Genomic DNA, 72,089 nt, shown 5'->3' with positions numbered 1-72,089 from the left:
AAAGGAGGACTAGCAGCCGAGTTGCACGGGATAATGTGAAAAGTGTTCATATGTAGTAAAAACCTGAGACATCCGTCCGTTTTCGTCATTTGTGATCGAATCGACTTAAAGCCAGATCGTAACATTGGCCGCTCTTCTCTCTGAAACCGTTGTACTTATCGTCTGCAAAGCTGTGTCGCGTGCTGCGGTATGCGGAGAAACTAAAAGCACCGTAGTAGAACATTGATGATGGTTCTAAGTTGATGTAATAGCCAGTAAGAAGTAGTCCAATTCAAGTTTTAGGTATCGATTATTGACTTTTTAGCTGGCTTTGGTGCCTTGGACATGAGCTAGGACCTTAAGATTCTGCATTAAAGGAGGACTAGCAGCCGAGTTGCACGGGAGAATGTGAAAAGTGTTCATATGTAGTAAAAACCTGAGAAATCCGTCCGTTTTCGTCATTTTTTATCGAATCGACTTAAAGCCAGATCGTAACATTGGCCGCTCTTCTCTCTAAAACGGTTGTACTTATCGTCTGCAAAGCTATGTCGCGTGCTGCGGTATGCGGAGACACTAAAATCACCATAGTAGAACACAGATGAAGCATCTAAGTTGATGTAATAGCCAGTAAGAAGTAGTCCAATTCAAGTTTTAGGTATCGATTATTGACTTTTTAGCTGGCTTTGATGCCATGGACATGAGCTAGGACCTTACGATTCTGCATGAAAGGAGGACTAGCAGCCGAGTTGCACGGGAGAATGTGAAAAGTGTTTATATGTAGTAAAAACCTGAGAAATCCGTCCGTTTTCGTCATTTGTTATCGAATCGACTTAAAGCCAAATCGTCACATTGGCCGCTCTGCTCTCTGAAACGGTTGTACTTATCGTCTGCAAAGCTATGTCGCGTACTGCGGTATTCGGAGACACTAAACGCACCATAGTAGAACACAGATGAAGCTTCTAAGTTGATGTAATAGCCAGTAAGAAGTAGTACAATTCAAGTTTTAGATATTGATTATTGACTTTTTAGCTGGCTTTGGTGCCTTGGACATGATCTAGGACCTTAAGATTCTGCATGAAAGAAGGGCTAGCAGCCGAGTTGCCCGGGAGAATGTGAAAAGTGTTCATATGTAGTAAAAACCTTAGAAACCCGTCCGTTTTCGTCATTTTTTTTATCCAATCGACTTAAAGCCAGATCGTCACATTGGCCGCTCTTCTCTCTGAAACGGTTGTACTTATCGTCTGCAAAACTATGTCGCGTGCTGCGGTATGCGGAGAAACTAAAAGCACCGTAGTAGAACACAGATGAAGCTGCTAAGCTGATGTAATAGCCAGTAAGAAGTAGTACAATTCAAGTTTTAGATATCGATTATTGACTTTTTAGCTGGCTTTGGTGACTTGGACATGAGCTAGGACCTTAAGATTCTGCATGAAAGGAGGACTAGAAGCCGAGTTGCACGGGAGAATGTGAAAAGTGTTCATATGTAGTAAAACCCTGAGAAATCGGTCCGTTTTCGTCATTTGTTATCGAATCGACTTAAAGCCAGATGGTCACATTGGCCGCTCTTCTCTCTGAAACGGTTGTACTTATCGTCTGCAAAGCTATGTCACGTACTGCGGTATTCGGAGACACTAAAAACACCATAGTAGAACACAGATAAAGCTTCTAAGTTGATGTAATAGCCAGTAAGAACTAGTACAATTCAAGTTTTAGGTATCGATTATTGACTTTTTAGCTGGCTTTGATGCCTTGGATATGAGCTAGGACCTTACGATTCTGCATGAAAGGAGGACTAGCAGCCGAGTTGCACGGGAGAATGTGAAAAGTGTTTATATGTAGTAAAAACCTGAGAAATCCGTCCGTTTTCGTCATTTGTTATCGAATCGACTTAAAGCCAAATCGTCACATTGGCCGCTCTGCTCTCTGAAACGGTTGTACTTATCGTCTGCAAAGCTATGTCGCGTACTGCGGTATTCGGAGACACTAAACGCACCATAGTAGAACACAGATGAAGCTTCTAAGTTGATGTAATAGCCAGTAAGAAGTAGTACAATTCAAGTTTTAGATATTGATTATTGACTTTTTAGCTGGCTTTGGTGCCTTGGACATGATCTAGGACCTTAAGATTCTGCATGAAAGAAGGACTAGCAGCCGAGTTGCCCGGGAGAATGTGAAAAGTGTTCATATGTAGTAAAAACCTTAGAAATCCGTCCGTTTTCGTCATTTTTTTTATCCAATCGACTTAAAGCCAGATCGTCACATTGGCCGCTCTTCTCTCTGAAACGGTTGTACTTATCGTCTGCAAAACTATGTCGCGTGCTGCGGTATGCGGAGAAACTAAAAGCACCGTAGTAGAACACAGATGAAGCTTCTAAGTTGATGTAATAGCCAGTAAGAAGTAGTACAATTCAAGTTTTACATATCGATTATTGACTTTTTAGCTGGCTTTGGTGCCTTGGACATGAGCTAGGACCTTAAGATTCTGCATAAAAGGAGGACTAGCAGCCGAGTTGCACGGGATAATGTGAAAAGTGTTCATATGTAGTAAAAACCTGAGACATCCGTCCGTTTTCGTCATTTGTTATCGAATCGACTTAAAGCCAGATCGTAACATTGGCCGCTCTTCTCTCTAAAAGGGTTGTACTTATCGTCTGCAAAGCTGTGTCGCGTGCTGCGGTATGCGGAGAAACTAAAAGCACCGTAGTAGAACATTGATGATGGTTCTAAGTTGATGTAATAGCCAGTAAGAAGTAGTCCAATTCAAGTTTTAGGTATCGATTATTGACTTTTTAGCTGGCTTTGGTGCCTTGGACATGATCTAGGACCTTAAGATTCTGCATTAAAGGAGGACTAGCAGGCGAGTTGCACGGGAGAATGTGAAAAGTGTTCATATGTAGTAAAAACCTGAGAAATCCGTCCGTTTTCGTCATTTGTTATCGAATCGACTTAAAGCCAGATCGTAACATTGGCCGCTCTTCTCTCTAAAACGGTTGTACTTATCGTCTGCAAAGCTATGTCGCGTGCTGCGGTATGCGGAGACACTAAAATCACCATAGTAGAACACAGATGAAGCATCTAAGTTGATGTAATAGCCAGTAAGAAGTAGTCCAATTCAAGTTTTAGGTATCGATTATTGACTTTTTAGCTGGCTTTGGTGACTTGGACATGAGCTAGGACCTTAAGATTCTGCATGAAAGGAGGACTAGAAGCCGAGTTGCACGGGAGAATGTGAAAAGTGTTCATATGTAGTAAAACCCTGAGAAATCGGTCCGTTTTCGTCATTTGTTATCGAATCGATTTAAAGCCAGATCGTCACATTGGCCGCTCTTCTCTCTGAACGGTTGTACTTATCGTCTGCAAAGCTATGTCGCGTGCTGCGATATGCGGAGACACTAAAAGCACCATAGTAGAACACAGATGAAGCTTCTAAGTTGATGTAATAGCCAGTAAGAAGTAGTACAATTCAAGTTTTAGATATTGATTATTGACTCTTTAGCTGGCTTTGGGGCCTTGGACATGATCTAGGACCTTAAGATTCAGCATGAAAGAAGGACTAGCAGCCGAGTTGCACGGGAGAATGTGAAAAGTGTTCATATGTAGTAAAAACCTTAGAAATCCGTCGGTTTTCGTCATTTGTTATCCAATCGTCTTAAAGCCAGATCGTCACATTGGCCGCTCTTGTCTCTGAAACGGTTGTACTTATCGTCTGCAAAACTATGTCGCGTGCTGCGGTATGCGGAGAAACTAAAAGCACCGTAGTAGAACACAGATGAAGGTTCTAAGTTGATGTAATAGCCAGTAAGAAGTAGTCCAATTCAAGTTTTACGAATCGATTATTGACTTTTTAGCTGGCTTTGGTGCCTTGGACATGAGCTAGGACCTTAAGATTCTGCATAAAAGGAGGACTAGCAGCCGAGTTGCACGGGAGAATGTGAAAAGTGTTCATATGTAGTAAAAACCTGAGACATTCGTCCGTTTTCGTCATTTGTTATCGAATCGACTTAAAGCCAGATCGTAACATTGGCCGCTCTTCTCTCTAAAACGGTTGTACTTATCGTCTGCAAAGCTATGTCGCGTGCTACGTTATGCGGAGACACTAAAATCACCATAGTAGAACACAGATGAAGCTTTTAAGTTGATGTAATAGCCAGTAAAAAGTAGTAGAATTCAAGTTTTAGGTATCGATTATTGATTTTTAGCTGGCTTCGGTGCCTTGGACATGAGCTAGGACCTTAAGATTCTGCATGAAATTAGGACTAGCAGCCGAGTTGCACGGGAGAATGTGAAAACTGTTCATATGTAGTAAAAACCAACCTGAGAAATCCGTCCGTTTTCGTCATTTGTTATCGAATCGACTTAAATCCAGATCGTCACATTGGCCGCTCTTCTCTCTGAAACGGTTGTACTTATCGTCTGCAAAGCTATGTCGCGTGCTGCGGTATGCAGGGACGCTAAAATCACCATAGTAGAACACAGATGAAGCTTCTAAGTTGATGCAATAGTTAGTAAGAAGTAGTACAATTCATGTTTTAGGTATCGATTATTGACTTTCTTGCTGGCTTCGGTGTCTTGGACATGAGCTAGGACCTTAAGATTCTGCATGAGAGGAGGACTAGCAGAGGAGTTGCACGGGAGAATGTGAAAAGTGTTCATATGTAGTAAAAACCTGAGAAATCCGTCCGTTTTCGTCATTTGTTATCGAATCGACTTAAAGCCAGATCGTCACATTGGCCGCTCTTCTCTCTGAAACGGTTGTACTTGTCGTCTGCAAAGCTATGACGCGTACTGCGATATTCGGAGACACTAAAAACACCATAGTAGAACACAGATGAAGCTTTTAAGATGATGTAATAGCCAGTAAGAAGTAGTACAATTCAATTTTTAGGTATCGGTTATTGACATTTTAGCTGGCTTTGGTGCCTTGGACATGAGCCAGGACCTTAAGATTCTGCATGAAAGGAGGACTAGCAGCCGAGTTGCACGGGAGAATGTGAAAAGTGTTCATATGTAGTAAAAACCTGAGAAATCGGTCCGTTTTCGTCATTTGTTATCGAATCGACTTAAAGCCAAATCATCACATTGGCAGCTCTGCTCTCTGAAACGGTTGTTCTTATCGTCTGGAAAGCTATGTCGCGTACTGCGGTATTGGGAGACACTAAAAGCACCATAGTAGAACACAGATGAAGCTTCTAAGTTGATGTAATAGCCAGTAAGAAGTAGTAGAATTCAAGTTTTAGGTATCGATTATTGACTTTTTAGGTGGCTTTGGAGTCTTGGACATGAGCTAGGACCTTAAGATTCTGCATGAAAGAAGGACTAGCAGCCGAGTTGCACGGGAGAATGTGAAAAGTGTTCATATGTAGTAAAAACCTGAGAAATCCGTCCGTTTTCGTCATTTGTTATCCAATCGTCTTAAAGCCAGATCGTCACATTGGCCGCTCTTGTCTCTGAAACGGTTGTACTTATCGTCTGCAAAACTATGTCGCGTGCTGCGGTATGCGGAGAAACTAAAAGCACCGTAGTAGAACACAGATGAAGGTTCTAAGTTGATGTAATAGCCAGTAAGAAGTAGTCCAATTCAAGTTTTACGAATCGATTATTGACTTTTTAGCTGGCTTTGGTGCCTTGGACATGAGCTAGAACCTTAAGATTCTGCATAAAAGGAGGACTAGCAGCCGAGTTGCACGGGAGAATGTGAAAAGTGTTCATATGTAGTAAAAACCTGAGACATTCGTCCGTTTTCGTCATTTGTTATCGAATCGACTTAAAGCCAGATCGTAACATTGGCCGCTCTTCTCTCTAAAACGGTTGTACTTATCGTCTGCAAAGCTATGTCGCGTGCTACGTTATGCGGAGACACTAAAATCACCATAGTAGAACACAGATCAAGCTTTTAAGTTGATGTAATAGCCAGTAAGAAGTAGTAGAATTCAAGTTTTAGGTATCGATTATTGATTTTTAGCTGGCTTCGGTGCCTTGGACATGAGCTAGGACCTTAAGATTCTGCATGAAATTAGGACTAGCAGCCGAGTTGCACGGGAGAATGTGAAAACTGTTCATATGTAGTAAAAACCAACCTGAGAAATCCGTCCGTTTTCGTCATTTGTTATCGAATCGACTTAAATCCAGATCGTCACATTGGCCGCTCTTCTCTCTGAAACGGTTGTACTTATCGTCTGCAAAGCTATGTCGCGTGCTGCGGTATGCAGGGACGCTAAAATCACCATAGTAGAACACAGATGAAGCTTCTAAGTTGATGCAATAGCCAGTAAGAAGTAGTACAATTCATGTTTTAGGTATCGATTATTGACTTTCTTGCTGGCTTCGGTGTCTTGGACATGAGCTAGGACCTTAAGATTCTGCATGAGTGGAGGACTAGCAGAGGAGTTGCACGGGAGAATGTGAAAAGTGTTCATATGTAGTAAAAACCTGAGAAATCCGTCCGTTTTCGTCATTTGTTATCGAATCGACTTAAAGCCAGATCGTCACATTGGCCGCTCTTCTCTCTGAAACGGTTGTACTTGTCGTCTGCAAAGCTATGACGCGTACTGCGATATTCGGAGACACTAAAAACACCATAGTAGAACACAGATGAAGCTTTTAAGATGATGTAATAGCCAGTAAGATGTAGTACAATTCAATTTTTAGGTATCGGTTATTGACATTTTAGCTGGCTTTGGTGCCTTGGACATGAGCCAGGACCTTAAGATTCTGCATGAAAGGAGGACTAGCAGCCGAGTTGCACGGGAGAATGTGAAAAGTGTTCATATGTAGTAAAAACCTGAGAAATCGGTCCGTTTTCGTCATTTGTTATCGAATCGACTTAAAGCCAAATCATCACATTGGCAGCTCTGCTCTCTGAAACGGTTGTTCTTATCGTCTGGAAAGCTATGTCGCGTACTGCGGTATTCGGAGACACTAAAAGCACCATAGTAGAACACAGATGAAGCTTCTAAGTTGATGTAATAGCCAGTAAGAAGTAGTAGAATTCAAGTTTTAGGTATCGATTATTGACTTTTTAGGAGGCTTTGGAGTCTTGGACATGAGCTAGGACCTTAAGATTCTGCATGAAAGGATGACTAGCAGCCGAGTTGCACGGGAGAATGTGGAAAGTGTTCATATGTAGTAAAAACCTGAGATATCCGTCCGTTTTCGTCATTTGTTAACGAATCGACTTAAAGCCAAATCATCACATTGGCAGCTCTGCTCTCTGAAACGGTTGTTCTTATCGTCTGCAAAGCTATGTCGCGTAGTGCGGTATTCGGAGACACTAAAAGCAGCATAGTAGAACACAGATAAAGCTTCTAAGTTGATGTAATAGCCAGTAAGAACTAGTACAATTCAAGTTTTAGGTATCGATTATTCACTTTTTAGCTGGCTTTGATGCCTTGGACATGAGCTAGGACCTTACGATTCTGCATGAAAGGAGGACTAGCAGCCGAGTTGCACGGGAGAATGTGAAAAGTGTTTATATGTAGTAAAAACCTGAGAAATCCGTCCGTTTTCGTCATTTGTTATCGAATCGACTTAAAGCCAAATCGTCACATTGGCCGCTCTGCTCTCTGAAACGGTTGTACTTATCGTCTGCAAAGCTATGTCGCGTACTGCGGTATTCGGAGACACTAAACGCACCATAGTAGAACACAGATGAAGCTTCTAAGTTGATGTAATAGCCAGTAAGAAGTAGTACAATTCAAGTTTTAGATATTGATTATTGACTTTTTAGCTGGCTTTGGTGCCTTGGACATGATCTAGGACCTTAAGATTCTGCATGAAAGAAGGACTAGCAGCCGAGTTGCCCGGGAGAATGTGAAAAGTGTTCATATGTAGTAAAAACCTTAGAAATCCGTCCGTTTTCGTCATTTTTTTTATCCAATCGACTTAAAGCCAGATCGTCACATTGGCCGCTCTTCTCTCTGAAACGGTTGTACTTATCGTCTGCAAAACTATGTCGCGTGCTGCGGTATGCGGAGAAACTAAAAGCACCGTAGTAGAACACAGATGAAGCTTCTAAGTTGATGTAATAGCCAGTAAGAAGTAGTACAATTCAAGTTTTAGATATCGATTATTGACTTTTTAGCTGGCTTTGGTGCCTTGGACATGAGCTAGGACCTTAAGATTCTGCATAAAAGGAGGACTAGCAGCCGAGTTGCACGGGATAATGTGAAAAGTGTTCATATGTAGTAAAAACCTGAGACATCCGTCCGTTTTCGTCATTTGTGATCGAATCGACTTAAAGCCAGATCGTAACATTGGCCGCTCTTCTCTCTGAAACCGTTGTACTTATCGTCTGCAAAGCTGTGTCGCGTGCTGCGGTATGCGGAGAAACTAAAAGCACCGTAGTAGAACATTGATGATGGTTCTAAGTTGATGTAATAGCCAGTAAGAAGTAGTCCAATTCAAGTTTTAGGTATCGATTATTGACTTTTTAGCTGGCTTTGGTGCCTTGGACATGAGCTAGGACCTTAAGATTCTGCATGAAAGGAGGACTAGCAGCCGAGTTGCACGGGAGAATGTGAAAAGTGTTCATATGTAGTAAAAACCTGAGAAATCCGTCCGTTTTCGTCATTTTTTATCGAAACGACTTAAAGCCAGATCGTAACATTGGCCGCTCTTCTCTCTAAAACGGTTGTACTTATCGTCTGCAAAGCTATGTCGCGTGCTGCGGTATGCGGAGACACTAAAATCACCATAGTAGAACACAGATGAAACATCTAAGTTGATGTAATAGCCAGTAAGAAGGAGTCCAATTCAAGTTTTAGGTATCAATTATTGACTTTTTAGCTGGCTTTGGTGACTTGGACATGAGCTAGGACCTTAAGATTCTGCATGAAAGGAGGACTAGAAGCCGAGTTGCACGGGAGAATGTGAAAAGTGTTCATATGTAGTAAAACCCTGAGAAATCGGTCCGTTTTCGTCATTTGTTATCGAATCGATTTAAAGCCAGATCGTCACATTGGCCGCTCTTCTCTCTGAACGGTTGTACTTATCGTCTGCAAAGCTATGTCGCGTACTGCGGTATTCGGAGACACTAAACGCACCATAGTAGAACACAGATCAAGCTTCTAAGATGATGTAATAGCCAGTAAGAAATAGTACAATTCAAGTTTTAGATATCGTTATTGACTTTTTAGCTGGCTTTGGTGCCTTGGACATGAGCTATGACCTTAAGATTCTGCATGAAAGGAGGACTAGCAGCCGAGTTGCACGGGAGAATGTGAAAAGTGTTCATATCTAGTAAAAACCTGAAAAATCCGTCCGTTTGCGTCATTTGTTATCGAATCGACTTAAAGCCAGATCGTCACATTTGCCGCTCTTCTCTCTGAAACCGTTGTACTTATCGTCTGCAAAGCTATGTCGAGTGCTGCGATATGCGGAGACACTAAAAGCACCATAGTAGAACACAGATGAAGCTTCTAAGTTGATGTAATAGCCAGTAAGAAGTAGTACAATTCAAGTTTTAGATATTGATTATTGACTCTTTAGCTGGCTTTGGGGCCTTGGACATGATCTAGGACCGTAAGATTCTGCATGAAAGAAGGACTAGCAGCCGAGTTGCACGGGAGAATGTGAAAAGTGTTCATATGTAGTAAAAACCTGAGAAATCCGTCCGTTTTCGTCATTTGTTATCTAATCGACTTAAAGCCAGATCGTCACATTGGCCGCTCTTGTCTCTGAAACGGTTGTACTTATCGTCTGCAAAACTATGTCGCGTGCTGCGGTATGCGGAGAAACTAAAAGCACCGTAGTAGAACACAGATGAAGGTTCTAAGTTGATGTAATAGCCAGTAAGAAGTAGTCCAATTCAAGTTTTAGGAATCGATTATTGACTTTTTAGCTGGCTTTGGTGCCTTGGACATGAGCTAGGAACTTAAGATTCTGCATAAAAGGAGGACTAGCAGCCGAGTTGCACGGGAGAATGTGAAAAGTGTTCATATGTAGTAAAAACCTGAGACATTCGTCCGTTTTCGTCATTTGTTATCGAATCGACTTAAAGCCAGATCGTAACATTGGCCGCTCTTCTCTCTAAAACGGTTGTACTTATCGTCTGCAAAGCTATGTCGCGTGCTGCGTTATGCGGAGACACTAAAATCACCATAGTAGAACACAGATGAAGCTTTTAAGTTGATGTAATAGCCAGTAAGAAGTAGTAGAATTCAAGTTTTAGGTATCGATTATTGATTTTTAGCTGGCTTTGGTGCATTGGCCGTGAGCTAGGACCTTAAGATTCTGCATGAAAGGAGGACTAGCAGCCGAGTTGCACGGGAGAATGTGAAAAGTGTTCATATGTAGTAAAAACCTGAGAAATCCGTCCGTTTTCGTCATTTGTTATCGAATCGACTTAAAGCCAGATCGTCACATTGGCCGCTCTTCTCTCTGAAACGGTTGTACTTGTCGTCTGCAAAGCTATGACGCGTACTGCGATATTCGGAGACACTAAAAACACCATAGTAGAACACAGATGAAGCTTTTAAGATGATGTAATAGCCAGTAAGAAGTAGTACAATTCAATTTTTAGGTATCGGTTATTGACATTTTAGCTGGCTTTGGTGCCTTGGACATGAGCCAGGACCTTAAGATTCTGCATGAAAGGAGGACTAGCAGCCGAGTTGCACGGGAGAATGTGAAAAGTGTTCATATGTAGTAAAAACCTGAGAAATCGGTCCGTTTTCGTCATTTGTTATCGAATCGACTTAAAGCCAGATCATCACATTGGCAGCTCTGCTCTCTGAAACGGTTGTTCTTATCGTCTGCAAAGCTATGTCGCGTACTGCGGTATTCGGAGACACTAAAAGCACCATAGTAGAACACAGATGAAGCTTCTAAGTTGATGTAATAGCCAGTAAGAAGTAGTAGATTTCAAGTTTTAGGTATCGATTATTGACTTTTTAGGTGGCTTTGGAGCCTTGGACATGAGCTAGGACCTTAAGATTCTGCATGAAAGGATGACTAGCAGCCGAGTTGCACGGGAGAATGTGAAAAGTGTTCATATGTAGTAAAAACCTGAGAAATCCGTCCGTTTTCGTCATTTGTTATCGAATCGACTTAAAGCCAGATCGTAACATTGGCCGCTCTTCTCTCTAAAACGGTTGTACTTATCGTCTGCAAAGCTATGTCGCGTGCTACGTTATGCGGAGACACTAAAATCACCATAGTAGAACACAGATGAAGCTTTTAAGTTGATGTAATAGCCAGTAAGAAGTAGTAGAATTCAAGTTTTAGGTATCGATTATTGATTTTTAGCTGGCTTCGGTGCCTTGGACATGAGCTAGGACCTTAAGATTCTGCATGAAATTAGGACTAGCAGCCGAGTTGCACGGGAGAATGTGAAAACTGTTCATATGTAGTAAAAACCAACCTGAGAAATCCGTCCGTTTTCGTCATTTGTTATCGAATCGACTTAATTCCAGATCGTCACATTGGCCGCTCTTCTCTCTGAAACGGTTGTACTTATCGTCTGCAAAGCTATGTCGCGTGCTGCGGTATGCAGGGACGCTAAAATCACCATAGTAGAACACAGATGAAGCTTCTAAGTTGATGCAATAGCCAGTAAGAAGTAGTACAATTCATGTTTTAGGTATCGATTATTGACTTTCTTGCTGGCTTCGGTGTCTTGGACATGAGCTAGGACCTTAAGATTCTGCATGAGAGGAGGACTAGCAGAGGAGTTGCACGGGAGAATGTGAAAAGTGTTCATATGTAGTAAAAACCTGAGAAATCCGTCCGTTTTCGTCATTTGTTATCGAATCGACTTAAAGCCAGATCGTCACATTGGCCGCTCTTCTCTCTGAAACGGTTGTACTTGTCGTCTGCAAAGCTATGACGCGTACTGCGATATTCGGAGACACTAAAAACACCATAGTAGAACACAGATGAAGCTTTTAAGATGATGTAATAGCCAGTAAGATGTAGTACAATTCAATTTTTAGGTATCGGTTATTGACATTTTAGCTGGCTTTGGTGCCTTGGACATGAGCCAGGACCTTAAGATTCTGCATGAAAGGAGGACTAGCAGCCGAGTTGCACGGGAGAATGTGAAAAGTGTTCATATGTAGTAAAAACCTGAGAAATCGGTCCGTTTTCGTCATTTGTTATCGAATCGACTTAAAGCCAAATCATCACATTGGCAGCTCTGCTCTCTGAAACGGTTGTTCTTATCGTCTGGAAAGCTATGTCGCGTACTGCGGTATTCGGAGACACTAAAAGCACCATAGTAGAACACAGATGAAGCTTCTAAGTTGATGTAATAGCCAGTAAGAAGTAGTAGAATTCAAGTTTTAGGTATCGATTATTGACTTTTTAGGTGGCTTTGGAGTCTTGGACATGAGCTAGGACCTTAAGATTCTGCATGAAAGGATGACTAGCAGCCGAGTTGCACGGGAGAATGTGGAAAGTGTTCATATGTAGTAAAAACCTGAGATATCCGTCCGTTTTCGTCATTTGTTAACGAATCGACTTAAAGCCAAATCATCACATTGGCAGCTCTGCTCTCTGAAACGGTTGTTCTTATCGTCTGCAAAGCTATGTCGCGTACTGCGGTATTCGGAGACACTAAAAGCAGCATAGTAGAACACAGATAAAGCTTCTAAGTTGATGTAATAGCCAGTAAGAACTAGTACAATTCAAGTTTTAGGTATCGATTATTCACTTTTTAGCTGGCTTTGATGCCTTGGACATGAGCTAGGACCTTACGATTCTGCATGAAAGGAGGACTAGCAGCCGAGTTGCACGGGAGAATGTGAAAAGTGTTTATATGTAGTAAAAACCTGAGAAATCCGTCCGTTTTCGTCATTTGTTATCGAATCGACTTAAAGCCAAATCGTCACATTGGCCGCTCTGCTCTCTGAAACGGTTGTACTTATCGTCTGCAAAGCTATGTCGCGTACTGCGGTATTCGGAGACACTAAACGCACCATAGTAGAACACAGATGAAGCTTCTAAGTTGATGTAATAGCCAGTAAGAAGTAGTACAATTCAAGTTTTAGATATTGATTATTGACTTTTTAGCTGGCTTTGGTGCCTTGGACATGATCTAGGACCTTAAGATTCTGCATGAAAGAAGGACTAGCAGCCGAGTTGCCCGGGAGAATGTGAAAAGTGTTCATATGTAGTAAAAACCTTAGAAATCCGTCCGTTTTCGTCATTTTTTTTATCCAATCGACTTAAAGCCAGATCGTCACATTGGCCGCTCTTCTCTCTGAAACGGTTGTACTTATCGTCTGCAAAACTATGTCGCGTGCTGCGGTATGCGGAGAAACTAAAAGCACCGTAGTAGAACACAGATGAAGCTTCTAAGTTGATGTAATAGCCAGTAAGAAGTAGTACAATTCAAGTTTTAGATATCGATTATTGACTTTTTAGCTGGCTTTGGTGCCTTGGACATGAGCTAGGACCTTAAGATTCTGCATAAAAGGAGGACTAGCAGCCGAGTTGCACGGGATAATGTGAAAAGTGTTCATATGTAGTAAAAACCTGAGACATCCGTCCGTTTTCGTCATTTGTGATCGAATCGACTTAAAGCCAGATCGTAACATTGGCCGCTCTTCTCTCTGAAACCGTTGTACTTATCGTCTGCAAAGCTGTGTCGCGTGCTGCGGTATGCGGAGAAACTAAAAGCACCGTAGTAGAACATTGATGATGGTTCTAAGTTGATGTAATAGCCAGTAAGAAGTAGTCCAATTCAAGTTTTAGGTATCGATTATTGACTTTTTAGCTGGCTTTGGTGCCTTGGACATGAGCTAGGACCTTAAGATTCTGCATTAAAGGAGGACTAGCAGCCGAGTTGCACGGGAGAATGTGAAAAGTGTTCATATGTAGTAAAAACCTGAGAAATCCGTCCGTTTTCGTCATTTTTTATCGAAACGACTTAAAGCCAGATCGTAACATTGGCCGCTCTTCTCTCTAAAACGGTTGTACTTATCGTCTGCAAAGCTATGTCGCGTGCTGCGGTATGCGGAGACACTAAAATCACCATAGTAGAACACAGATGAAACATCTAAGTTGATGTAATAGCCAGTAAGAAGGAGTCCAATTCAAGTTTTAGGTATCGATTATTGACTTTTTAGCTGGCTTTGGTGACTTGGACATGAGCTAGGACCTTAAGATTCTGCATGAAAGGAGGACTAGAAGCCGAGTTGCACGGGGGAATGTGAAAAGTGTTCATATGTAGTAAAACCCTGAGAAATCGGTCCGTTTTCGTCATTTGTTATCGAATCGATTTAAAGCCAGATCGTCACATTGGCCGCTCTTCTCTCTGAACGGTTGTACTTATCGTCTGCAAAGCTATGTCGCGTACTGCGGTATTCGGAGACACTAAACGCACCATAGTAGAACACAGATCAAGCTTCTAAGATGATGTAATAGCCAGTAAGAAATAGTACAATTCAAGTTTTAGATATCGTTATTGACTTTTTAGCTGGCTTTGGTGCCTTGGACATGAGCTATGACCTTAAGATTCTGCATGACAGGAGGACTAGCAGCCGAGTTGCACGGGAGAATGTGAAAAGTGTTCATATCTAGTAAAAACCTGAGAAATCCGTCCGTTTGCGTCATTTGTTATCGAATCGACTTAAAGCCAGATCGTCACATTTGCCGCTCTTCTCTCTGAAACCGTTGTACTTATCGTCTGCAAAGCTATGTCGAGTGCTGCGATATGCGGAGACACTAAAAGCACCATAGTAGAACACAGATGAAGCTTCTAAGTTGATGTAATAGCCAGTAAGAAGTAGTACAACTCAAGTTTTAGATATTGATTATTGACTCTTTAGCTGGCTTTGGGGCCTTGGACATGATCTAGGACCGTAAGATTCTGCATGAAAGAAGGACTAGCAGCCGAGTTGCACGGGAGAATGTGAAAAGTGTTCATATGTAGTAAAAACCTGAGAAATCCGTCCGTTTTCGTCATTTGTTATCCAATCGACTTAAAGCCAGATCGTCACATTGGCCGCTCTTGTCTCTGAAACGGTTGTACTTATCGTCTGCAAAACTATGTCGCGTGCTGCGGTATGCGGAGAAACTAAAAGCACCGTAGTAGAACACAGATGAAGGTTCTAAGTTGATGTAATAGCCAGTAAGAAGTAGTCCAATTCAAGTTTTAGGAATCGATTATTGACTTTTTAGCTGGCTTTGGTGCCTTGGACATGAGCTAGGAACTTAAGATTCTGCATAAAAGGAGGACTAGCAGCCGAGTTGCACGGGAGAATGTGAAAAGTGTTCATATGTAGTAAAAACCTGAGACATTCGTCCGTTTTCGTCATTTGTTATCGAATCGACTTAAAGCCAGATCGTAACATTGGCCGCTCTTCTCTCTAAAACGGTTGTACTTATCGTCTGCAAAGCTATGTCGCGTGCTGCGTTATGCGGAGACACTAAAATCACCATAGTAGAACACAGATGAAGCTTTTAAGTTGATGTAATAGCCAGTAAGAAGTAGTAGAATTCAAGTTTTAGGTATCGATTATTGATTTTTAGCTGGCTTTGGTGCATTGGCCGTGAGCTAGGACCTTAAGATTCTGCATGAAAGGAGGACTAGCAGCCGAGTTGCACGGGAGAATGTGAAAAGTGTTCATATGTAGTAAAAACCTGAGAAATCCGTCCGTTTTCGTCATTTGTTATCGAATCGACTTAAAGCCAGATCGTCATATTGGCCGCTCTTCTCTCTGAAACGGTTGTACTTGTCGTCTGCAAAGCTATGACGCGTACAGCGATATTCGGAGACACTAAAAACACCATAGTAGAACACAGATGAAGCTTTTAAGATGATGTAATAGCCAGTAAGAAGTAGTCCAATTCAAGTTTTAGGAATCGATTATTGACTTTTTAGCTGGCTTTGGTGCCTTGGACATGAGCTAGGACCTTAAGATTCTGCATAAAAGGAGGACTAGCAGCCGAGTTGCACGGGAGAATGTGAAAAGTGTTCATATGTAGTAAAAACCTGAGACATTCGTCCGTTTTCGTCATTTGTTATCGAATCGACTTAAAGCCAGATCGTAACATTGGCCGCTCTTCTCTCTAAAACGGTTGTACTTATCGTCTGCAAAGCTATGTCGCGTGCTGCGTTATGCGGAGACACTAAAATCACCATAGTAGAACACAGATGAAGCTTTTAAGTTGATGTGAATGTGAAAAGTGTTCATATGTAGTAAAAACCTGAGAAATCCGTCCGTTTTCGTCATTTGTTATCGAATCGACTTAAAGCCAGATCGTCACATTGGCCGCTCTTCTCTCTGAAACGGTTGTACTTGTCGTCTGCAAAGCTATGACGCGTACTGCGATATTCGGAGACACTAAAAACACCATAGTAGAACACAGATGAAGCTTTTAAGATGATGTAATAGCCAGTAAGAAGTAGTACAATTCAATTTTTAGGTATCGGTTATTGACATTTTAGCTGGCTTTGGTGCCTTGGACATGAGCCAGGACCTTAAGATTCTGCATGAAAGGAGGACTAGCAGCCGAGTTGCACGGGAGAATGTGAAAAGTGTTCATATGTAGTAAAAACCTGAGAAATCGGTCCGTTTTCGTCATTTGTTATCGAATCGACTTAAAGCCAAATCATCACATTGGCAGCTCTGCTCTCTGAAACGGTTGTTCTTATCGTCTGCAAAGCTATGTCGCGTACTGCGGTATTCGGAGACACTAAAAGCACCATAGTAGAACACAGATGAAGCTTCTAAGTTGATGTAATAGCCAGTAAGAAGTAGTAGAATTCAAGTTTTAGGTATCGATTATTGACTTTTTAGCTGGCTTTGATGCCTTGGACATGAGCTAGGACCTTACGATTCTGCATGAATGGAGGACTAGCAGCCGAGTTGCACGGGAGAATGTGAAAAGTGTTTATATGTAGTAAAAACCTGAGAAATCCGTCCGTTTTCGTCATTTGTTATCGAATCGACTTAAAGCCAAATCGTCACATTGGCCGCTCTGCTCTCTGAAACGGTTGTACTTATCGTCTGCAAAGCTATGTCGCGTACTGCGGTATTCGGAGACACTAAACGCACCATAGTAGAACACAGATGAAGCTTCTAAGTTGATGTAATAGCCAGTAAGAAGTAGTACAATTCAAGTTTTAGATATTGATTATTGACTTTTTAGCTGGCTTTGGTGACTTGGACATGATCTAGGACCTTAAGATTCTGCATGAAAGAAGGACTAGCAGCCGAGTTGCCCGGGAGAATGTGAAAAGTGTTCATATGTAGTAAAAACCTTAGAAATCCGTCCGTTTTCGTCATTTTTTTTATCCAATCGACTTAAAGCCAGATCGTCACATTGGCCGCTCTTCTCTCTGAAACGGTTGTACTTATCGTCTGCAAAACTATGTCGCGTGCTGCAGTATGCGGAGAAACTAAAAGCACCGTAGTAGAACACATATGAAGCTTCTAAGATGATGTAATAGCCAGTAAGAAGTAGGACAGTTCAAGTTTTAGGTATCGAATATTGACTTTGTAGCTGGCTTTGGTGCCTTGGAGATGAGCTTGGACCTTAAGATTCTGGATGAAAGGAGGAGTAGCAGCCGAGTTGCACGGGAGAATGTGAAAAGTGTTCATATGTAGTAAAAACCTGAGAAATCCGTCCGTTTTCGTCATTTGTTATCGAATCAACTTAAAGCCAGATCGTCACATTGGCCGCTCTTCTCTCTGAAACGGTTGTACTTACCGTCTGCAAAGCTATGTCTCGTGCTGCGGTATGCGGAGACACTAAAAGCACCATAGTAGAACACATATGAAGCTTCTATGATGATGTAATAGCCAGTAAGAAGTAGTACAATTCAAGTTTAAGGTATCGTATCGACTTGTTAGATGGATTTGGTGCCTTGGACATGAGCTAGGACTTTAAGATTCTGCATGAAAAGAGGACTAGCTGCCGAGTTGCACGGGACAATATAAAAAGTGTTCATATGTAGTAACAACCTGAGAAATCCGTCCGTTTTCGTCATTTGTTATCGAATCGCCTTAAAGCCAGATCGTCACTTGGCCGCTCTTCTCTCTGAAACGGTTGTACTTATCGTCTGCAAAGCAATGTCGCGTGCTGCGGTATGCGGAGACACTAAAAGCACCATAGTAGAACACAGATGAAACTTCTAAGTTGATGTAATAGCCAGTAAGAAGTAGTACAATTCAAGTTAAATGTATCGATTATTGACTTTTAAGCTGGCTTTGATGCCTTAGACATGAGCTAGGACCTTAAGATTCTAGATGAAAGGAGGACTAGCAGCCGAGTTGCACGGGAGAATGTGAGAAGTGTTCATATGTAGTAAAAACCTGAGAAATCCGTCAGTTTTCGTCATTTGTTATCGAATCGACTTAAAGCCAGATCGTCACATTGGCCGCTCTTCTCTCTGAAACGGTTGTACTTACCGTCTGCAAAGCTATGTCTCGTGCTGCGGTATGCGCAGACACTAAAAGCACCATAGTAGAACACATATGATGCTTCTATGATGATGTAATAGCCAGTAAGAAGTAGTACAATTCAAGTTTAAGGTATCGTATCGACTTGTTAGATGGATTTGGTGCCTTGGACATGAGCTAGGACCTTTAGATTCTGCATGAAGGGAGGACAAGCAGCCGAGTTGCACGGGAGAATGTGAAAAGTGATCATATGTAGTAAAAACCTGAGAAATCCGTCCGTTTTCGTCATTTGTTATCGAATCGACTTAAAGCCAGATCATCACATTGGCCGCTCTTCTCTCTGAAACGTTTGTACTTATCGTCTGCAAAACTATGTCGCGTGATGCGGTATGCGGAGACACTAAAAGCACCATTGTAGAACATAGATGAAGCTTCCAAGTTGATGTAATAGCCAGTAAGAGGTAGTACAATTCAAGTTTTAGGTATCGATTATTGACTTTTTAGCTGGCTTTGGTGCCTTGGACATGAGCTAGGACCTTAAGATTCTGCATGAAAGGAGGACTAGCAGCCGAGATTCACGGGAGAATGTGGAAAGTGTTCATATGTAGTAAAAACCTGAGAAATCCGTCCGTTTTCGTCATTTGTTATCGAATCGACTTAAAGCCAGATCGTCACATTGGCCGCTCTTCTCTCTGAAACGGTTGTACTTATCGTCTTCAAAGCTATGTCGCGTGCTGCGGTATGCGGAGACACTAAACGCACCATAGTGGAACACAGATGAAGCTTCTAAGTTGATGTAATAGCCAGTAAGAAGTAGTACAATTCAAGTTTTAGGTATCGATTATTGATTTTTTAGCTGGCTTTGGTGCCTTGGACATGAGCTAGGATCTTAAGATTCTGCATCAAAAGGAGGACTAGCAGCCGAGTTGCACGGGACAATGTGAAAAGTGTTCATACGTAGTAAAAACCTAAGAAATCCGTCCCTTTTCGTCATTTGTTATCGAATCGACTTAAAGCCAGATCGTCACATTGGCCACTCTTCTCTCTGAAACAGTTGTACTTATCGTCTGCAAAGCTATGTCGTATGCTGCGGTAGGCGGAGACACTAAAACCACCACAGTAGAACACAGATGAAGCTTCTAATTTGATGTAATAGCCAGTAAGAAGTAGTACAATTGAAGTTTTAGGTATTGATTATTGACTTTTTAGCTGGCTTTGATGCCTTGGACATGAGCTAGGACCTTAAGATTCTGCATAGAAGGAGGACTAGCAGCCGAGTTGCACGGGAAAATGTGAAAAGTGTTCATATGTAGTAAAAACTTTAGAAATCCATCCGTTTTCGTCATATGTTATCGAATCGACTTAAAGCCAGATCGTCACATTGGCCGCTCTTCTCTCTTAAACGGTTGTACTTATCGTCTGCAAAGCTATGTCGCGTGCTGCGGTATGCGGAGACTCTAAAAGCACCATAGTAGAACACAGATGAAGCTTCTAAGTTGATGTAATAGCCAGTAAGTAGTAGTACAATTCAAGTTTTAGGTATCGATTATTGACTTTTTAGCTGGCTTTGGTGCCTTGGACATGAGCTAGGACCTTAAGATTCTGCATGAAAGGAGGACTAGCAGCCGAGTTGCACGGGAGAATGTGAAAAGTGTTCATATGTAGCAAAAACCTGAGAAATCCGTCCGTTATCGTCATTTGTTATCGAATCGACTTAAAGCCAGATCGTCACATTGGCCACTCTTCTCTCTGAAACGGTTGTACTTATCGTCTGCAAAGCTATGTCGTATGCTGCGGTAGGCGGAGACACTAAAACTACCACAGTAGAACACAGATGAAGCTTCTAATTTGATGTAATAGCCAGTAAGAAGTAGTACAATTGAAGTTTTAGGTATGGATTATTGACTTTTCAGCTGGCTTTGATGCCTTGGACATGAGCTAGTACCTTAAGATTCTGCATAGAAGGAGGACTAGCAGCCGAGTTGCACGGGAGAATGTGTAAAGTGTTCAAATAGAGTAAAAACCTGAGAAATCCGTCCGTTTTCGTCATTTTTATCGAATCGCCTTAAAGCCAGATCGTCACTTGGCCGCTCTTCTCTCTGAAACGGTTGTACTTATCGTCTGCAAAGCTATGTCGCGTGCTGCGGTATGCGGAGACACTGAAAGCACCATAGTAGAACACAGATTAAGCTTCTAAGTTGATGTAATAGCCAGTAAGAAGTAGTAGAATTCAAGTTTTAGCTATCGATTATTGACTTTTTAGCTGGCTTCGGTGCCTTGGACATGAGCTAGGACCTTAAGATTCTGCTTGAAAGGAGGACTAGCAGCCGAGTTGCACGGGAGCATGTGAAAAGTGTTCATATGTAGTAAAAACCTGAGAAATCCGTCCGTTTTCGTCATTTGTTATCGAATCGACTTAAAGCCAGATCGTCACATTGGCCGCTCTTCTCTCTGAAACGGTTGTACTTATTGTCTGCAAAGCTATGTCTCGTGCTGCGGTATGCGGAGACACTAAAAGCACCATAGTAGAACACATATGAAGCTTCTATGATGATGTAATAGCCAGTAAGAAGTAGTACAATTCAAGTTTAAGGTATCGTATCGACTTGTTAGATGGATTTGGTGCCTTGGACATGAGCTAGGACTTTAAGATTCTGCATGAAAAGAGGACTAGCTGCCGAGTTGCACGGGACAATATAAAAAGTGTTCATATGTAGTAACAACCTGAGAAATCCGTCCGTTTTCGTCATTTGTTATCGAATCGCCTTAAAGCCAGATCGTCACTTGGCCGCTCTTCTCTCTGAAACGGTTGTACTTATCGTCTAAAAGCTATGTCGCGAACGGCGGTATTCGGAGACACAAAAAGCACCATAGTAGAACACTGATGTAGCTTCTAAGATGATGTAATAGCCAGTAAGATATAGTACAATTCAAGTTTTAGGAATCGGTTATTGACTTTTTACCCTTGTTTGGTGCCTTGGACATGAGCTAGGAACTTAAGATTTTACATGCAGGAGGACTATCAGCCGAGTTGCACGGGAGAATGTGAAATGTGTTCATATGTAGTAAAAACCTGAGAAATCCGTCCGTTTTCGTCTTTTGTTATCGAATCGACTTAAAGCCAGATCGTCACATTGGACTCTCTTCTCTCTGAAACGGTTGTACTTATCGTGTGCAGAGCTATGTCGCGTGCTGCGGTATGCGGAGACACTAAAAGCACCATAGTAGAACACAGATGAAGCTTCTAAGTTGATGTAATAGCCAGTAAGAAGTAGTACAATTCAAGTTTTAGGTATCGATTATTGACTTTTTAGCAGGCTTTGGTGCCTTGGACATGAGCTAGGACCTTAAGATTCTGCATGAAAGGAGGACTAGCAGCCGAGTTACACAGGAGAATGTGAAAAGTGTTTATATGTAGTAAAAACCTGAGAAATCCGTCCGTTTTCGTCATTTGTTATCGAATCGACTTAAAGCCAGATCGTCACATTGGCCGCTCTTCTCTCTGAAACGGTTGTACTTATCGTCTGCAATGCTATGTCTCGTGCTGCGCTATGCGGAGACACTAAAAGCACCATAGTAGAACACAGATGAAGCTTCTAAGTTGATGTAATAGCCAGTAAGAAGTAGTACAATTCAAGTTTTAGGTATCGATTATTGACTTTTTAGCTGGCTTTGGTGCCTTGGACATGAGCTAGGACCTTAAGATTCTGCATGAAAGGAGGACAAGCAGCCGAGCTGCACGGGAGAATGTGAAAAGTGTTCAAATAGAGTAAAAACCTGAGAAATCCGTCCGTTTTCGTCATTTTTATCGAATCGACTTAAAGCCAAATCGTCACATTGGCCGCTCCGCTCTCTGAAACGGTTGTATTTATCGTCTGCAAAGCTACGTCGCGTACTGCGGTATTCGGAGACACTAAAAGCACCATAGTAGAACACAGATGAAGCTTCTAAGTCGATGTAATAGCCAGTAAGAAATAGTACAATTCAAGTTTTAGGAATCGGTTATTGACTTTTTACCCTTGTTTGCTGCCTTGGACATGAGCTAGGAACTTAAGATTCTGCATGAAAGGAGGACTAGCAGCCGAGTTGCACGGGAGAATGTGAGAAGTGTTCATATGTAGTAAAAACCTGAGAAATCCGTCCGTTTTCGTCATTTGTTATCGAATCGACTTAAAGCCAGATCGTCACATTGGCCGCTCTTCTCTCTGAAACGGTTGTACTTATCGTCTGCAATGCTATGTCTCGTGCTGCGCTATGCGGAGACACTAAAAGCACCATAGTAGAACACAGATGAAGCTTCTAAGTTGATGTAATAGCCAGTAAGAAGTAGTACAATTCAAGTTTTAGGTATCGATTATTGACTTTTTAGCTGGCTTCGGTGCCTTGGACATGAGCTAGGACCTTAAGATTCTGCTTGAAAGGAGGACTAGCAGCCGAGTTGCACGGGAGCATGTGAAAAGTGTTCATATGTAGTAAAAACCAACCTGAGAAATCCGTCCGTTTTCGTCATTTGTTATCGAATCGACTTAAAGCCAGATCGTCACATTGGCCGCTCTTCTCTCTGAAACGGTTGTACTTATTGTCTGCAAAGCTATGTCGCGTGCCTCGGTATGTGGAGACACTAAAAGCACCATAGTAGAACACATATGAAGCTTCTAAGATGATGTAATAGCCAGTAAGAAGTAGGACAGTTCAAGTTTTAGGTATCGAATATTGACTTTGTAGCTGGCTTTGGTGCCTTGGAGATGAGCTTGGACCTTAAGATTCTGGATGAAAGGAGGAGTAGCAGCCGAGTTGCACGGGAGAATGTGAAAAGTGTTCATATGTAGTAAAAACCTGAGAAATCCGTCCGTTTTCGTCATTTGTTATCGAATCAACTTAAAGCCAGATCGTCACATTGGCCGCTCTTCTCTCTGAAACGGTTGTACTTACCGTCTGCAAAGCTATGTCTCGTGCTGCGGTATGCGGAGACACTAAAAGCACCATAGTAGAACACATATGAAGCTTCTATGATGATGTAATAGCCAGTAAGAAGTAGTACAATTCAAGTTTAAGGTATCGTATCGACTTGTTAGATGGATTTGGTGCCTTGGACATGAGCTAGGACTTTAAGATTCTGCATGAAAAGAGGACTAGCTGCCGAGTTGCACGGGACAATATAAAAAGTGTTCATATGTAGTAACAACCTGAGAAATCCGTCCGTTTTCGTCATTTGTTATCGAATCGCCTTAAAGCCAGATCGTCACTTGGCCGCTCTTCTCTCTGAAACGGTTGTACTTATCGTCTGCAAAGCAATGTCGCGTGCTGCGGTATGCGGAGACACTAAAAGCACCATAGTAGAACACAGATGAAACTTCTAAGTTGATGTAATAGCCAGTAAGAAGTAGTACAATTCAAGTTAAATGTATCGATTATTGACTTTTAAGCTGGCTTTGATGCCTTAGACATGAGCTAGGACCTTAAGATTCTAGATGAAAGGAGGACTAGCAGCCGAGTTGCACGGGAGAATGTGAGAAGTGTTCATATGTAGTAAAAACCTGAGAAATCCGTCAGTTTTCGTCATTTGTTATCGAATCGACTTAAAGCCAGATCGTCACATTGGCCGCTCTTCTCTCTGAAACGGTTGTACTTACCGTCTGCAAAGCTATGTCTCGTGCTGCGGTATGCGCAGACACTAAAAGCACCATAGTAGAACACATATGATGCTTCTATGATGATGTAATAGCCAGTAAGAAGTAGTACAATTCAAGTTTAAGGTATCGTATCGACTTGTTAGATGGATTTGGTGCCTTGGACATGAGCTAGGACCTTTAGATTCTGCATGAAGGGAGGACAAGCAGCCGAGTTGCACGGGAGAATGTGAAAAGTGATCATATGTAGTAAAAACCTGAGAAATCCGTCCGTTTTCGTCATTTGTTATCGAATCGACTTAAAGCCAGATCATCACATTGGCCGCTCTTCTCTCTGAAACGTTTGTACTTATCGTCTGCAAAACTATGTCGCGTGATGCGGTATGCGGAGACACTAAAAGCACCATTGTAGAACATAGATGAAGCTTCCAAGTTGATGTAATAGCCAGTAAGAGGTAGTACAATTCAAGTTTTAGGTATCGATTATTGACTTTTTAGCTGGCTTTGGTGCCTTGGACATGAGCTAGGACCTTAAGATTCTGCATGAAAGGAGGACTAGCAGCCGAGATTCACGGGAGAATGTGGAAAGTGTTCATATGTAGTAAAAACCTGAGAAATCCGTCCGTTTTCGTCATTTGTTATCGAATCGACTTAAAGCCAGATCGTCACATTGGCCGCTCTTCTCTCTGAAACGGTTGTACTTATCGTCTTCAAAGCTATGTCGCGTGCTGCGGTATGCGGAGACACTAAACGCACCATAGTGGAACACAGATGAAGCTTCTAAGTTGATGTAATAGCCAGTAAGAAGTAGTACAATTCAAGTTTTAGGTATCGATTATTGATTTTTTAGCTGGCTTTGGTGCCTTGGACATGAGCTAGGATCTTAAGATTCTGCATCAAAAGGAGGACTAGCAGCCGAGTTGCACGGGACAATGTGAAAAGTGTTCATACGTAGTAAAAACCTAAGAAATCCGTCCCTTTTCGTCATTTGTTATCGAATCGACTTAAAGCCAGATCGTCACATTGGCCACTCTTCTCTCTGAAACAGTTGTACTTATCGTCTGCAAAGCTATGTCGTATGCTGCGGTAGGCGGAGACACTAAAACCACCACAGTAGAACACAGATGAAGCTTCTAATTTGATGTAATAGCCAGTAAGAAGTAGTACAATTGAAGTTTTAGGTATTGATTATTGACTTTTTAGCTGGCTTTGATGCCTTGGACATGAGCTAGGACCTTAAGATTCTGCATAGAAGGAGGACTAGCAGCCGAGTTGCACGGGAAAATGTGAAAAGTGTTCATATGTAGTAAAAACTTTAGAAATCCATCCGTTTTCGTCATATGTTATCGAATCGACTTAAAGCCAGATCGTCACATTGGCCGCTCTTCTCTCTTAAACGGTTGTACTTATCGTCTGCAAAGCTATGTCGCGTGCTGCGGTATGCGGAGACTCTAAAAGCACCATAGTAGAACACAGATGAAGCTTCTAAGTTGATGTAATAGCCAGTAAGTAGTAGTACAATTCAAGTTTTAGGTATCGATTATTGACTTTTTAGCTGGCTTTGGTGCCTTGGACATGAGCTAGGACCTTAAGATTCTGCATGAAAGGAGGACTAGCAGCCGAGTTGCACGGGAGAATGTGAAAAGTGTTCATATGTAGCAAAAACCTGAGAAATCCGTCCGTTATCGTCATTTGTTATCGAATCGACTTAAAGCCAGATCGTCACATTGGCCACTCTTCTCTCTGAAACGGTTGTACTTATCGTCTGCAAAGCTATGTCGTATGCTGCGGTAGGCGGAGACACTAAAACTACCACAGTAGAACACAGATGAAGCTTCTAATTTGATGTAATAGCCAGTAAGAAGTAGTACAATTGAAGTTTTAGGTATGGATTATTGACTTTTCAGCTGGCTTTGATGCCTTGGACATGAGCTAGTACCTTAAGATTCTGCATAGAAGGAGGACTAGCAGCCGAGTTGCACGGGAGAATGTGTAAAGTGTTCAAATAGAGTAAAAACCTGAGAAATCCGTCCGTTTTCGTCATTTTTATCGAATCGCCTTAAAGCCAGATCGTCACTTGGCCGCTCTTCTCTCTGAAACGGTTGTACTTATCGTCTGCAAAGCTATGTCGCGTGCTGCGGTATGCGGAGACACTGAAAGCACCATAGTAGAACACAGATTAAGCTTCTAAGTTGATGTAATAGCCAGTAAGAAGTAGTAGAATTCAAGTTTTAGCTATCGATTATTGACTTTTTAGCTGGCTTCGGTGCCTTGGACATGAGCTAGGACCTTAAGATTCTGCTTGAAAGGAGGACTAGCAGCCGAGTTGCACGGGAGCATGTGAAAAGTGTTCATATGTAGTAAAAACCTGAGAAATCCGTCCGTTTTCGTCATTTGTTATCGAATCGACTTAAAGCCAGATCGTCACATTGGCCGCTCTTCTCTCTGAAACGGTTGTACTTATTGTCTGCAAAGCTATGTCGCGTGCTGCGGTATGCGGAGACACTAAAAGCACCATAGTAGAACACATATGAAGCTTCTAAGATGATGTAATAGCCAGTAAGAAGTAGGACAGTTCAAGTTTTAGGTATCGAATATTGACTTTGTAGCTGGCTTTGGTGCCTTGGAGATGAGCTTGGACCTTAAGATTCTGGATGAAAGGAGGAGTAGCAGCCGAGTTGCACGGGAGAATGTGAAAAGTGTTCATATGTAGTAAAAACCTGAGAAATCCGTCCGTTTTCGTCATTTGTTATCGAATCGACTTAAAGCCAGATCGTCACATTGGCCGCTCTTCTCTCTGAAACGGTTGTACTTATCGTCTGCAAAGCAATGTCGCGTGCTGCGGTATGCGGAGACACTAAAAGCACCATAGTAGAACACAGATGAAACTTCTAAGTTGATGTAATAGCCAGTAAGAAGTAGTACAATTCAAGTTAAATGTATCGATTATTGACTTTTAAGCTGGCTTTGATGCCTTGGACATGAGCTAGGACCTTAAGATTCTACATGAAAGGAGGACTAGCAGCCGAGTTGCACGGGAGAATGTGAGAAGTGTTCATATGTAGTAAAAACCTGAGAAATCCGTCCGTTTTCGTCATTTGTTATCGAATCAACTTAAAGCCAGATCGTCACATTGGCCGCTCTTCTCTCTGAAACGGTTGTACTTACCGTCTGCAAAGCTATGTCTCGTGCTGCGGTATGCGGAGACACTAAAAGCACCATAGTGGAACACATATGAAGCTTCTATGATGATGTAATAGCCAGTAAGAAGTAGTACAATTCAAGTTTAAGGTATCGTATCGACTTGTTAGATGGATTTGGTGCCTTGGACATGAGCTAGGACTTTAAGATTCTGCATGAAAAGAGGACTAGCTGCCGAGTTGCACGGGACAATATAAAAAGTGTTCATATGTAGTAACAACCTGAGAAATCCGTCCGTTTTCGTCATTTGTTATCGAATCGCCTTAAAGCCAGATCGTCACTTGGCCGCTCTTCTCTCTGAAACGGTTGTACTTATCGTCTGCAAAGCAATGTCGCGTGCTGCGGTATGCGGAGACACTAAAAGCACCATAGTAGAACACAGATGAAACTTCTAAGTTGATGTAATAGCCAGTAAGAAGTAGTACAATTCAAGTTAAATGTATCGATTATTGACTTTTAAGCTGGCTTTGATGCCTTGGACATGGGCTAGGACCTTAAGATTCTAGATGAAAGGAGGACTAGCAGCCGAGTTGCACGGGAGAATGTGAGAAGTGTTCATATGTAGTAAAAACCTGAGAAATCCGTCGGTTTTCGTCATTTGTTATCGAATCGACTTAAAGCCAGATCGTCACATTGGCCGCTCTTCTCTCTGAAACGGTTGTACTTACCGTCTGCAAAGCTATGTCTCGTGCTGCGGTATGCGCAGACACTAAAAGCACCATAGTAGAACACATATGATGCTTCTATGATGATGTAATAGCCAGTAAGAAGTAGTACAATTCAAGTTTAAGGTATCGTATCGACTTGTTAGATGGATTTGGTGCCTTGGACATGAGCTAGGACTTTAAGATTCTGCATGAAAAGAGGACTAGCTGCCGAGTTGCACGGGACAATATGAAAAGTGTTCATATGTAGTAACAACCTGAGAAATCCGTCCGTTTTCGTCATTTGTTATCGAATCGCCTTAAAGCCAGATCGTCACTTGGCCGCTCTTCTCTCTGAAACGGTTGTACTTATCGTCTGCAAAGCTATGTCGCGTGCTGCGGTATGCGGAGACACTGAAAGCACCATAGTAGAACACAGATTAAGCTTCTAAGTTGATGTAATAGCCAGTAAGAAGTAGTACAATTCAAGTTTTAGGTACTGATTATTGAGTTTTTAGCTGGCTTTGGTGCCTTGGACATGAGCTAGGACCTTAAGATTCTGCATGAAGGGAGGACAAGCAGCCGAGTTGCACGGGAGAATGTGAAAAGTGATCATATGTAGTAAAAACCTGAGAAATCCGTCCGTTTTCGTCATTTGTTATCGAATCGACTTAAAGCCAGATCATCACATTGGCCGCTCTTCTCTCTGAAACGTTTGTACTTATCGTCTGCAAAACTATGTCGCGTGATGCGGTATGCGGAGACACTAAAAGCACCATTGTAGAACATAGATGAAGCTTCCAAGTTGATGTAATAGCCAGTAAGAGGTAGTACAATTCAAGTTTTAGGTATCGATTATTGACTTTTTAGCTGGCTTTGGTGCCTTGGACATGAGCTAGGACCTTAAGATTCTGCATGAAAGGAGGACTAGCAGCCGAGATTCACGGGAGAATGTGGAAAGTGTTCATATGTAGTAAAAACCTGAGAAATCCGTCCGTTTTCGTCATTTGTTATCGAATCGACTTAAAGCCAGATCGTCACATTGGCCGCTCTTCTCTCTGAAACGGTTGTACTTATCGTCTTCAAAGCTATGTCGCGTGCTGCGGTATGCGGAGACACTAAAAGCACCATAGTGGAACACAGATGAAGCTTCTAAGTTGATGTAATAGCCAGTAAGAAGTAGTACAATTCAAGTTTTAGGTATCGATTATTGATTTTTTAGCTGGCTTTGGTGCCTTGGACATGAGCTAGGATCTTAAGATTCTGCATCAAAAGGAGGACTAGCAGCCGAGATGCACGGGACAATGTGAAAAGTGTTCATACGTAGTAAAAACCTAAGAAATCCGTCCCTTTTCGTCATTTGTTATCGAATCGACTTAAAGCCAGATCGTCACATTGGCCATTCTTCTCTCTGAAACAGTTGTACTTATGGTCTGCAAAGCTATGTCGTATGCTGCGGTAGGCGGAGACACTAAAACCACCACAGTAGAACACAGATGAAGCTTCTAATTTGATGTAATAGCCAGTAAGAAGTAGTACAATTGAAGTTTTAGGTATTGATTATTGACTATTTAGCTGGCTTTGATGCCTTGGACATGAGCTAGGACCTTAAGATTCTGCATAGAAGGAGGACTAGCAGCCGAGTTGCACGGGAGAATGTGAAAAGTGTTCATATGTAGTAAAAACCTTAGAAATCCATCCGTTTTCGTCATATGTTATCGAATCGACTTAAAGCCAGATCGTCACATTGGCCGCTCTTCTCTCTTAAACGGTTGTACTTATCGTCTGCAAAGCTATGTCGCGTGCTGCGGTATGCGGAGACTCTAAAAGCACCATAGTAGAACACAGATGAAGCTTCTAAGTTGATGTAATAGCCAGTAAGTAGTAGTACAATTCAAGTTTTAGGTATCGATTATTGACTTTTTAGCTGGCTTTGGTGCCTTGGACATGAGCTAGGACCTTAAGATTCTGCATGAAAGGAGGACTAGCAGCCGAGTTGCACGGGAGAATGTGAAAAGTGTTCATATGTAGTAAAAACCTGAGAAATCCGTCCGTTATCGTCATTTGTTATCGAATCGACTTAAAGCCAGATCGTCACATTGGCCACTCTTCTCTCTGAAACGGTTGTACTTATCGTCTGCAAAGCTATGTCGTATGCTGCGGTAGGCGGAGACACTAAAACCACCACAGTAGAACACAGATGAAGCTTCTAATTTGATGTAATAGCCAGTAAGAAGTAGTACAATTGAAGTTTTAGGTATGGATTATTGACTTTTCAGCTGGCTTTGATGCTTTGGACATGAGCTAGGACCTTAAGATTCTGCATAGAAGGAGGACTAGCAGCCGAGTTGCACGGGAGAATGTGAAAAGTGTTCAAATAGAGTAAAAACCTGAGAAATCCGTCCGTTTTCGTCATTTTTATCGAATCGCCTTAAAGCCAGATCGTCAGTTGGCCGCTCTTCTCTCTGAAACGGTTGTACTTATCGTCTGCAAAGCTATGTCGCGTGCTGCGGTATGCGGAGACACTGAAAGCACCATAGTAGAACACAGATTAAGCTTCTAAGTTGATGTAATAGCCAGTAAGAAGTAGTACAATTCAAGTTTTAGGTACTGATTATTGAGTTTTTAGCTGGCTTTGGTGCCTTGGACATGAGCTAAGACCTTAAGATTCTGCATGAAGGGAGGACAAGCAGCCGAGTTAAACGGGAGAATGTGAAAAGTGATCATATGTAGTAAAAACCTGAGAAATCCATCCGTTTTCGTCATTTGTTATCGAATCGACTTAAAGCCAGATCGTCACATTGGCCGCTCTTCTCTCTGAAACGTTTGTACTTATCGTCTGCAAAACTATGTCGCGTGTTGCGGTATGCGGAGACACTAAAAGCACCATTGTAGAACACAGATGAAGCTTCTAATTTGATGTAATAGCCAGTAAGAAGTAGTACAATTAAAGTTTTAGTTGTCGATTTTCATTTAATAGCGGGCTTTGGTGACTTGGACATGACCTAGGACCTTAAGATTTTGCATGAAAGGAGGACTAGCAGCCGAGTTGCACGGGAGAATGTGAAAAGTGTTCATATGTAGTAAAAACCTGAGAAATCCGTCCGTTTTCGTCATTTGTTATCGAATCGACTTAAAGCCAGATCGTCACATTGGCCGCTCTTCTCTCTGAAACGGTTGTACTTATCGTCTTCAAAGCTATGTCGCGTGCTGCGGTATGCGGAGACACTAAAAGCACCATAGTAGGACACAGTGAAGCTTCTAAGTTGATGTGATAGCCAGTAAGAAGTAGTACAATTCAAGTTTTAGGTATTGATTATTGACTTTTAAGCTGGCTTTGATGCCTTGGACATGAGCTAGGACCTTAAGAATCTGCATGAAAGGAGGATTAGCAGCCGAGTTGCACGGGAGAATGTGAAAACTGTTCATATGTAGTAACAACCTGAGAAATCCGTCCGTTTTCGTCATTTGTTATGGAATCGACTTAAAGCCAGATCGTCACATTGGCCGCTCTTCTCTCTGAAACGGTTGTACTTATCGTCTTCAAAGCTATGTCGCGTGCTGCGGTATGCGGAGACACTAAAAGCACCATAGTGGAACACAGATGGAGCTTCTAAGTTGATGTAATAGCCAGTAAGAAGTAGTACAATTCAAGTTTTAGGTATCGATTATTGATTTTTTAGCTGGCTTTGGTGCCTTGGACATGAGCTAGGATCTTAAGATTCTGCATCAAAAGGAGGACTAGCAGCCGAGTTAGACGGGACAATGTGAAAAGTGTTCATACGTAGTAAAAACCTAAGAAATCCGCCCCTTTTCGTCATTTGTTATCGAATCGACCTAAAGCCAGATCGTCACATTGGCCGCTCTTCTCTCTGAAACGGTTGTACTTATCGTCTTCAAAGCTATGTCGCGTGCTGCGGTATGCGGAGACACTAAAAGCACCATAGTAGAACACAGATGAAGCTTCTAAGTTGATGTGATAGCCAGTAAGAAGTAGTACAATTCAAGTTTTAGGTATGGATTATTGACCTTTTAGCTGGCTTTGGTGCCTTGGACATGAGCTAGGACCATAAGATTCTGCATGAAAGGAGGTCTAGCAGCCGCGTTGTACGGGAGAATGTGAAATGTGTTCATATGTAGTAAAAACCTGAGAAATCCGTCCGTTTTCGTCATTTGTTATCAAATCGACTTAAAGCCAGATCGTCACATTGGCTGCTCTTCTCTGAAATGGTTGCACTTATCGTCTGGAAAGCTTTGTCGCGTGCTGCGGTATGCGGAGACACTAAAAGCACCATAGTAGAACACAGATGAAGCTTCTAAGATGATGTAATAGCCAGTAAGAAGTAGTGCAATTCAAGTTTTAGGTATCGATTATTGACTTTTTAGCTGGCTTTGGTGCCTTGCACATGAGCTAGGACCTTAAGATTCTGCATGAAAGGAGGACTGGCAGCCGAGTTGCAGGGGAGAATGTGAAAAGTGTTCATATGTAGTAAAAACCTGAGAAATCCGTCCGTTTTCGTCATTTGTTATCGAATCGACTTAAAGCCAGATCCTCACATTGGCCGCTCTTCTCTCTGAAACGGTTGTACTTATCGTTTTCAAAGCTATGTCGCGTGCTGCGGTATGCGGAGACACTAAAAGCACCATAGTAGAACACAGATGAAGCTTCTAAGTTGATGTAATAGCCAGTAAGAGGTAGTACAATTCAAGCTTTAAGTATCGATTATTGACTTTTTAGCTGGCTTTGGTGCCTTGGACATGAGCTAGGACCTTAAGATTCTGCATGAAAGGAGGACTAGCAGCCGAGTTGCACGGGAGAATGTGAAAAGTGTTCATATGTAGTAAAAAACTGAGAAATCCGTCCGTTATCGTCATTTGTTATCGAATCGACTTAAAGCCAGATCGTCACATTGGCCACTCATCTCTCTGAAACGGTTGTACTTATCGTCTGCAAAGCTATGTCGCGAACGGCGGTATTCGGAGACACTAAAAGCACCATTGTAGAACATAGATGTAGCTTCTAAGATGATGTAATAGGCAGTAAGAAATAGTACAATTCAAGTTTTAGGAATCGGTTATTGACTTTTTACTCTTGTTTGGTGCCTTGGACGTGAGCTAGGAACTTAAGATTTTACATGCAGGAGAACTAGCAGCTGAGTTGCACGGGAGAATGTGTAAAGTGTTCATATGTAGTAAAAACCTGAGAAATCCGTCCGTTTTCGTCATTTTTATCGAATCGACTTAAAGCCAGATCGTCACATTGGCCACTCTTCTCTCTGAAACGGTTGTACTTACCGTCTGCAAAGCTATGTCGCGTGCTGCGGTATGCGGAGACACTAAAAGCACCATAGTAGAACACATATGAAGCTTCTATGATGATGTAATAGCCAGTAAGAAGTAGTACAATTCAAGTTTAAGGTATCGTATCGACTTCTTAGATGGATTTGGTGCCTTGGACATGAGCTACGACTTTAAGATTCTGCATGAAAAGAGGACTAGCTGCCGAGTTGCACGGGACAATATGAAAAGTGTTCATATGTAGTAACAACCTGAGAAATCCGTCCGTTTTCGTCATTTGTTATCGAATCGCCTTAAAGCCAGATCGTCACTTGGCCGCTCTTCTCTCTGAAACGGTTGTACTTATCGTCTGCAAAGCTATGTCGCGTGCTGCGGTATGCGAAGACACTGAAAGCACCATAGTAGAACACAGATTAAGCTTCTAAGTTGATGTAATAGCCAGTAAGAAGTAGTACAATTCAAGTTTTAGGTACTGATTATTGAGTTTTTAGCTGGCTTTGGTGCCTTGGACATGAGATAGGACCTTAAGATTCTGCATGAAGGGAGGACAAGCAGCCGAGTTGCACGGGAGAATGTGAAAAGTGATCATATGTAGTAAAAACCTGAGAAATCCGTCCGTTTTCGTCATTTGTTATCGAATCGACTTAAAGCCAGATCATCACATTGGCCGCTCTTCTCTCTGAAACGTTTGTACTTATCGTCTGCAAAACTATGTCGCGTGTTGCGGTATGCGGAGACACTAAAAGCACCATAGTAGAACACAGATGAAGCTTCTATGATGATGTAATAGCCAGTAAGAAGTAGTACAATTCAAGTTTTAGGTATCGATTATTGACTTTTTAGCTGGCTTTGGTGCCTTGGACATGAGCTATTACCTTAAGATTCTGCATGAAAGGAGGAATAGCAGCCGAGTTGCACGAAAGAATGTGAAAAGTGTTCATATGTAGTAAAAACCTGAGAAATCCGTCCGTTTTCGTCATTTGTTATCGAATCGACTTAAAGCCGGATCGTCACATTGGCCGCTCTTCTCTCTGAAACGGTTGTACTTATCGTCTGCAAAGCTATGTCGCGTGCTGCGGTATGCGGAGACACTAAAAGCACCATTGTATAACATAGATGAAGCTTCTAAGTTGATGTAATAGCCAGTAAGAAGTAGTACAATTCAAGTTTTAGGTATCGATTATTGACTTTTTAGCTGGCTTTGGTGCCTTGGACATGAGCTAGGACCTTAAGATTCTGCATGAAAGGAGGACTAGCAGCCGAGATGCACGGGAGAATGTGAAAAGTGTTCATATGTAGTAAAAACATGAGAAATCCGTCCGTTTTCGTCTTTTGTTATCGAATCGACTTAAAGCCAGATCGTCACATTGGCCGCTCTTCTCTCTGAAACGGTTGTACTTATCGTCTGCAAAGCTATGTCGTATGCTGCGGTAGGCGGAGACACTAAAACCACCACAGTAGAACACAGATGAAGCTTCTAATTTGATGTAATAGCCAGTAAGAAGTAGTACAATTCAAGTTTTAGTTGTCGATTTTCATTTTTTAGCCGGCTTTGGTGACTTGGACATGACCTAGGACCTTAAGATTTTGCATGAAAGGAGGACTAGCAGCCGAGTTGCACGGGAGAATGTGAAAAGTGTTCATATGTAGTAAAAACCTGAGAAATCCGTCCGTTTTCGTCATTTGTTATCGAATCGACTTAAAGCCAGATCGTCACATTGGCCGCTCTTCTCTCTGAAACGGTTGTACTTATCGTCTGCAAAGCTATGTCGCGTGCTGCGGTATGCGGAGACACTGAAAGCACCATAGTAGAACACAGATTAAGCTTCTAAGTTGATGTAATAGCCAGTAAGAAGTAGTACAATTCAAGTTTTAGGTATTGATTATTGACTTTTAAGCTGGCTTTGATGCCTTAAACATGAGCTAGGACCTTAAGAATCTGCATGAAAGGAGGATTAGCAGCCGAGTTGCACGGGAGAATGTGAAAAGTGTTCATATGTAGTAACAACCTGAGAAATCCGTCCGTTTTCGTCATTTGTTATCGAATCGACTTAAAGCCAGATCGTCACATTGGCCGCTCTTCTCTCTGAAACGGTTGTACTTATCGTCTTCAAAGCTATGTCGCGTGCTGCGGTATGCGGAGACACTAAAAGCACCATAGTGGAACACAGATGAAGCTTCTAAGTTGATGTGATAGCCAGTAAGAGGTAGTACAATTCAAGTTTTAGGTATGGATTATTGACCTTTTAGCTGGCTTTGGTGCCTTGGACATGAGCTAGGACCATAAGATTCTGCATGAAAGGAGGTCTAGCAGCCGCGTTGTACGGGAGAATGTGAAATGTGTTCATATGTAGTAAAAAAATGAGAAATCCGTCCGTTTTCGTCATTTGTTATCAAATCGACTTAAAGCCAGATCGTCACATTGGCTGCTCTTCTCTCTGAAACGGTTGCACTTATCGTCTGGAAAGCTTTGTCGCGTGCTGCGGTATGCGGAGACACTAAAAGCACCATAGTAGAACACAGATGAAGCTTCTAAGATGATGTAATAGCCAGTAAGAAGTAGTACAATTCAAGTTTTAGGTATCGATTATTGACTTTTTAGCTGGCTTTGGTGCCTTGGACATGAGCTAGGACCTTAAGATTCTGCATGAAAGGAGGACTGGCAGCCGAGTTGCAGGGGAGAATGTGAAAAGTGTTCATATGTAGTAAAAACCTGAGAAATCCGTCCGTTTTCGTCATTTGTTATCGAATCGACTTAAAGCCAGATCCTCACATTGGCCGCTCTTCTCTCTGAAACGGTTGTACTTATCGTCTTCAAAGCTATGTCGCGTGCTGCGATATGCGGAGACACTAAAAGCACCATAGTAGAACACAGATGAAGCTTCTAAGTTGATGTAATAGCCAGTAAGAGGTAGTACAAATCAAGTTTTAAGTATCGATTATTGACTTTTTAGCTGGCTTTGGTGCCTTGGACATGAGCTAGGACCTTAAGATTCTGCATGAAAGGAGGACTAGCAGCCGAGTTGCACGGGAGAATGTGATAAGTGTTCATATGTAGTAAAAACCTGAGAAATCCGTCCGTTATCGTCATTTGTTATCGAATCGACGTAAAGCCAGATCGTCACATTGGCCACTCTTCTCTCTGAAACGGTTACATTTATCGTCTGCAAAGCTATGTCGTATGCTGCGGTAGGCGGAGACACTAAAACCACCACAGTAGAACACAGATGAAGCTTCTAATTTGATGTAATAGCCAGTAAGAAGTAGTACAATTGAAGTTTTAGGTATTGATTATTGACTTTTTAGCTGGCTTTGATGCCTTGGACATGAGCTAGGACCTTAAGATTCTGCATAGAAGGAGGACTAGCAGCCGAGTTGCACGGGAGAATGTGAAAAGTGTTCATATGTAGTAAAAACCTGAGAAATCCATCCGTTTTCGTCATATGTTATCGAATCGACTTAAAGCCAGATCGTCACATTGGCCGCTCTTCTCTCTTAAACGGTTGTACTTATCGTCTTCAAAGCTATGTCGCGTGCTGCGATATGCGGAGACACTAAAAGCACCATAGTAGAACACAGATGAAGCTTCTAAGTTGATGCAATAGCCAGTAAGTAGTAGTACAATTCAAGTTTTAGGTATCGATTATTGACTTTTTAGCTGGCTTTGGTGCCTTGGACATGAGCTAGGACCTTAAGATTCTGCATGAAAGGAGGACTAGCAGCCGAGTTGCACGGGACAATGTGAAAAGTGTTCATACGTAGTAAAAACCTGAGAAATCCGTCCGTTATCGTCATTTGTTATCGAATCGACTTAAAGCCAGATCGTCACATTGGCCACTCTTCTCTCTGAAACGGTTGTACTTATCGTCTGCAAAGCTATGTCGTATGCTGCGGTAGGCGGAGACACTAAAACCACCACAGTAGAACACAGATGAAGCTTCTAATTTGATGTAATAGCCAGTAAGAAGTAGTACAATTGAATTTTTAGGTATTGATTATTGACTTTTTAGCTGGCTTTGATGCCTTGGACATGAGCTAGGACCTTAAGATTCTGCATAGAAGGAGGACTAGCAGCCGAGTTGCACGGGAGAATGTGAAAAGTGTTCATATGTAGTAAAAACCTGAGAAATCCGTCCGTTTTCGTCATTTGTTATCGAATCGACTTAAAGCCAGATCGTCACATTGGCCACTCTTCTCTCTGAAACGGTTGTACTTATCGTCTTCAAATCTATGTCGCGTGCTGCGGTATGCGGAGACACTAAAAGCACCATAGTAGAACACAGATGAAGCTTCTAAGTTGATGTAATAGCCAGTAAGAAGTAGTACAATTCAAGTTTTAGGTATCGATTATTGATTTTTAAGCTGGCTATGGTGCCTTGGACATGAGCTAGGATCTTAAGACTCTGCATCAAAAGGAGGACTAGCAGCCGAGTTGCACGGGACAATGTGAAAAGTGTTCATACGTAGTAAAAACCTGAGAAATCCGTCCCTTTTCGTCATTTGTTATCGAATCGACTTAAAGCCAGATCGTCACATTGGCCGCTCTTCTCTCTGAAACGGTTGTACTTATCGTCTGCAAAGCTATGTGCGTGCTGCGGTATGCGGAGACACTAAAAGCACCATAGTAGAACACAGATGAATCTTCTAAGTTGATGTAATAGCCAGTAAGAAGTAGTACAATTCAAGTTTTAGGTATCGATTATTGACTTTTTAGCTGTCTTTGGTGCCTTGGACATGAGCTAGGACCTTAAGATTCTGCATGAAAGGAGGACTAGCAGCCGCGTTGGATGGGAGAATGTGAAATGTGTTCATATGTAGTAGAATCCTGAGAAATCCGTCCGTTTTCGTCATTTGTTATCGAATCGACTTAAAGCCAGATCGTCACATTGGCCGCTCTTCTCTCTGAAACGGTTGTACTTATCGTCTGCAAAACTATGTCGCGTGCTGCGGTATGCGGAGACAATAAAATCACCATACTAGAACACAGATGAAGCTTCTAAGTCGATGTAATAGCCCGTAAGAAGTAGTACAATTCAAGTTTTAGGTATCGATTATTGACTTCTTAGCTGGCTTTGGTCCCTTGGACATGAGCTAGGACCTTAAGATTCTGCATGGAAGGAGGACTAGCAGCCGAGTTGCACGGGAGAATGTGAAAAGTGTTCATATGTAGTAAAAACCTGAGAAGTCCGTCCGTTTTCGTCATTTGTTATCGAATCGACTTAAAGCCAGATCGTCAAATTGGCCGCTCTTATCTCTGAAACGGTTGTACTTATCGTCTGCAAAGCTATGTCGCGTGCTGCGGTATGCGGAGACACTAAAAGCACCATAGTAGAACACAGATGAAGCTTCTAAGTTGATGTAATAGCCAGTAAGAAGTAGTACAATTCAAGTTTTAGGTATCGATTATTGACTTTTTAGCTGGCTTTGGTGCCTTGGACATGAGCTAGGACCTTAAGATTCTGCATGAAAGGAGGACTAGCAGCCGAGTTGCACGGGAGCATGTGAAAAGTGTTCATATGTAGTAAAAACCTGAGAAATCCGTCCGTTTTCGTCATTTGTTATCGAATCGACTTAAAGCCAGATCGTCACATTGGCCGCTCTTCTCTCTGAAACGGTTGTACTTATCGTCTGCAAAGCTATGTCGTATGCTGCGGTAGGCGGAGACACTAAAACCACCACAATTGAACACAGATGATGTTCTAATTTGATGTAATAGCCAGTAAAAAGTAGTACAATTCAAGTTTTAGGTATCGATTATTGATCTTTTAGCTGGCTTTGGTGCCTTGGACATGAGCTAGGACCTTAAGATTCTGCATGAAAGGAGGACTAGCAGCCGAGTTGCACGGGAGAATGTGAAAAGTATTCATATGTAGTAAAAACCTAAGAAATCCGTCCGTTTTCGTCATTTGTTATCGAATCGACTTAAAGCCAGATCGTCACATTGGCCGCTCTTCTCTCTGAAACGGTTGTACTTATCGTCTTCAAAGCTAAGTCGCGTGTTGCGGTATGCGGAGACACTAAAAGCACCATAGTAGAACACAGATGAAGCTTCTAAGTTGATGTGATAGCCAGTAAGAAGTAGTACAATTCAAGTTTTAGGTATCGATTATTGACTTTTTAGCTGGCTTTGGTGCCATGGACATGAGCTAAGACCTTAAGATTCTGCATCAAAAGGAGGACTAGCAGCCGCGTTGTACGGGAGAATGTGAAAAGTGTTCATATGTAGTAAAAACCTGAGAAATCCGTCCGTTTTCGTCATTTGTTATCGAATCGACTTAAAGCCAGATCGTCACATTGGCCCCTCTTTTCTCTGAAACGGTTGTACTTATCGTCTGCAAAGCTATGTCGCGTGCTGCGGTGTGCGGAGACACTAAAAGCACCATGGTAGAACACAGATGAAGCTTCTAAGTTGATGTAATAGCCAGTAAGAAGTAGGACAATTCAAGTTTTAGGTATCGATTATTGACTTTTTAGCTGGCTTTGGTGCCTTGGACATGAGCTAGGACCTTAAGATTCTGCATGAAAGGAGGACTAGCAGCCGCGTTGCACGGGAGAATGTGAAATGTGTTCATGTGTAGTAGAAACCTGAGATATCCGTCCGTTTTCGTCATTTGTTATCGAATCGACTTAAAGCCCGATCGTCACATTGGCCGCTCTTCTCTCTGAAACGGTAGTACTTATCGTCTGCAAAGCTATGTCGCGTGCTGCGGTATGCGGAGACAATAAAATCACCATAGCAGAACACAGATGAAGCTTCTAATTTGATGTAATAGCCAGTAAGAAGTAGTACAATTCAAGTTTTAGGTACTGATTATTGACTTTTAAGCTGGCTTTGATGCCTTGGACATGAGCTAGGACCTTAAGAATCTGCATGAAAGGAGGATTAGCAGCCGAGTTGCACGGGAGAATGTGAAAAGTGTTCATATGTAGTAAAAACCTGAGAAATCCGTCCGTTTTCGTCATTTGTTATCGAATCGACTTAAAGCCAGATCGTCACATTGGCCGCTCTTCTCTCTGAAACGGTTGTACTCATCGTCTTCAAAGCTATGTCGCGTGCTGCGGTATGCGGAGACACTAAAAGCACCATGGTAGAACACAGATGAAGCTTCTAAGTTGATGTAATAGCCAGTAAGAAGTAGTACAATTCAAGTTTTAGGTATCGATTATTGATTTTTTAGCTGGCTTTGGTGCCTTGGACATGAGCTAGGACCTTAAGATTCTGCATCAAAAGGAGGACTAGCAGCCGAGTTGCACGGGACAATGTGAAAAGTGTTCATATGTAGTAAAACCTGAGAAATCCGTCCGTTTTCGTCATTTGTTATCGAATCGACTTAAAGCCAGATCGTCACATTGGCCGCTCTTCTCTCTGAAACGGTTGTACTTATCGTATGCAAAGCTATGTCGTATGCTGCGGTAGGCGGAGACACTAAAACCACCACAATTGAACACAGATGAAGCTTCTAATTGGATGTAATAGCCAGTAAGAAGTAGTACAATTCAAGTTTTAGGTATCGATTATTGACTTTTTAGCTGGCTTTGGTGCCTTGGACATGAGCTAGGACCTTAAGATTCTGCATTAAAGGAGGACTAGCAGCCGAGTTGCACGGGAGAATGTGAAAAGTATTCGTATGTAGTAAAAACCTGAGAAATCCGTCCGTTTTCGTCATTTTTTATCGAATCGACTTAAAGCCAGATCGTCACATTGGCCGCTCTTCTCTCTGAAACGGTTGTACTTATAGTCTGCAAAGCTATGTCGCGTGATGCGGGATGCGGAGACACTAAAAGCACCATAGTAGAACACAGATGAAGCTTCTAAGTTGATGTAATAGCCAGTAAGAAGTAGTACAATTCAAGTTTTAGGTAATGATTATTGACTTTTAAGCTGGCTTTGATGCCTTGGACATGAGCTAGGACCTTAAGAATCTGCATGAAAGGAGGATTAGCAGCCGAGTTGCACGGGAGAATGTGAAAAGTGTTTATATGTAGTAAAAACCTGAGAAATCCGTCCGTTTTCGTCATTTGTTATCGAATCGACTTAAAGCCAGATCGTCACATTGGCCGCTCTTCTCTCTGAAACGGTTGTACTTATCGTCTTCAAATCTATGTCGCGTGCTGCGGTATGCGGAGACACTAAAAGCACCATAGTAGAACACAGATGAAGCTTCTAAGTTGATGTAATAGCCAGTAAGAAGTAGTACAATTCAAGTTTTAGGTATCGATTATTGATTTTGTAGCTGGCTTTGGTGCCTTGGACTTGAGCTAGGATCTTAAGATTCTGCATCAAAAGGAGGACTAGCAGCCGAGTTGCACGGGACAATGTGAAAAGTGTTCATACGTAGTAAAAACCTGAGAAATCCGTCCCTTTTCGTCATTTGTTATCGAATCGACTTAAAGCCAGATCGTCACATTGGCCGCTCTTCTCTCTGAAACGGTTGTACTTATCGTCTTCAAAGCTATGTCGCGTGCTGCGGTATGCGGAGACACTAAAAGCACCATAGTACAACACAGATGAAGCTTCTAAGTTGATGTGATAGCCAGTAAGAAGTAGTACAATTCAAGTTTTAGGTATTGATTATTGACTTTTTAGCTGGCTTTGGTGCCTTGGACATGAGCTAGGACCTTAAGATTCTGCATGAAAGGAGGACTAGCAGCCGAGTTGCACGGGACAATGTGAAATGTGTTCATATGTAGTAAAAACCTGAGAAATCCGTCCGTTTTCGTCATTTGTTATCAAATCGACTTAAAGCCAGATCGTCACATTGGCCGCTCTTCTCTCTGAAACGGTTGTACTTATCGTCTGGAAAGCTTTGTCGCGTGCTGCGGTATGCGGAGACACTAAAAGCACCATAGTAGAACACAGATGAAGCTTCTAAGATGATGTAATAGCCAGTAAGAAGTAGTACAATTCAAGTTTTAGGTATCGATTATTGACTTTTTAGCTGGCTTTGGTGCCTTGGACATGAGCTAGGACCTTAAGATTCTGCATGAAAGGAGGACTAGCAGCCGCGTTGTACGGGAGAATGTGAAATGTGTTCATATGTAGTAAAAACCTGAGAAATCCGTCCGTTTTCGTCATTTGTTATCAAATCGACTTAAAGCCAGATCGTCACATTGGCCGCTCTTCTCTCTGAAACGGTTGTACTTATCGTCTGCAAAGCTTTGTCGCGTGCTGCGGTAAGCGGAGACACTAAAAGCACCATAGTAGAACACAGATGAATCTTCTAAGTTGATGTAATAGCCAGTAAGAAGTAGTACAATTCAAGTTTTAGGTACGATTATTGACTTTTTAGCTGTCTTTGGTGCCTTGGACATGAGCTAGAACCTTAAGATTCTGCATGAAAGGAGGACTAGCAGCCGCGTTGGATGGGAGAATGTGAAATGTGTTCATATGTAGTAGAAACCTGAGAAATCCGTCCGTTTTCGTCATTTGTTATCGAATCGACTTAAAGCCAGATCGTCACATTGGCCGCTCTTCTCTCTGAAACGGTTGTACTTATCGTCTGCAAAACCATGTCGCGTGCTGCGGTATGCGGAGACAATAAAATCACCATACTAGAACACAGATGAAGCTTCTAAGTCGATGTAATAGCCCGTAAGAAGTAGTACAATTCAAGTTTTAGGTATCGATTATTGACTTCTTAGCTGGCTTTGGTGCCTTGGACATGAGATAGGACCTTAAGATTCTGCATGAAAGGAGGACTAGCAGCCGAGTTGCACAGGACAATATGATAAGTGTTCATATGTAGTAAAAACCTGAGAAATCCGTCCGTTTTCGTCATTTGTTATCGAATCGCCTTAAAGCCAGATCGTCACTTGGCCGCTCTTCTCTCTGAAACGGTTGTACTTATCGTCTGCAAAGCTATGTTGCGTGCTGCGGTATGCGGAGACACTAAAAGCACCATAGTAGAACACAGATGAAGCTTCTATGATGATGTAATAGCCAGTAAGAAGTAGTACAATTCAAGTTTGAGGTTTCGATTATTGACTTTTTAGCTGGCTTTGGTCCCTTGGACATGAGCTAGGACCTTAAGATTCTGCATGGAAGGAGGACTAGCAGCCGAGTTGCACGGGAGAATGTGAAAAGTGTTCATATGTAGTAAAAACCTGAGAAATCCGTCCGTTTTCGTCATTTGTTATCGAATCGACTTAAAGCCAGATCGTCACATTGGCCGCTCTTCTCTCTGAAACGGTTGTACTTATCGTCTGCAAAACTATATCGCGTGCTGCGGTATGCGGAGACAATAAAATCACCATACTAGAACAGAGATGAAGCTTCTAAGTCGATGTAATAGCCCGTAAGAAGTAGTACAATTCAAGTTTTAGGTATCGATTATTGACTTCTTAGCTGGCTTTGGTGCCTTGGACATGGGCTAGGACCTTAAGATGCTGCATGAAAGGAGGACTAGCAGCCGAGTTGCACGGGACAATATGAAAAGTGTTCATATGTAGTAAAAACCTGAGAAATCCGTCCGTTTTCGTCATTTGTTATCGAATCGACTTAAAGCCAGATTGTCACATTGGCCGCTCTTCTCTCTGAAACGGTTGTACTTATCGTCTGCAAAGCTATGTCGAGTGCTGCGGTATGCGGAGACACTAAAAGCACCATAGTAGAACACATATGAAGCTTCTATGATGATGTAATAGCCAGTAAGAAGTAGTACAATTTAAGTTTAAGGTATCGATTATCGTCTTCTTAGATGGATTTGGTGCCTTGGACATGAGCTAGGACTTTAAGATTCTGCATGAAAAGAGGACTAGCTGCCGAGTTGCATGGGACAATATGAAAAGTGTTCATATGTAGTAAAAACCTGAGAAATCCGTCCGTTTTCGTCATTTGTTATCGAATCGCCTTAAAGCCAGATCGTCACTTGGCCGCTCTTCTCTCTGAAACGGTTGTACTTATCGTCTGCAAAGCTATGTCGCGTGCTGCGGTATGCGGAGACACTGAAAGCACCATAGTAGAACACAGATTAAGCTTCTAAGTTGATGTAATAGCCAGTAAGAAGAAGTACAATTCAAGTTTTAGGTATCGATTATTGACTTCTTAGCTGGCTTTGGTGCCTTGGACATGAGCTAGGACCTTAAGATTCTGCATTAAAGGAGGACTAGCAGCCGAGTTGCACGGGAGAATGTGAAAAGTATTCATATGTAGTAAAAACCTGAGAAATCCGTCCGTCTTCGTCATTTGTTATCGAATCGACTTAAAGCCAGATCGTCACATTGGCCGCTCTTCTCTCTGAAACGGTTGTACTTATAGTCTGCAAAGCTATGTCGCGTGATGCGGTATGCGGAGACACTAAAAGCACCATAGTAGAACACAGATGAAGCTTCTAAGTTGATGTAATAGCCAGTAAGAAGTAGTACAATTCAAGTTTGAGGTACTGATTATTGACTTTTTAGCTGGCTTTGGTGCCTTGGACATGAGCTATTACCTTAAGATTCTGCATGAAAGGAGGAATAGCAGCCGAGTTGCACGGGAGAATGTGAAAAGTGTTCATATGTAGTAAAAACCTGAGAAATCCGTCCGTTTTCGTCATTTGTTATCAAATCGACTTAAAGCCAGATCGTCACATTGGCCGCTCTTCTCTCTGAAACGGTTGTACTTATCGTCTGCAAAGCTATGTTGCGTGCTGCGGTATGCGGAGACACTAAAAGCACCATAGTAGAACACAGATGAAGCTTCTAAGATGATGTAATAGCCAGTAAGAAGTAGTACAATTCAAGTTTTAGGTATCGATTATTGACTTTTTAGCTGGCTTTGGTGCCTTGGACATGAGCTAGGACCTTAAGATTCGGCATGAAAGGAGGACTAGCAGCCGAGTTGCACGGGAGAATGTGAAAAGTGTTCATATGTAGTAGAAACCTGAGAAATCCGTCCGTTTTCGTCATTTGTTATCGAATCGACTTAAAGCCAGATCGTCACATTGGCCGCTCTTCTCTCTGAAACGGTTCTACTTATCGTCTGCAAAGCTATGTGCGAGCTGCGGTATGCGGAGACACTAAAAGCACCATAGTAGAACACAGATGAATCTTCTAAGTTGATGTAATAGCCAGTAAGAAGTAGTACAATTCAAGTTTTAGGTATCGATTATTGACTTTTTAGCTGTCTTTGGTGCCTTGGACATGAGCTAGGACCTTAAGATTCTGCATGAAAGGAGGACTAGCAGCCGCGTTGTACGGGAGAATGTGAAAAGTGTTCATATGTAGTAAAAACCTGAGAAATCCGTCCGTTTTCGTCATTTGTTATCGAATCGACTTAAAGCCAGATCGTCACATTGGCCCCTCTTTTCTCTGAAACGGTTGTACTTATCGTCTGCAAAGCTATGTCGCGTGCTGCGGTGTGCGGAGACACTAAAAGCACCATGGTAGAACACAGATGAAGCTTCTAAGTTGATGTAACAGCCAGTAAGAAGTAGTACATTTCAAGTTTTAGGTATCGATTATTGACTTTTTAGCTGGCTTTGGTGCCTTGGACATGAGCTAGGACCTTAAGATTCTGCATGAAAGGAGGACTAGCAGCCGCGTTGCACGGGAGAATGTGAAATGTGTTCATGTGTAGTAGAAACCTGAGATATCCGTCCGTTTTCGTCATTTGTTATCGAATCGACTTAAAGCCCGATCGTCACATTGGCCGCTCTTCTCTCTGAAACGGTAGTACTTATCGTCTGCAAAGCTATGTCGCGTGCTGCGGTATGCGGAGACAATAAAATCACCATAGCAGAACACAGATGAAGCTTCTAATTTGATGTAATAGCCAGTAAGAAGTAGTACAATTCAAGTTTTAGGTATTGATTATTGACTTTTAAGCTGGCTTTGATGCCTTGGACATGAGCTAGGACCTTAAGAATCTGCATGAAAGGAGGATTAGCAGCCGAGTTGCACGGGAGAATGTGAAAAGTGTTCATATGTAGTAAAAACCTGAGAAATCCGTCCGTTTTCGTCATTTGTTATCGAATCGACTTAAAGCCAGATCGTCACATTGGCCGCTCTTCTCTCTGATACGGTTGTACTTATCGTCTGCAAAGCTATGTCGTATGCTGCGGTAGGCGGAGACACTAAAACCACCACAATTGAACACAGATGAAGCTTCTAATTTGATGTAATAGCCAGTAAGAAGTAGTACAATTCAAGTTTTAGGTATCGATTATTGACTTTTTAGCTGGCTTTGGTGCCTTGGACATGAGCTAGGACCTTAAGATTCTGCATTAAAGGAGGACTAGCAGCCGACTTGCACGGGAGAATGTGAAAAGTATTCATATGTAGTAAAAACCTGAGAAATCCGTCAGTTTTCGTCATTTGTTATCGAATCGACTTAAAGCCAGATCGTCACATTGGCCGCTCTTCTCTCTGAAACGGTTGTACTTATAGTCTGCAAAGCTATGTCGCGTGATGCGGTATGCGGAGACACTAAAAGCACCATAGTAGAACACAGATGAAGCTTCTAAGTTGATGTAATAGAAAGTAAGAAATAGTACAATTCAAGTTTGAGGTACTGATTATTGACTTTTTAGCTGGCTTTGGTCCCTTGGACATGAGCTAGGACCTTAAGATTCTGCATGGAAGGAGGACTAGAAGCCGAGTTGCACGGGAGAATGTGAAAAGTGTTCATATGTAGTAAAAACCTGAGAAATCCGTCCGTTTTCGTCATTTGTTATCGAATCGACTTAAAGCCAGATCGTCACATTGTCCGCTCCTCTCTCTGAAACTGTTGTACTTATCGTCTGCAAAGCTATGTCGCGTGCGGCGGTATTCGGAGACACTAAAAGCACCATAGTAGAACACAGATGAAGCTTCTAAGTTGATGTAATAGCCAGTAAGAAGTAGTACAATTCAAGTTTTAGGTATCGATTATTGACTATTTAGCTGGCTTTGGTGCCTTGGACATGAGCTAGGACCTTTAGATTCTGCATGAAAGGAGGACTAGCAGCCGAGTTGCACGGGAGCATGTGAAAAGTGTTCATATGTAGTAAAAACCTGAGAAATCCGTCCGTTTTCGTCATTTGTTATCGAATCGACTTAAAGCCAGATCGTCACATTGGCCGCTCTTCTCTCTGAAACGGTTGTACTTATCGTCTGCAAAGCTATGTCGTATGCTGCGGTAGGCGGAGACACTAAAACCACCACAATTGAACACAGATGATGCTTCTAATTTGATGTAATAGCCAGTAAAAAGTAGTACAATTCAAGTTTTAGGTATCGATTATTGATTTTTTAGCTGGCTTTGGTGCCTTGGACATGAGCTAGGACCTTAAGATTCTGCATGAAAGGAGGACTAGCAGCCGAGTTGCACGGGAGAATGTGAAAAGTATTCATATGTAGTAAAAACCTGAGAAATCCGTCCGTTTTCGTCATTTGTTATCGAATCGACTTAAAGCCAGATCGTCACATTGGCCGCTCTTCTCTCTGAAACGGTTGTACTTATCGTCTTCAAAGCTATGTCGCGTGCTGCGGTATGCGGAGACACTAAAAACAACATAGTACAACACAGATGAAGCTTCTAAGTTGATGTGATAGCCAGTAAGAAGTAGTACAATTCAAGTTTTAGGTATCGATTATTGACTTTTTAGCTGGCTTTGGTGCCATGGACATGAGCTAGGACCTTAAGATTCAGCATGAAAGGAGGACTAGCAGCCGCGTTGTACGGGAGAATGTGAAAAGTGTTCATATGTAGTAAAAACCTGAGAAATCCGTCCGTTTTCGTCATTTGTTATCGAATCGACTTAAAGCCAGATCGTCACATTGGCCCCTCTTTTCTCTGAAACGGTTGTACTTATCGTCTGCAAAGCTATGTCGCGTGCTGCGGTGTGCGGAGACACTAAAAGCACCATGGTAGAACACAGATGAAGCTTCTAAGTTGATGCAATAGCCAGTAAGAAGTAGTACAATTCAAGTTTGAGGTACTGATTATTGACTTTTTAGATGGCTTTGGTGCCTTGGACATGAGCTATTACCTTAAGATTCTGCATGAAAGGAGGAATAGCAGCCGAGTTGCACGGGAGAATGTGAAATGTGTTCATATGTAGTAAAAACCTGAGAAATCCGTCCGTTTTCGTCATTTGTTATCGAATCGACTTAAAGCCAGATCGTCACATTGGCCGCTCTTCTCTCTGAAACGGTTGTACTTATCGTCTGCAAAGCTATGTCGTATGCTGCGGTAGGCGGAGACACTAAAACCACCACAATTGAACACAGATGAAGCTACTAATTTGATGTAATAGCCAGTAAGAAGTAGTACAATTCAAGTTTTAGGTATCGATTATTGACTTTTTAGCTGGCTTTGGTGCCTTGGACATGAGCTAGGACCTTAAGATTCTGCATTAAAGGAGGACTAGCAGCCGACTTGCACGGGAGAATGTGAAAAGTATTCATATGTAGTAAAAACCTGAGAAATCCGTCAGTTTTCGTCATTTGTTATCGAATCGACTTAAAGCCAGATCGTCACATTGGCACTCTTCTCTCTGAAACGGTTGTACTTATAGTCTGCAAAGCTATGTCGCGTGATGCGGTATGCGGAGACACTAAAAGCACCATAGTAGAACACAGATGAAGCTTCTAAGTTGATGTAATAGAAAGTAAGAAATAGTACAATTCAAGTTTGAGGTACTGATTATTGACTTTTTAGCTGGCTTTGGTCCCTTGGACATGAGCTAGGACCTTAAGATTCTGCTTGGAAGGAGGACTAGCAGCCGAGTTGCACGGGAGAATGTGAAAAGTGTTCATATGTAGTAAAAACCTGAGAAATCCGTCCGTTTTCGTCATTTGTTATCGAATCGACTTAAAGCCAGATCGTCACATTGTCCGCTCTTCTCTCTGAAACGGTTGTACTTATCGTCTGCAAAGCTATGTCGCGTGCGGCGGTATTCGGAGACACTAAAAGCACCATAGTTGAACACAGATGAAGCTTCTAAGTTGATGTAATAGCCAGTAAGAAGTAGTACAATTCAAGTTTTAGGTATCGATTATTGACTCTTTAGCTGGCTTTGGTGCCTTGGACATGAGCTAGGACCTTAAGATTCTGCATGAAAGGAGGACTAGCAGCCGAGTTGCACGGGAGAATGTGAAAAGTATTCATATGTAGTAAAAACCTGAGAAATCCGTCCGTTTTCGTCATTTGTTATCGAATCGACTTAAAGCCAGATCGTCACATTGGCCGCTCTTCTCTCTGAAACGGTTGTACTTATCGTCTTCAAAGCTATGTCGCGTGCTGCGGTATGCGGAGACACTAAAAGCACCATAGTACAACACAGATGAAGCTTCTAAGTTGATGTGATAGCCAGTAAGAAGTAGTACAATTCAAGTTTTAGGTATCGATTATTGACTTTTTAGCTGGCTTTGGTGCCTTGGACATGAGCTAGGACCTTAAGATTCTGCATGAAAGGAGGACTAGCAGCCGAGTTGCACGGGACAATGTGAAAAGTGTTCATATGTAGTAAAAACCTGAGAAATCCGTCCGTTTTCGTCATTTGTTATCGAATCGACTTAAAGCCAGATCGTCACATTGGCTGCTCTTCTCTCTGAAACGGTTGTACTTATCGTCTGGAAAGCTATGTCGCGTGCTGCGGTATGCGGAGACACTAAAAGCAGCATAGTAGAACACAGATGAAGCTTCTAAGATGATGTAATAGCCAGTAAGAAGTAGTACAATTCAAGTTTTAGGTATCGATTATTGACTTTTTAGCTGGCTTTGGTGCCATGGACATGAGCTAGGACCTTAAGATTCTGCATGAAAGGAGGACTAGCAGCCGCGTTGTACGGGAGAATGTGAAAAGTGTTCATATGTAGTAAAAACCTGAGAAATCCGTCCGTTTTCGTCATTTGTTATCGAATCGACTTAAAGCCAGATCGTCACATTGGCCCCTCTTTTCTCTGAAACGGTTGTACTTATCGTCTGCAAAGCTATGTCGCGTGCTGCGGTGTGCGGAGACACTAAAAGCACCATGGTAGAACACAGATGAAGCTTCTAAGTTGATGCAATAGCCAGTAAGAAGTAGTACAATTCAAGTTTGAGGTAGTGATTATTGACTTTTTAGCTGGCTTTGGTGCCTTGGACATGAGCTATTACCTTAAGATTCTGCATGAAAGGAGGAATAGCAGCCGAGTTGCACGGGAGAATGTGAAAAGTGTTCATATGTAGTAAAAACCTGAGAAATCCGTCCGTTTTCGTCATTTGTTATCGAATCGACTTAAAGCCAGATCGTCACATTGGCCGCTCTTCTCTCTGAAACGGTTGTACTTATGGTCTGCAAAGCTATGTCGCGTGATGCGGTATGCGGAGACACTAAAAGCACCATAGTAGAACACAGATGAAGCTTCTAAGTTGATGTAATAGCCAGTAAGAAGTAGTACAATTCAAGTTTTAGGTATCGATTATTGACTTTTTAGCTGGCTTTGGTGCCTTGGACATGAGCTAGGACCTTAAGATTCTGCATGAAAGGAGGACTAGCAGCCGAGTTGCACGGGAGAATGTGAAAAGTGTTCATATGTAGTTAAAACCTGAGAAATCCGTCCGTTTTCTTCATTTGTTTTCGAATCGACTTAAAGCCAGATCGACACATTGGCCGCTCTTCTCTCTGAAAGGGTTGTACTTATCGTCTGCAAAGCTATGTCGTATGCTGCGGTAGGCGGAGACACTAAAACCACCACAGTAGAACACAGATGAAGCTTCTAATTTGATGTAATAGCCAGTAAGAAGTAGTACAATTCAAGTTTAGGTATTGATTATTGACTTTTAAGCTGGCTTTGATGCCTTGGACATGAGCTAGGACCTTAAGAATCTGCTTGAAAGGAGGATTAGCAGCCGAGTTGCACGGGAGAATGTGAAAAGTGTTCATATGTAGTAAAAACCTGAGAAATCCGTCCGTTTTCGTCATTTGTTATCGAATCGACTTAAAGCCAGATCGTCAAATTGGCCGCTCTTCTCTCTGAAACGGTTGTACTTATCGTCTTCAAAGCTATGTCGCGTGCTGCGGTATGCGGAGACACTAAAAGCACCATAGTAGAACACAGATGAAGCTTCTAAGTTGATGTAATAGCCAGTAAGAAGTAGTACAATTCAAGTTTTAGGAATCGATTATTGACTTCTTAGCTGGCTTAGGTGCCTTGGACATGAGCTAGGACCTTAAGATTCTGAATGAAAGGAGGACTAGCAGCCGAGTTGCACGGGACAATGTGAAAAGTGTTCATATGTAGTAGAAACCTGAGAAATCCGTCCGTTTTCGTCATTTGTTATCGAATCGACTTAAAGCCAGATTGTCACATTGGCCGCTCTTCTCTCTGAAACGGTTCTACTTATCGTCTGCAAAGTTATGTTGCGTGCTGCGGTATTCGGAGACACTAAAAGCACCATAGTTGAACACAGATGAAGCTTCTAAGTTGATGTAATAGCCAGTAAGAAGTAGTACAATTCAAGTTTTAGGTATCGATTATTGACTTTTTAGCTGGCTTTGATGCCTTGGACATGGGCTAGGACCTTAAGAATCTGCATGAAAGGAGGACTAGCAGCCGAGTTGCACGGGAGAATGTGAAAAGTGTTCATATGTAGTAAAAACCTGAGAAATCCGTCCGTTTTCGTCATTTGTTATCGAATCGACTTAAAGCCAGATCGTCACATTGGCCGCTCTTCTCTCTGAAACGGTTGTACTTATCGTCTTCAAAGCTATGTCGCGTGCTGCGGTATGCGGAGACACTAAAAGCACCATAGTAGAACACAGATGAAGCTTCTAATTTGATGTAATAGCCAGTAAGAAGTAGTACAATTCAAGTTTTAGGTATCGATTATTGACTTTTTAGCTGGCTTTGGTGCCATGGACATGAGCTAGGACCTTAAGATTCTGCATGAAAGGAGGACTAGCAGCCGCGTTGTACGGGAGGATGTGAAAAGTGTTCATATGTAGTAAAAACCTGAGAAATCAGTCCGTTTTCGTCATTTGTTATTGTATCGACTTAAAGCCAGATCGTCACATTGGCCCCTCTTTTCTCTGAAACGGTTGTACTTATCGTCTGCAAAGCTATGTCGCGTGCTGCGGTGTGCGGAGACACTAAAAGCACCATGGTAGAACACAGATGAAGCTTCTAAGTTGATGTAATAGCCAGTAAGAAGTAGTACAATTCAAGTTTTAGGTATCGATTATTGACTTTTTAGCTGGCTTTGGTGCCTTGGACATGAGCTATTACCTTAAGATTCTGCGTGAAAGGAGGACTAGCAGCCGCGTTGCACGGGAGAATGTGAAATGTGTTCATGTGTAGTAGAAACCTGAGATATCCGTCCGTTTTCGTCATTTGTTATCGAATCGACTTAAAGCCCGATCGTCACATTGGCCGCTCTTCTCTCTGAAACGGTAGTACTTATCGTCTGCAAAGCTATGTCGCGTGCTGCGGTATGCGGAGACAATAAAATCACCATAGCAGAACACAGATGAAGCTTCAAATTTGATGTAATAGCCAGTAAGAAGTAGTACAATTCAAGTTTTACGTATTGATTATTGACATTTAAGCTGGCTTTGATGCCTTGGACATGAGCTAGGACCTTAAGAATCTGCATGAAAGGAGGATTAGCAGCCGAGTTGCACGGGAGAATGTGAAAAGTGTTCATATGTAGTAAAAACCTGAGAAATCCGTCCGTTTTCGTCATTTGTTATCGAATCGACTTGAAGCCAGATCGTCACATTGGCCGCTCTTTTCTCTGAAACGGTTGTACTTATCGTCTTCAAAGCTATGTCGCGTGCTGCGGTATGCGGAGACACTAAAAGCACCATGGTAGAACACAGATGAAGCTTCTAAGTTGATGTAATAGCCAGTAAGAAGTAGTACAATTCAAGTTTTAGGTATCGTTTATTGATTTTTTAGCTGGCTTTCATGCCTTGGACATGAGCTAGGACCTTAAGATTCTGCATCAAAAGGAGGACTAGCAGCCGAGTTGCACGGGAGAATGTGAAAAGTGTTCATATGTAGTAAAAACCTGAGAAATCCGTCCGTTTTCGTCATTTGTTATCGAATCGACTTAAAGCCAGATCGTCACATTGGCCGCTCTTCTCTCTGAAACTGTTGTACTTATAGTCTGCAAAGCTATGTCGCGTGCTGCGGTATGCGGAGACACTAAAAGCACCATAGTAGAACACAGATGAAGCTTCTAAGTTGATGTAATAGCCAGTAAGAAGTAGTACAATTCAAGTTTTAGGTATCGATTATTGACTTTTTAGCTGGCTTTGGTGCCTTGGACATGAGATAGGACCTTAAGATTCTGCATGAAAGGAGGACTAGCAGCCGAGTTGCACGGGAGCATGTGAAAAGTGTTCATATGTAGTAAAAACCTGAGAAATCCGTCCGTTTTCGTCATTTGTTATCGAATCGACTTAAAGCCAGATCGTCACATTGGCCGCTCTTCTCTCTGAAACGGTTGTACTTATCGTGTGCAAAGCTATGTCGTATGCTGCGGTAGGCGGAGACACTAAAACCACCACAATTGAACACAGATGATGCTTCTAATTTGATGTAATAGCTAGTAAAAAGTAGTACAATTCAAGTTTTAGGTATCGATTATTGATTTTTTAACTGGCTTTGGTGCCTTGGACATGAGCTAGGACCTTTAGATTCTGCATGAAAGGAGGACTAGCAGCCGAGATGCACGGGAGTATGTGAAAAGTATTCATACGTAGTAAAAACCTGAGAAATCCTTCCGTTTTCGTCATTTGTTATCGAATCGACTTAAAGCCAGATCGTCACATTGGCCGCTCTTCTCTCTGAAACGGTTGTACTTATCGTCTGCAAAGCTATGTCGCGTGCTGCGGTATGCGGAGACACTAAAAGCACCATAGTAGAACACAGATGAAGCTTCTAAGTTGATGCAATAGCCAGTAAGAAGTAGTACAATTCAAGTTTTAGGTATCGATTATTGACTTTTTAGCTGGCTTTGGTGCCTAGGACATGAGCTAGGACCTTAAGATTCTGCATGAAAGGAGGACTAGCAGCCGAGTTGCACGGGAGCATGTGAGAAGTGTTCATATGTAGTAAAAACCTGAGAAATCCGTCCGTTTTCGTCATTTGTTATCGAATCGACTTAAAGCCAGATCGTCACATTGGCCCCTCTTCTCTCTGAAACGGTTGTACTTATCGTCTGCAAAGCTATGTCGTATGCTGCGGTAGGGGGAGACACTAAAACCACCACAATTGAACACAGATGATGCTTCTAATTTGATGTAATAGCCAGTAAAAAGTAGTACAATTCAAGTTTTAGGTATCTATTATTGACTTTTTAGCTGGCTTTGGTGCCTTGGACATGAGCTAGGACCTTAAGATTCTGCATGAAAGGAGGACTAGCAGCCGAGTTGCACGGGAGAATGTGAAAAGTATTCATATGTAGTAAAAACCTGAGAAATCCGTCCGTTTTCGTCATTTGTTATCGAATCGACTTAAAGCCAGATCGTCACATTGGCCGCTCTTCTCTCTGAAACGGTTCTACTTATCGTCTTCAAAGCTATGTCGCGTGCTGCGGTATGCGGAGACACTAAAAGCACCATAGTAGAACACAGATGAAGCTTCTAAGTTGATGTGATAGCCAGTAAGAAGTAGTACAATTCAAGTTTTAGGTATCGATTATTGACTTTTTAGCTGGCTTTGGTGCCATGGACATGAGCTAGGACCTTAAGATTCTGCATGAAAGGTGGACTAGCAGCCGCGTTGTACGGGAGAATGTGAAAAGTGTTCATATGTAGTAAAAACCTGAGAAATCCGTCCGTTTTCGTCATTTGTTATCGAATCGACTTAAAGCCAGATCGTCACATTGGCCCCTCTTTTCTCTGAAACGGTTGTACTTATCGTCTGCAAAGCTATGTCGCGTGCTGCGGTGTGCGGAGACACTAAAAGCACCATGGTAGAACACAGATGAAGCTTCTAAGTTGATGTAATAGCCAGTAAGAAGTAGTACAATTCAAGTTTTAGGTATCGATTATTGACTTTTTAGCTGGCTTTGGTGCCTTTGACATGAGCTAGGACCTTAAGATTCTGCATGAAAGGAGGACTAGCAGCCGCGTTGCACGGGAGAATGTGAAATGTGTTCATGTGTAGTAGAAACCTGAGATATCCGTCCGTTTTCGTCATTTGTTATCGAATCGACTTAAAGCCCGATCGTCACATTGGCCGCTCTTCTCTCTGAAACGGTAGTACTTATCGTCTGCAAAGCTATGTCGCGTGCTGCGGTATGCGGAGACAATAAAATCACCAAAGCAGAACACAGATGAAGCTTCTAATTTGATGTAATAGCCAGTAAGAAGTAGTACAATTCAAGTTTTAGGTATCGATTATTGACTTTTTAGCTGGCTTTGGTGCCTTGGACATGAGCTATTACCTTAAGATTCTGCATGAAAGGAGGACTAGCAGCCGCGTTGCACGGGAGAATGTGAAATGTGTTCATGTGTAGTAGAAACCTGAGATATCCGTCCGTTTTCGTCATTTGTTATCGAATCGACTTAAAGCCCGATCGTCACATTGGCCGATCTACCCTCTGAAACGGTAGTACTTATCGTCTGCAAAGCTATGTCGTATGCTGCGGTAGGCGGAGACACTAAAACCACCACAATTGAACACAGATGATGCTTCTAATTTGATGTAATAGCCAGTAAAAAGTAGTACAATTCAAGTTTTAGGTATCTATTATTGACTTTTTAGCTGGCTTTGGTGCCTTGGACATGAGCTAGGACCTTAAGATTCTGCATGAAAGGAGGACTAGCAGCCGAGTTGCACGGGAGAATGTGAAAAGTATTCATATGTAGTAAAAACCTGAGAAATCCGTCCGTTTTCGTCATTTGTTATCGAATCGACTTAAAGCCAGATCGTCACATTGGCCGCTCTTCTCTCTGAAACGGTTGTACTTATCGTCTTCAAAGCTATGTCGCGTGCTGCGGTATGCGGAGACACTAAAAGCACCATAGTAGAACACAGATGAAGCTTCTAAGTTGATGTGATAGCCAGTAAGAAGTAGTACAATTCAAGTTTTAGGTATCGATTATTGACTTTTTAGCTGGCTTTGGTGCCATGGACATGAGCTAGGACCTTAAGATTCTGCATGAAAGGAGGACTAGCAGCCGCGTTGTACGGGAGAATGTGAAAAGTGTTCATATGTAGTAAAAACCTGAGAAATCCGTCCGTTTTCGTCATTTGTTATCGAATCGACTTAAAGCCAGATCGTCACATTGGCCCCTCTTTTCTCTGAAACGGTTGTACTTATCGTCTGCAAAGCTATGTCGCGTGCTGCGGTGTGCGGAGACACTAAAAGCACCATGGTAGAACACAGATGAAGCTTCTAAGTTGATGTAATAGCCAGTAAGAAGTAGTACAATTCAAGTTTTAGGTATCGATTATTGACTTTTTAGCTGGCTTTGGTGCCTTGGACATGAGCTAGGACCTTAAGATTCTGCATGAAAGGAGGACTAGCAGCCGCGTTGCACGGGAGAATGTGAAATGTGTTCATGTGTAGTAGAAACCTGAGATATCCGTCCGTTTTCGTCATTTGTTATCGAATCGACTTAAAGCCCGATCGTCACATTGGCCGCTCTTCTCTCTGAAACGGTAGTACTTATCGTCTGCAAAGCTATGTCGCGTGCTGCGGTATGCGGAGACAATAAAATCACCAAAGCAGAACACAGATGAAGCTTCTAATTTGATGTAATAGCCAGTAAGAAGTAGTACAATTCAAGTTTTAGGTATCGATTATTGACTTTTTAGCTGGCTTTGGTGCCTTGGACATGAGCTATTTACCTTAAGATTCTGCATGAAAGGAGGACTAGCAGCCGCGTTGTACGGGAGAATGTGAAATGTGTTCATGTGTAGTAGAAACCTGAGATATCCGTCCGTTTTCGTCATTTGTTATCGAATCGACTTAAAGCCCAGTCATCACATTGGCCGATCTTCCCTCTGAAACGGTTGTACTTATCGTCTGCAAAGCTATGTCGTATGCTGCGGTAGGCGGAGACACTAAAACCACCACAATTGAACACAGATGATGCTTCTAATTTGATGTAATAGCCAGTAAAAAGTAGTACAATTCAAGTTTTAGGTATCTATTATTGACTTTTTAGCTGGCTTTGGTGCCTTGGACATGAGCTAGGACCTTAAGATTCTGCATGAAAGGAGGACTAGCAGCCGAGTTGCACGGGAGAATGTGAAAAGTATTCATATGTAGTAAAAACCTGAGAAATCCGTCCGTTTTCGTCATTTGTTATCGAATCGACTTAAAGCCAGATCGTCACATTGGCCGCTCTTCTCTCTGAAACGGTTGTACTTATCGTCTTCAAAGCTATGTCGCGTGCTGCGGTATGCGGAGACACTAAAAGCACCATAGTAGAACACAGATGAAGCTTCTAAGTTGATGTGATAGCCAGTAAGAAGTAGTACAATTCAAGTTTTAGGTATCGATTATTGACTTTTTAGCTGGCTTTGGTGCCATGGACATGAGCTAGGACCTTAAGATTCTGCATGAAAGGAGGACTAGCAGCCGCGTTGTACGGGAGAATGTGAAAAGTGTTCATATGTAGTAAAAACCTGAGAAATCCGTCCGTTTTCGTCATTTGTTATCGAATCGACTTAAAGCCAGATCGTCACATTGGCCCCTCTTTTCTCTGATACGGTTGTACTTATCGTCTGCAAAGCTATGTCGCGTGCTGCGGTGTGCGGAGACACTAAAAGCACCATGGTAGAACACAGATGAAGCTTCTAAGTTGATGTAATAGCCAGTAAGAAGTAGTACAATTCAAGTTTTAGGTATCGATTATTGATTTTTTAGCTGGCTTTGGTGCCTTGGACATGAGCTAGGACCTTAAGATTCTGCATGAAAGGAGGACTAGCAGCCGCGTTGCACGGGAGAATGTGAAATGTGTTCATGTGTAGTAGAAACCTGAGATATCCGTCCGTTTTCGTCATTTGTTATCGAATCGACTTAAAGCCCGATCGTCACATTGGCCGCTCTTCTCTCTGAAACGGTAGTACTTATCGTCTGCAAAGCTATGTCGCGTGCTGCGGTATGCGGAGACAATAAAATCACCAAAGCAGAACACAGATGAAGCTTCTAATTTGATGTAATAGCCAGTAAGAAGTAGTACAATTCAAGTTTTAGGTATCGATTATTGACTTTTTAGCTGGCTTTGGTGCCTTGGACATGAGCTATTACCTTAAGATTCTGCATGAAAGGAGGACTAGCAGCCGCGTTGCACGGGAGAATGTGAAATGTGTTCATGTGTAGTAGAAACCTGAGATATCCGTCCGTTTTCGTCATTTGTTATCGAATCGACTTAAAGCCCGATCGTCACATTGGCCGCTCTTGCCTCTGAAACGGTAGTACTTATCGTCTGCAAAGCTATGTCGCGTGCTGCGGTGTGCGGAGACACTAAAAGCACCATAGTAGAACACAGATGAAGCTTCTAATTTGATGTAATAGCCAGTAAGAAGTAGTACAATTCAAGTTTTAGGTATCGATTATTGACTTTTTAGCTGGCTTTGGTGCCTTGGACATGAGCTAGGACCTTAAGATTCTGCATTAAAGGAGGACTAGCAGCCGAGTTGCACGGGAGAATGTGAAAAGTATTCATATGTAGTAAAAACCTGAGAAATCCGTCCGTTTTCGTCATTTGTTATCGAATCGACTTAAAGCCAGATCGTCACATTGGCCGCTCTTCTCTCTGAAACGGTTGTACTTATAGTCTGCAAAGCTATGTCGCGTGCTGCGGTATGCGGAGACACTAAAAGCACCATAGTAGAACACAGATGAAGCTTCTAAGTTGATGTAATAGCCAGTAAGATGTAGTACAATTCAAGTTTTAGGTATCGATTATTGACTTTTTAGCTGGCTTTGGTGCCTTGGACATGAGCTAGGACCTTAAGATTCTGCATGAAAGGAGGACTAGCAGCCGAGTTGCACGGGAGCATGTGAAAAGTGTTCATATGTAGTAAAAACCTGAGAAATCCGTCCGTTTTCGTCATTTGTTATCGAATCGACTTAAAGCCCGATCGTCACATTGGCCGCTCTTCTCTCTGAAACGGTAGTACTTATCGTCTGCAAAGCTATGTCGCGTGCTGCGGTATGCGGAGACACTAAAAGCACCATAGTAGAACACAGATGAAGCTTCTAAGTTGATGTAATAGCCAGTAAGAAGTAGTACAATTCAAGTTTTAGGTATCGATTATTGACTTTTTAGCTGGCTTTGGTGCCTTGGACATGAGCTAGGACCTTAAGATTCTGCATGAAAGGAGGACTAGCAGCCGAGTTGCACGGGAGCATGTGAAAAGTGTTCATATGTAGTAAAAACCTGAGAAATCCGTCCGTTTTCGTCATTTGTTATCGAATCGACTTAAAGCCAGATCGTCACATTGGCCGCTCTTCTCTCTGAAACGGTTGTACTTATCGTCTGCAAAGCTATGTCGTATGCTGCGGTAGGCGGAGACACTAAAACCACCACAATTGAACACAGATGATGCTTCTAATTTGATGTAATAGCCAGTAAAAAGTAGTACAATTCAAGTTTTAGGTATCGATTATTGACTTTTTAGCTGGCTTTGGTGCCTTGGACATGAGCTAGGACCTTAAGATTCTGCATGAAAGGAGGACTAGCAGCCGAGTTGCACGGGAGAATGTGAAAAGTATTCATATGTAGTAAAAACCTGAGAAATCCGTCCGTTTTCGTCATTTGTTAACGAATCGACTTAAAGCCAGATCGTCACATTGGCCGCTCTTCTCTCTGAAACGGTTGTACTTATCGTCTTCAAAGCTATGTCGCGTGCTGCGGTATGCGGAGACACTAAAAGCACCATAGTAGAACACAGATGAAGCTTCTAAGTTGATGTGATAGCCAGTAAGAAGTAGTACAATTCAAGTTTTAGGTATCGATTATTGACTTTTTAGCTGGCTTTGGTGCCATGGACATGAGCTAGGACCTTAAGATTCTGCATGAAAGGAGGACTAGCAGCCGCGTTGTACGGGAGAATGTGAAAAGTGTTCATATGTAGTAAAAACCTGAGAAATCCGTCCGTTTTCGTCATTTGTTATCGAATCGACTTAAAGCCAGATCGTCACATTGGCCGCTCTTCTCTCTGAAACGGTTGTACTTATCGTCTTCAAAGCTATGTCGCGTGCTGCGGTATGCGGAGACACTAAAAGCACCATAGTAGAACACAGATGAAGCTTCTAAGTTGATGTGATAGCCAGTAAGAAGTAGTACAATTCAAGTTTTATGTATCGATTATTGACTTTTTAGCTGGCTTTGGTGCCATGGACATGAGCTAGGACCTTAAGATTCTGCATGAAAGGAGGACTAGCAGCCGCGTTGTACGGGAGAATGTGAAAAGTGTTCATATGTAGTAAAAACCTGAGAAATCCGTCCGTTTTCGTCATTTGTTATAGAATCGACTTAAAGCCAGATCGTCACATTGGCCCCTCTTTTCTCTGAAACGGTTGTACTTATCGTCTGCAAAGCTATGTCGCGTGCTGCGGTGTGCGGAGACACTAAAAGCACCATGGTAGAACACAGATGAAGCTTCTAAGTTGATGTAATAGCCAGTAAGAAGTAGTACAATTCAAGTTTTAGGTATCGATTATTGACTTTTTAGCTGGCTTTGGTGCCTTGGACATGAGCTAGGACCCTAAGATTCTGCATGAAAGGAGGACTAGCAGCCGCGTTGCACGGGAGAATGTGAAATGTGTTCATGTGTAGTAGAAACCTGAGATATCCGTCCGTTTTCGTCACTTGTTATCGAATCGACTTAAAGCCCGATCGTCACATTGGCCGCTCTTCTCTCTGAAACGGTAGTACTTATCGTCTGCAAAGCTATGTCGCGTGCTGCGGTATGCGGAGACAATAAAATCACCAAAGCAGAACACAGATGAAGCTTCTAATTTGATGTAATAGCCAGTAAGAAGTAGTACAATTCAAGTTTTAGGTATCGATTATTGACTTTTTAGCTGGCTTTGGTGCCTTGGACATGAGCTATTACCTTAAGATTCTGCATGAAAGGAGGACTAGCAGCCGCGTTGCACGGGAGAATGTGAAATGTGTTCATGTGTAGTAGAAACCTGAGATATCCGTCCGTTTTCGTCATTTGTTATCGAATCGACTTAAAGCCCGATCGTCACATTGGCCGCTCTTCCCTCTGAAACGGTAGTACTTATCGTCTGCAAAGCTATGTCGCGTGCTGCGGTATGCGGAGACAATAAAATCACCATAGCAGAACACAGATGAAGCTTCAAATTTGATGTAATAGCCAGTAAGAAGTAGTACAATTCAAGTTTTAGGTATTGATTATTGACTTTTAAGCTGGCTTTGATGCCTTGGACATGAGCTAGGACCTTAAGAATCTGCATGAAAGGAGGATTAGCAGCCGAGTTGCACGGGAGAATGTGAAAAGTGTTCATATGTAGTAAAAACCTGAGAAATCCGTCCGTTTTCGTCATTTGTTATCGAATCGACTTAAAGCCAGATCGTCACATTGGCCGCTCTTCTCTCTGAAACGGTTGTACTTATCGTCTGCAAAGCTATGTCGTATGCTGCGGTAGGCGGAGACACTAAAACCACCACAATTGAACACAGATGAAGCTTCTAATTTGATGTAATAGCCAGTAAGAAGTAGTACAATTCAAGTATTAGGTATCGATTATTGACTTTTTAGCTGGCTTTGGTGCCTTGGACATGGGCTAGGACCTTAAGATTCTGCATTAAAGGAGGACTAGCAGCCGAGTTGCACGGGAGAATGTGAAAAGTATTCATATGTAGTAAAAACCTGAGAAATCCGTCCGTTTTCGTCATTTGTTAACGAATCGACTTAAAGCCAGATCGTCACATTGGCCGCTCTTCTCTCTGAAACGGTTGTACTTATAGTCTGCAAAGCTATGTCGCGTGCTGCGGTATGCGGAGACACTAAAAGCACCATAGTAGAACACAGATGAAGCTTCTAAGTTGATGTAATAGCCAGTAAGAAGTAGTACAATTCAAGTTTTAGGTATCGATTATTGACTTTTTAGCTGGCTTTGGTGCCTTGGACATGAGCTAGGACCTTAAGATTCTGCATGAAAGGAGGACTAGCAGCCGAGTTGCACGGGAGCATGTGAAAAGTGTTCATATGTAGTAAAAACCTGAGAAATCCGTCCGTTTTCGTCATTTGTTATCGAATCGACTTAAAGCCCGATCGTCACATTGGCCGCTCTTCTCTCTGAGACGGTAGTACTTATCGTCTGCAAAGCTATGTCGCGTGCTGCGGTATGCGGAGACACTAAAAGCACCATAGTAGAACACAGATGAAGCTTCTAAGTTGATGTAATAGCCAGTAAGAAGTAGTACAATTCAAGTTTTAGGTATCGATTATTGACTTTTTAGCTGGCTTTGGTGCCTTGCACATGAGCTAGGACCTTAAGATTCTGCATGAAAGGAGGACTAGCAGCCGAGTTGCACGGGAGCATGTGAAAAGTGTTCATATGTAGTAAAAACCTGAGAAATCCGTCCGTTTTCGTCATTTGTTATCGAATCGACTTAAAGCCAGATCGTCACATTGGCCGCTCTTCTCTCTGAAACGGTTGTACTTATCGTCTGCAAAGCTATGTCGTATGCTGCGGTAGGCGGAGACACTAAAACCACCACAATTGAACACAGATGATGCTTCTAATTTGATGTAATAGCCAGTAAAAAGTAGTACAATTCAAGTTTTAGGTATCGATTATTGACTTTTTAGCTGGCTTTGGTGCCTTGGACATGAGCTAGGACCTTAAGATTCTGCATGAAAGGAGGACTAGCAGCCGAGTTGCACGGGAGAATGTGAAAAGTATTCATATGTAGTAAAAACCTGAGAAATCCGTCCGTTTTCGTCATTTGTTAACGAATCGACTTAAAGCCAGATCGTCACATTGGCCGCTCTTCTCTCTGAAACGGTTGTACTTATCGTCTTCAAAGCTATGTCGCGTGCTGCGGTATGCGGAGACACTAAAAGCACCATAGTAGAACACAGATGAAGCTTCTAAGTTGATGTGATAGCCAGTAAGAAGTAGTACAATTCAAGTTTTAGGTATCGATTATTGACTTTTTAGCTGGCTTTGGTGCCATGGACATGAGCTAGGACCTTAAGATTCTGCATGAAAGGAGGACTAGCAGCCGCGTTGTACGGGAGAATGTGAAAAGTGTTCATATGTAGTAAAAACCTGAGAAATCCGTCCGTTTTCGTCATTTGTTATCGAATCGACTTAAAGCCAGATCGTCACATTGGCCCCTCTTTTCTCTGAAACGGTTGTACTTATCGTCTGCAAAGCTATGTCGCGTGCTGCGGTGTGCGGAGACACTAAAAGCACCATGGTAGAACACAGATGAAGCTTCTAAGTTGATGTAATAGCCAGTAAGAAGTAGTACAATTCAAGTTTTAGGTATCGATTATTGACTTTTTAGCTGGCTTTGGTGACTTGGACATGAGCTAGGACCTTAAGATTCTGCATGAAAGGAGGACTAGCAGCCGCGTTGCACGGGAGAATGTGAAAAGTGTTCATATGTAGTAAAAACCTGAGAAATCCGTCCGTTTTCGTCATTTGTTATCGAATCGACTTAAAGCCAGATCGTCACATTGGCCGCTCTTCTCTCTGAAACGGTTGTACTTATCGTCTTCAAAGCTATGTCGCGTGCTGCGGTATGCGGAGACACTAAAAGCACCATGGTAGAACACAGATGAAGCTTCTAAGTTGATGTAATAGCCAGTAAGAAGTAGTACAATTCAAGTTTTAGGTATCGATTATTGATTTTTTAGCTGGCTTTGGTGCCTTGGACAAGAGCTAGGACCTTAAGATTCTGCATCAAAAGGAGGACTAGCAGCCGAGTTGCACGGGACAATGTGAAAAGTGTTCATATGTAGTAAAAACCTGAGAAATCCGTTCGTTTTCGTCATTTGTTATCGAATCGACTTAAAGCCAGATCGTCACATTGGCCGCTCTTCTCTCTGAAACGGTTGTACTTATCGTCTGCAAAGCTATGTCGTATGCTGCGGTAGGCGGAGACACTAAAACCACCACAATTGAACACAGATGAAGCTTCTAATTTGATGTAATAGCCAGTAAGAAGTAGTACAATTCAAGTTTTAGGTATAGATTATTGACTTTTTAGCTGGCTTTGGTGCCTTGGACATGAGCTAGGACCTTAAGATTCTGCATTAAAGGAGGACTAGCAGCCGACTTGCACGGGAGAATGTGAAAAGTGTTCATATGTAGTAAAAACCTGAGAAATCCGTCAGTTTTCGTCATTTGTTATCGAATCGACTTAAAGCCAGATCGTCACATTGGCCGCTCTTCTCTCTGAAACGGTTGTACTTATAGTCTGCAAAGCTATGTCGCGTGATGTGGTATGCGGAGACACTAAAAGCACCATAGTAGAACACAGATGAAGCTTCTAGGTTGATGTAATAGAAAGTAAGAAGTAGTACAATTCAAGTTTGAGGTACTGATTATTGACTTTTTAGCTGGCTTTGGTCCCTTGGACATGAGCTAGGACCTTAAGATTCTGCATGGAAGGAGGACTAGCAGCCGAGTTGCACGGGAGAATGTGAAAAGTGTTCATATGTAGTAAAAACCTGAGAAATCCGTCCGTTTTCGTCATTTGTAATCGAATCGACTTAAAGCCAGATCGTCACATTGGCCGCTCTTCTCTCTGAAACGGTTGTACTTATCGTCTGCAAAGCTATGTCGCGTGCTGCGGTGTGCGGAGACACTAAAAGCACCATGGTAGAACACAGATGAAGCTTCTAAGTTGATGTAATAGCCAGTAAGAAGTAGTACAATTCAAGTTTTAGGTATCGATTATTGACTTTTTAGCTGGCTTTTGGTGCCTTGGACATGAGCTAGGACCTTAAGATTCTGCATGAAAGGAGGACTAGCAGCCGAGTTGCACGGGAGAATGTGAAATGTGTTCATGTGTAGTAGAAACCTGAGATATCCGTCCGTTTTCGTCATTTGTTATCGAATCGACTTAAAGCCCGATCGTCACATTGGCCGCTCTTCTCTCTGAAACGGTAGTACTTATCGTCTGCAAAGCTATGTCACGTGCTGCGGTATGCGGAGACAATAAAATCACCATAGCAGAACACAGATGAAGCTTCTAATTTGATGTAATAGCCAGTAAGAAGTAGTACAATTCAAGTTTTAGGTATTGATTATTGACTTTTAAGCTGGCTTTGATGCCTTGGACATGAGCTAGGACCTTAAGAATCTGCATGAAAGGAGGATTAGCAGCCGAGTTGCACGGGAGAATGTGAAAAGTATTCATATGTAGTAAAAACCTGAGAAATCCGTCCGTTTTCGTCATTTGTTATCGAATCGACTTAAAGCCAGATCGTCACATTGGCCGCTCTTCTCTCTGAAACGGTTGTACTTATAGTCTGCAAAGCTATGCCGCGTGATGCGGTATGCGGAGACACTAAAAGCACCATAGTAGAACACAGATGAAGCTTCTAAGTTGATGTAATAGCCAGTAAGAAGTAGTACAATTCAAGTTTGAGGTACTGATTATTGACTTTTTAGCTGGCTTTGGTGCCTTGGACATGAGCTATTACCTTAAGATTCTGCATGAAAGGAGGAATAGCAGCCGAGTTGCACGGGAGAATGTGAAAAGTGTTCATATGTAGTAAAAACCTGAAAAATCCGTCCGTTTTCGTCATTTGTTATGGAATCGACTTAAAGCCAGATCGTCACATTGGCCGCTCTTCTCTCTGAAACGGTTGTACTTATCGTCTGCAAAGCTATGTCGCGTGATGCGGTATGCGGAGACACTAAAAGCACCATAGTAGAACACAGATGAAGCTTCTAAGTTGATGTAATAGCCAGTAAGAAGTAGTACAATTCAAGTTTTAGGTATCGATTATTGACTTTTTAGCTGGCTTTGGTGCCTTGGACACGAGCTAGGACCTTAGGATTCTGCATGAAAGGAGGACTAGCAGCCGAGTTGCACGGAAGAATGTGAAAAGTATTCATATGTAGTAAAAACCTGAGAAATCCGTCCGTTTTCTTCATTTGTTTTCGAATCGACTTAAAGCCAGATCTACACATTGGCCGCTCTTCTCTCTGAAAGGGTTGTACTTATCGTCTGCAAAGCTATGTCGTATGCTGCGGTATGCGCAGACACTAAAACCACCACAGTAGAACACAGATGAAGCTTCTAATTTGATGTAATAGCCAGTAAGAAGTAGTACAATTCAAGTTTAGGTATTGATTATTGACTTTTAAGCTGGCTTTGATGCCTTGGACATGAGCTAGGACCTTAAGAATCTGCTTGAAAGGAGGATTAGCAGCCGAGTTGCACGGGAGAATGTGAAAAGTGTTCATATGTAGTAAAAACCTGAGAAATCCGTCCGTTTTCGTCATTTGTTATCGAATCGACTTAAAGCCAGATCGTCAAATTGGCCGCTCTTCTCTCTGAAACGGTTGTACTTATCGTCTTCTAAGCTATGTCGCGTGCTGCGGTATGCGGAGACACTAAAAGCACCATAGTAGAACACAGATGAAGCTTCTAAGTTGATGTAATAGCCAGTAAGAAGTAGTACAATTCAAGTTTTAGGTATCGATTATTGACTTCTTAGCTGGATTTGGTGCCTTGGACATGAGCTAGGACCTTAAGATTCTGCATGAAAGGAGGACTAGCAGCCGAGTTGCACGGGACAATCTGAAAAGTGTTCATATGTAGTACAAACCTGAGAAATCCGTCCGTTTTCGTCATTTGTTATCGAATCGACTTAAAGCCAGATTGTCACATTGGCCGCTCTTCTCTCTGAAACGGTTCTACTTATCGTCTGCAAAGCTATGTCGCGTGCTGCGGTATGCGGAGACACTAAAAGCACCATAGTAGAACACAGATGAAGCTTCTAAGTTGATGTAATAGCCAGTAAGAAGTAGTACAATTCAAGTTTTAGGTATCGATTATTGACTTTTTAGCTGTCTTTGGTGCCTTGGACATGAGCTAGGACCTTAAGATTCTGCATGAAAGGAGGACTCGCAGCCGAGTTGCACGGGACAATATGAAAAGTGTTCATATGTAGTAAAAACCTGAGAAATCCGTCCGTTTTCGTCATTTGTTATCGAATCGACTTAAAGCCAGATCGTCACATTAGCCGCTCCTCTCTCTGAAACGGTTGTACTTATCGTTTGCAAAGCTATGTCGCGTGATGCGGTATGCGGAGACACTAAAAGCACCATAGTAGAACACAGATGAAGCTTCTAAGTTGATGTAATAGCCAGTAAGAAGTAGTACAATTCAAGTTTGAGGTACTGATTATTGACTTTTTAGCAGGCTTTGGTGCCTTGGACATGAGCTATTACCTTAAGATTCTGCATGAAAGGAGGAATAGCAGCCGAGTTGCACGGGAGAATGTGAAAAGTGTTCATATGTAGTAAAAACCTGAGAAATCCGTCCGTTTTCGTCATTTGTTATCGAATCGACTTAAAGCCAGATCGTCACATTGGCCGCTCCTCTCTCTGAAACGGTTGTACTTATCGTTTGCAAAGCTATGTCGTATGCTGCGGTAGGCGGAGACACTAAAACCACCACAATTGAACACAGATGAAGCTTCTAAGATGATGTAATAGCCAGTAAGAAGTAGTACAAATCAAGTTTTAGGTATCGATTATTGACTTTTTAGCTGGCTTTGGTGCCTTGGACATGAGCTATTACCTTAAGATTCTGCATGAAAGGAGGAATAGCAGCCGAGTTGCACGGGAGAATGTGAAAAGTGTTCATATGTAGTAAAAACCTGAGAAATCCGTCCGTTTTCGTCATTTGTTATCGAATCGACATAAAGCCAGATCGTCACATTGGCCGCTCCTCTCTCTGAAACGGTTGTACTTATCGTTTGCAAAGCTATGTCGCGTGATGCGGTATGCGGAGACACTAAAAGCGTCATAGTAGAACACAGATGAAGCTTCTAAGTTGATGTAATAGCCAGTAAGAAGTAGTACAATTCAAGTTTTAGGTATCGATTATTGACTTTTTAGCTGGCTTTGGTGCCTTGGACATGAGCTAGGACCTTAAGATTCTGCATGAAAGGAGGACTAGCAGCCGAGTTGCACGGGAGAATGTGAAAAGTGTTCATATGTAGTAAAAACCTGAGATATCCGTCCGTTTTCGTCATTTGTTATCGAATCGACTTAAAGCCAGATCGACACATTGGCCGCTCTTCTCTCTGAAAGGGTTATACTTATCGTCTGCAAAGCTATGTCGTATGCTGCTCTAGGCGGAGACACTAAAAGCACCACAGTAGAACACAGATGAAGCTTCTAATTTGATGTAATAGCCAGTAAGAAGTAGTACAATTCAAGTTTAGGTATTGATTATTGACTTTTAAGCTGGCTTTGATGCCTTGGACATGAGCTAGGACCTTAAGAATCTGCATGAAAGGAGCATTAGCAGCCGAGTTGCACGGGAGAATGTGAAAAGTGTTCATATGTAGTAAAAACCTGAGAAATCCGTCCGTTTTCGTCATTTGTTATCGAATCGACTTAAAGCCAGATCGACACATTGGCCGCTCTTCTCTCTGAAAGGGTTGTACTTATCGTCTTCAAAGCTATGTCGCGTGCTGCGGTATGCGGAGACACTAAAAGCACCATAGTAGAACACAGATGAAGCTTCTAATTTGATGTAATAGCCAGTAAGAAGTAGTACAATTCAAATTTAGGTATCGATTATTGACTTTTTAGCTGGCTTTGGTGCCATGGACATGAGCTAGGACCTTAAGATTCTGCATGAAAGGAGGACTAGCAGCCGAGTTGCACGGGAGAATGTGAAAAGTGTTCATATGTAGTAAAAACCTGAGAAATCCGTCCGTTTTCGTCATTTGTTATCGAATCGACTTAAAGCCAGATCGACACATTGGCCGCTCTTCTCTCTGAAAGGGTTGTACTTATCGTCTGCAAAGCTATGTCGTATGCTGCTCTAGGCGGAGACACTAAAACCACCACAGTAGAACACAGATGAAGCTTCTAATTTGATGTAATAGCCAGTAAGAAGTAGTACAATTCAAGTTTAGGTATTGATTATTGACTTTTAAGCTGGCTTTGGTGCCTTGGACATGAGCTAGGACCTTAAGATTCTGCATGAAAGGAGAATTAGCAGCCGAGTTGCACGGGAGAATGTGAAAAGTGTTTATATGTAGTAAAAACCTGAGAAATCCGTCCGTTTTCGTCATTTGTTATCGAATCGACTTAAAGCCAGATCGTCACATTGGCCGCTCTTCTCTCTGAAACGGTTGTACTTATCGTGTTCAAAGCTATGTCGCGTGCTGCGGTATGCGGAGACACTAAAAGCACCATAGTAGAACACAGATGAAGCTTCTAATTTGATGTAATAGCCAGTAAGAAGTAGTACAATTCAAGTTTTAGGTATCGTTTATTGATTTTTTAGCTGGCTTTCATGCCTTGGACATGAGCTAGGACCTTAAGATTCTGCATCAAAAGGAGGACTAGCAGCCGAGTTGTACGGGACAATGTGAAAAGTATTCATATGTAGTAAAAACCTGAGAAATCCGTCCGTTTTCGTCATTTGTTATCGAATCGACTTAAAGCCAGATCGTCACATTGGCCGCTCTTCTCTCTGAAACGGTTGTACTTATCGTCTGCAAAGCTATGTCGCGTGATGCGGTATGCGGAGACACTAAAAGCACCATAGTAGAACACAGATGAAGCTTCTAAGTTGATGTAATAGCCAGTAAGAACTAGTACAATTGAAGTTTGAGGTACTGATTATTGACTTTTTAGCTGGCTTTGGAGCCTTGGACATGAGCTATTATCTTAAGATTCTGCATGAAAGGAGGAATAGCAGCCGAGTTGCACGGGAGAATGTGAAAAGTGTTCATATGTAGTAAAAACCTGAGAAATCCGTCCGTTTTCGTCAATCGTTATCGAATCGACTTAAAGCCAGATCGTCACATTGGCCGCTCTTCTCCCTGAAACGGTTGTACTTATCGTCTGCAAAGCTATGTCGCGTGATGCGGTATGCGGAGACACTAAAAGCACCATAGTAGAACACAGATGAAGCTTCTAAGTTGATGTAATAGCCAGTAAGAAGTAGTACAATTCAAGTTTTAGGTATTGATTATTGACTTTTTAGCTGGCTTTGGTGCCTTGGACATGAGCTAGGACCTTAAGATTCTGCATGAAAGGAGGACTAGCAGCCGAGTTGCACGGGACAATGTGAAAAGTGTTCATATGTAGTAAAAACCTGAGAAATCCGTCCGTTTTCGTCATTTGTTATCGAATCGACTTAAAGCCAGATCGTCACATTGGCCGCTCTTCTCTCTGAAACGGTTGTACTTATCGTCTTCAAAGCTATGTCGCGTGCTGCGGTATGCGGAGACACTAAAAGCACCATAGTAGAACACAGATGAAGCTTCTAAGTTGATGTAATAGCCAGTAAGAAGTAGTACAATTCAAGTTTTAGATATCGATTATTGATTTTTTAGCTGGCTTTGGTGCCTTGGACATGAGCTAGGACCTTAAGATTCTGCATCAAAAGGAGGACTAGCAGCCGAGTTGCACGGGACAATGTGAAAAGTGATCATATGTAGTAAAAACCTGAGAAATCCGTCCGTTTTCGTCATTTGTTATCGAATCGACTTAAAGCCAGATCGTCACATTGGCCGCTCTTCTCTCTGAAACGGTTGTACTTATCGTCTGCAAAGCTATGTCGTATGCTGCGGTAGGCGGAGACACTAAAACCACCACAATTTAACACAGATGAAGCTTCTAATTTGATGTAATAGCCAGTAAGAAGTAGTACAATTCAAGTTTTAGGTATCGATTATTGACATTTTAGCTGGCTTTGGTGCCTTGGACATGAGCTAGGACCTTCAGATTCTGCATTAAAGGAGGACTAGCAGCCGAGTTGCACGGCAGAATGTGAAAAGTATTCATATGTAGTAAAAACCTGAGAAATCCGTCCGTTTTCGTCATTTGTTATCGAATCGACTTAAAGCCAGATCGTCACATTGGCCGCTCTTCTCTCTGAAACGGTTGTACTTATCGTCTTCAAAGCTATGTCGCGTGCTGCGGTATGCGGAGACACTAAAAGCACCATAGTAGAACACAGATGAAGCTTCTAAGTTGATGTAATAGCCAGTAAGAAGTAGTACAATTCAAGTTTTAGGTATCGATTATTGATTTTGTAGCTGGCTGTGGTGCCTTGGACATGAGCTAGGACCTTAAGATTCTGCATCAAAAGGAGGACTAGCAGCCGAGTTGCACGGGACAATGTGAAAAGTGTTCATATGTAGTAAAAACCTGAGAAATCAGTCCGTTTTCGTCATTTGTTATCGAATCGACTTAAAGCCAGATCGTCACATTGGCCGCTCTTCTCTCTGAAACTGTTGTACTTATCGTCTGCAAAGCTATGTCGTATGCTGCGGTAGGCGGAGACACTAAAACCACCACAATTGAACACAGATGAAGCTTCTAAGATGATGTAATAGCCAGTAAGAAGTAGTACAAATCAAGTTTTAGGTATCGATTATTGACTTTTTAGCTGGCTTTGGTGCCTTGGACATGAGCTAGGACCATAAGATTCTGCATGAAAGGAGGACTAGCAGCCGAGTTGCACGGGAGAATGTGAAAAGTATTCATATGTAGTAAAAACCTGAGAAATCCGTCCGTTTTCGTCATTTGTTATCGAATCGACTTAAAGCCAGATCGTCACATTGGCCGCTCTTTTCTCTGAAACGGTTGTACTTATCGTCTTCAAAGCTATGTCGCGTGCTGCGGTATGCGGAGACACTAAAAGCACCATGGTAGAACACAGATGAAGCTTCTAAGTTGATGTAATAGCCAGTAAGAAGTAGTACAATTCAAGTTTTAGGTATCGTTTATTGATTTTTTAGCTGGCTTTCATGCCTTGGACATGAGCTAGGACCTTAAGATTCTGCATCAAAAGGAGGACTAGCAGCCGAGTTGCACGGGACAATGTGAAAAGTGTTCATATATAGTAAAAACCTGAGAAATCCGTCTTTTTCGT

This window comes from Schistocerca gregaria, unplaced genomic scaffold, assembly GCF_023897955.1.
Source record: "Schistocerca gregaria isolate iqSchGreg1 unplaced genomic scaffold, iqSchGreg1.2 ptg000405l, whole genome shotgun sequence".
In the NCBI taxonomy this organism is placed as follows: Eukaryota; Metazoa; Arthropoda; class Insecta; order Orthoptera; family Acrididae; genus Schistocerca; species Schistocerca gregaria.
Note: the sequence above shows the minus strand (reverse complement) of the source record.